At 48.1% G+C, this 70,356-nt stretch overlaps 3 protein-coding genes across 6 annotated transcripts; 2 read left to right on the top strand and 1 right to left on the bottom strand.

Annotated features, from left to right (window-relative positions):
- Window positions 1-53,037: 53,037 nt before the first annotated feature.
- Window positions 53,038-59,283, top strand: LOC131668258 (zinc finger protein ush-like). Its single transcript, XM_058942286.1, has 9 exons — window positions 53,038-53,193; window positions 53,598-53,836; window positions 53,912-54,500; window positions 54,575-55,136; window positions 55,213-55,720; window positions 55,804-56,030; window positions 56,102-56,357; window positions 56,435-56,668; window positions 56,745-59,283. The coding sequence occupies exons 1-9, from the start codon at window positions 53,139-53,141 to the stop codon at window positions 57,222-57,224; spliced, it is 3,150 nt and encodes a 1,049-aa protein (XP_058798269.1). The 5' UTR covers window positions 53,038-53,138; the 3' UTR covers window positions 57,225-59,283.
- Window positions 59,164-70,029, bottom strand: LOC131668257 (uncharacterized). 3 transcript variants are annotated; one of them, XR_009302255.1, is made up of 11 exons: window positions 69,958-70,029; window positions 69,728-69,767; window positions 69,452-69,576; window positions 64,734-69,359; window positions 64,478-64,632; window positions 64,210-64,417; window positions 64,011-64,133; window positions 63,781-63,925; window positions 60,174-60,410; window positions 59,371-59,902; window positions 59,164-59,293 (listed from the first exon to the last, which is right to left on the bottom strand). XR_009302255.1 is itself a non-coding variant. In XM_058942285.1 (8 exons), coding segments are annotated over exons 1-8 (5,403 nt in total). In that variant the 5' UTR covers window positions 69,960-70,029; the 3' UTR covers window positions 63,566-63,801. The 3 variants fall into 3 exon arrangements, 1 of the variants encoding a protein (XP_058798268.1); XR_009302256.1 differs by lacking the exons at window positions 69,452-69,576; window positions 69,728-69,767; window positions 69,958-70,029 and having other exon boundaries at window positions 64,734-68,802; window positions 68,874-69,021; XM_058942285.1 differs by lacking the exons at window positions 59,164-59,293; window positions 59,371-59,902; window positions 60,174-60,410 and having other exon boundaries at window positions 63,566-63,925.
- On the top strand, window positions 60,825-62,123 carry LOC131668259 (probable RNA polymerase II nuclear localization protein SLC7A6OS). Of its 2 annotated transcripts, none has more exons than XM_058942287.1 (3): window positions 60,825-61,090; window positions 61,171-61,416; window positions 61,495-62,123. In XM_058942287.1, exons 1-3 carry the CDS (start codon window positions 60,935-60,937, stop codon window positions 61,987-61,989), a joined length of 897 nt encoding a protein of 298 aa, XP_058798270.1. In that variant the 5' UTR covers window positions 60,825-60,934; the 3' UTR covers window positions 61,990-62,123. The 2 variants fall into 2 exon arrangements, with proteins under 2 accessions (XP_058798270.1, XP_058798271.1); XM_058942288.1 differs by having other exon boundaries at window positions 61,171-61,422.
- Window positions 70,030-70,356: the final 327 nt, after the last annotated feature.

Genomic DNA, 70,356 nt, shown 5'->3' with positions numbered 1-70,356 from the left:
CTCTCTTGCGCGCGCACGGATAAGTTTAAAACTCGGCTTCGTACATAAATTTGATTCGCGTGCGTGTGCGAGCGAGAGAGAGCAACTATATCGGGGCCGAAACTGGAAAGCCTTGAGAGTTGCGGCGCCACTGGACGCAGATAAGGGAGCGTTATCGGGCCGGGCGCGCAAGCGAGCGGGCGGCGGCGGCGGCGGCAACTCTTATCAGCGATCGCCCGCCGCTCGGCTCTCTTTTTCCCTCCCTCGCCTGCCCCCACTCCCGGGCGTTCGCTCTAGCTCTCGGTCTTTCTCGCCGCCGCCACCGCCGCCGCCGCCGCCGCCGCCGCCGCTGCGCTGCGCCCTGAGCCGATGCTATCGGCTAACTAGCTCCAGCTCGCTACCGATTCTATCTCCGTTCGTTCCATACCTCAGCTCGAGCCTCGCCTCGCCTCGCCTCGCCGCGCCGCGCCTCTCCTCTCCACTCCTCCTCGCCACCACTACTATGTCTCTCACTCTACATCTGCGTGGGGCCGTCGCTTCGCCGTGTTTGCCTATCCTCGCATATATGTAATGGCTTGCCCACTATAGCTTACTCCGCCGCTGCCCCATCAAGTCGCTCTTCTCATCTATCTTTGTCTTCGTTAGCCCCGGGTCTCCATTTTCATTGCGATCGGCCCTCTTCGCGTTTTTCCGCAGCCGTGTTAAACAACAACTGCATTCTCTTCGCTTCGCCTCTCAATGAATTTTATCTTCGATTCCTCGCCGAGTAAGCAGCTTTCGCGAACGCATGCGTGCGCTCGATGCTTTTTTCCCTCTCTCTCTCTCTCTCTCGCTCGCCGCGATAAGTCTCAAATGGCTTAGACTATCGGCTCGGAGATCTGCAGGCAGGCATTCCCATCAGCAGAGTGGATCTGATTAGATTCTGGAAAATATTAAAATACACATTTATCATTTTTCTTTACTGCTCGGTAAATTTACGCCGCAATAAAAGTAAATTAACCGTTACAATCTGTTTCCATGGCTACTTGCGAGTCTCTCTTCCAGCTGTAGAGCGAGCGCCTTTGTTCGCTCATAATTCACTTGTCGTCGCTGTGGCCTAGGACAAGTTTTTCCTTACGATGATCGATTGCGCAAGTTAACGACACCATCAAACTACCCAATCATCGAGTTCCCATGGATTTGCACGTAGGTGCGCGTAGCCGGCGACGCTCGCGCCTCCTACGTTTATACGACGAACGAGCAGTTTTAGCCCATCTCGCCACTCGCAGCCGCGCTGGCGCAAATAATGCAGTCCGCGCGTCACTGCAGCTATAAGGAAAGAGCAGCCGGTGCCCACCTTGACTCGCAGCCAGCCGCCGTGGCATTCGCGGATGAAGCTATTAAGATGTACAGACGATTCCCATTCCAGCGAGTAGCGCCGCGAGTCGGAGGCTGCGATCTAATTTAAATGGAGACAAGATGCGAATGCAACCGGAGCGGCCGCCTGCCGACGAGTCGAATTAACATATCGCAACGATAGGCTAAGCGCGCAACTCCTAGCTCTACCTGTCCCTCTTGTTGTAGTCCGGCGTCAACTATTTACTGGTCCTCCCTCCCTCGCTCCCTCCTGCCGCTTCGCTCTTCGCCCCGTGCTCATTGCCATGATTTTCAAGCGTCGTAGGCTTCCGTCCAATTTTTTCACGCTTAAGCGGTAATCACGACCAGGTTTTCAATAGCGCGACTAACGATTAATTGCCGGTCTAAACTCCGGTTTTGTGCTACTAACAGAGTCCTTCGTTCAGTCGATAATTCGTCGAGGACGTAATCAATTTGTTTCGATAACTCATCTCTCAAACCAGATTCCTATCTTTCCCGAGTATCATCGATGGTAACAAGTCGCGTTTATTACCGAGTCCGTAAGCGTGCGATGAACCAACAAACAAAACACAATGCGCGCAGCCTGGGTATTTGCATCCGATAAAAACAATTGAATCGGATTTTGACGAGTTCATTGCAGACAGTTTACAGAGCAATAAAATTGGCTGTGCCGGGCCGCGTAAAAAGCTGGTGCGGCCGAGTCAGGTTGAAACGCCGTTCCTTTTCGTCCGTCGACGCGCGTTCGACATCGATCGGACGATAACGCGATTGCGCGCGGCCAACGAAGCGCGTGCTCCCTCCCCATCCAGCTACCTCGGGGTGGATGTACATGTCCTCTGACGCTGCTTCGCGCGCACTTGGAATACGCGTACAGTTTTCGAGTCACGCTTTGTATTTCCTGCGCTTACAGGCAACTTAGGTCATAATTGCGCCACTCGCCCGCTCACACGACGATGTATTACGCGTACTTGCACTTCGCCTCTGCTATTTCGTCCATATTTAATCATTGCTTACAGCACATATTGTTGGAGACTGAACTTGTATCCAGTTTGTCATTGTCGTCCCCAGTGTTACACTGATCTATAATTTTTCAGTGAGAAAATTGTAGGCCGCGGGTCTGACTACAGTATGCGCGTTACTACTTAAAAGTTTAACATGCAAGAGAAAAGGCTTCAGGCAAAGCGGGCAAAGCGGGCATTTTTCCCTTCAACGGAAGCATAACGATTGACAAATTTGTAAAATTTACGATTTAGAGCTTGGTGCAGCTGCGCTCACACGCAGGTGCTACATCGGGGTACAGAGGACGCGCGAACGCGCGAGTTTACGAGGCGCGTGCGTTTAAGCGCGTTTATTGTGCGTGTGCGAGCGCGAGAGAGGAGGGAGGGCGGTATTAGTGCGCGCGAGATAGCCCTCCCCAGAAACAATGCGCATGCAAGCCCGACACTCCACGCGAAGAGCAGCAGCGCGCTTATCGTGCTCTCGTACAAATACCGATACCATCTCGCATCCATAGCTCACTCTTTTACTTCTTGCTCTATCAATTGACCGACGAGCTTTACTCGTGCTCGAACATATTGCTAGAGCTTGCGAGAGACCAAGGCTGTGCAAAGTTCCATTCATTTTTTTGCCGCTGCAGCTCCATTCGTTTGCGCGCAGCCGTCTGTTTCAATGGGTTTTTTTGTCAACTGCTGATGGACGCGGACGATTGTAGCGATTGAAAATCGTTTTGTGGCGACATGCGCTTCTTTGTTTTGAATGTTGTTTGTCGTGCGAGCCACAGTGAAAGAAAAAGAATCATTTTGTTTCTCGCATTTGTAAAGTTTATCGCGTTTCGCCGGACAATACAAGCAGAGCTCGGCGCTATAAAGATCAGCATTCACGAGGGAGAAACGCGGCATATTTTTATCTGGGAATAGATACGAAAAATATGATCATTAATACGGGAGCAGCCTATTAAACGCGAGCCTTATCAGCGTAAGCCCAGAAAGAGCGAGAGAGCGAGCGGCTGGCCGGGTGGCCGGGTGATTTCGTTCGCCATTCTTTTCAGTGTATATCTCGGGGCTCGCGCACACACGTACACCGGCAGCGCGGCGCAGTGGCGGCAGGACGGATCTCGCGAGACTTTTCCAAAAAAACACGAGTGGCTGAAAAAACCGCGGAGACTTACGGAAACACGCTGCAGACTAGGGTGGGCGCGCGAAAAAAAGCCCAGATAGAATCCAGAGACAGAGGAGAGCAGAGAGCGAGAGAGAAATGCAGTTCTCTGGAGGTGCGCTATCTGCGGCCAGATAGGCCAGGGAAAAACACTCATTTTTATACCGTCAAAAGCGCGCTATCTGCGGCGCTCTCGCTCTCGTTCTCTTTTTCTCGCGGGCTGCCGCAGCCGCTGCTCAAGCCCGCAACGCACACAGCCCCGGGGGCGGAATTAACTGAGCGCCCGCCAGATATCCGCGGCCGCCACCCCGCTGCTGCTGCTGCTGTGCTGCTGCTGCTCTTTCTTCTAGCGCATCAGCCTTTTATCCCGCTGGCAGCGCTCGCCGCAGCACGCACCGACACTCCCGCTCGACGTTTATATTGTTTGGCGCTCGTCGTCGCCGCTGTCGGCCGGTCTCTCTTCTCTCTGCCAGGCTCAAGCCTGCGCTGTCTCTTTGCGAGCTGTCCGTCCGAGACGGCCGCTAAACAGCCGGCCACGCGTTCGCTTTCATCGACGTTGGCTGCACATTAAGTTCGAACATCTCGCTCGCGCCATAAGAACGAAGGGATGAAAAATAGTAGAGGCCCGCGAGGTTAAAGGCGTGATGGAGTTGCGCAGTAAATGTCTTTTCTTGAATTAATCGCCGCGGATAATGCGAAGGAAAAAACGAGACTGAGTCATCCCTCTGGGTACTCCGAGGCTTAGTTCAATTTGTCATTCTTATGAGGGACTTGGAAAGTATTTAAAAAGTTTATCCGAGAAGAGAGAGAGAGAGAGAGTAAGGGGCGGGGGGGCGGGGGAGAGCCCCGCGGCCAACGCACCGCCGCGCCGTTAATTCATCCCTGTCCCGAGCAAATGCCAGCTGTCTCATCTATTTTGCCGAGGCACACAGACTACTTAGCCAACTTTTTGAGTGTATCAGCGCTCTATCGTCTCGTCGTCGCATTTAGATATCGTTATAACGTATTTAAGAGTGCGCTTTCGTGCTTAATTTAATCGTTCGCCAAGATTAATCGGCAATCCCATCGGGTTTGACGCCAGATCGACATCTTGAAGTACGCATTCCGTAGATTTGTATGGGAAGAAATTTGTCTTGGCCATTAAGTCGTGAGCAAGAATTGAAGGATATTAATTGAAAGCAGCCTAGCGAGGATGTGGCCTCGCAGAAATACAGACTCGAGAGCTTACCGTTAGAAGCGCCGTGGCTCGTACTCTGCCGATGCTGAAATACTAGCGCGAGGAGACGCGTGCATCATTCGCTTTCACCTCGGGCGCGCGCATCATCGCGGGCCATCTTATCGCGCGCCGGCCGAGCGAGAACAACGGAACAGCCGAAACGTTTGCGAGCCGCTCTACGCTCGACGAAAGGAGAGCTCGAGGCGGCGAGCAGCGTAACTGTGAATCGCGGAATACAAGACGAGGAGCCTACGTTCGAGCATCGGGCTTCTTTCCGTTTCTCATCGTGCCAATAACGATTCTCGCCGGCGCTGCTCGCTTCTTCTGCAGCTGTGTATCTCGTCATCTCGCGCGAATCTCGCCAGAGGAGGCTCCCGCGAGGTGAGAGATTCGCGCGAGCGAGCTCAGCTGCGGGGCCGGATATCCAGATAAATCGATCGTGGCCCACCGAGTTTCCAGATCACGACCAGCAGATCGAGCCAGTGCATACATATATACGTACCTATCCAGCCTGCGCTCGAATCTTCCTCTTCTCATCCTCTCGATAGATGATAACTTTTCATTCTCCTTTTCCTTTTTTTCCATAACAGAGAGAAATTCGAGCTCCCAATCTCTCTCTCCCCGCGTTTTCATAGAGCCCCTCTCACTTCAGCCACTAATCTTCATCGCGCCAACTTAACTATACAAGCTGCATCTTATATTTTTAATAGGCATGCTACCTTCTACAGCACAGCCGTCATTTTGATACTTATCACCTTCTAACTTGCGCTGCCAGTGCTTTTATCACACTTCCATAATATACCTTACAGATCTTGCTCCATAGCTATTATTCTGCGGGTGTTGCCTAATTACGGCCATTCATAAGTTCAAATAATTTTCCGTGTTTCCATTTGAGGTAAGTATTCGAAAAATGAAGCGCAGGAAGTCCAATCCAATATGTTTCTCCACTTGTCTGATTACACTGAAACATAAGGAATCATACGCGCACTCCGCAACTAAGCAGGATAAAAAATGTGCAAACTTGGTTTTCCACCAATCTGCCTTCGCACGGCAGCATCGTCGCGTAGATTTCGCTGCGACAAGTACGCATCGAAGGCGACAAGCTAACAGAAACAGCGCGCAAGAATCAGAGGAAATCTGATGGTTTTACCAAGGACAAGCCAAACTTCCAAACTGGGAAGCTTTCCTCTCTCTTCCTTGTATCTACTCGTACACTACGCGGTGAAATCGTGAATCTCGCGACTAGAATTCTTTGTGCGTGGCATAATGGCATGTCGTTGCACCAGACTCGCGATTATTACGGTCTCGCGTATACGTATACGGCTTTGGCCTGCTCAACGTTCTTTACTAGGAAACCCATTGCACGCACTTGCTTTTTTTGTTCTGCGCAAGTGCGTCTGCCTCGACGCGAAGGCTTGCGTCCTTGCCGTCCAACGGCAATCTCGTAATGACGAGCCGCGCTCACGGTATCCAATTGAAGCGCTGGGGCAACGTTAAAATGTTGTTGCGATACCGTTGCCAGTATAGTTTTCTACTCGTCCGAATGGCGCGTGCGACTGCGCGTCGCTATAATTGACAAGCAGACAGTGCGTGGAACGAACTCGAGCGCTGGAGCGCTCGGGAAAGAAAGAGAAGGGATCCAAGCTCTCGATGGAGTGAGCGCGCGCGACAGAAAAGGAGCTTCCCTAAAATCTTTACGAGGCCGAGCAGCCGAGAAGCGGGCGAGAAGCTAATGGAGCACGTCGGTCCGCCGCACGCGAGACCTCGCACGCGCTTTTCCTTTGGCCGCGGAACCTCGTGGCGGCTGCCTATATACGTACTGGCGCGCTGTGCTCCCACTGCGCAACAGCAGCAGCAGCAGCAGCAGCAGCGCCGGTGTATTGTATATTTAAGTCGGCATCGCATTAAGCATGTAGGAATAGAGGCAAGGAAAATAAAGTAAAAAGAGGAGAGGAGGTAGAGGCAGCAGGTGGAGAGGCACCTCGGGCCTATATACGTAGGTGTGCGTGCGCGAGCGATACGGCGCTGCTTACCGCATCTCGGTCAGCGATCGTGCGCCGCGGCAGCGCGGCAGTGCAAGGGCCGTTCACCACCTCTGCGCCTTCTTTTTACAAGAGCACGCGCGCCGACAGCGCTGCTGCAGCCGACTGTGGCTTGCGCGCTCTTCTCGCGACGCACTCGCACGGACAAATACTCGATTTGTTGGCTCGATTCTTGTTTCTCTTTCAATGCATTTGCTTTCTGGCCGTTGCGCGCAGTCTGCGATGCCTGCTTACGTATTTGCAGCCTCTTATCTTGGACCTAGCCTCGCGTCTCGCAGCGCGCGTGCATTTCGGACTTCGGTAAGCGACAGCTTCTCCGTCGTCAACGTTCCTGGCTCGAGACGTCGTTTTTCGCAGACTCAGCGAAAAACTTTGCACGGCCGGTGCTTATATATATACGTATCCTCGACGACAACGGGACAATAGCTTGGTTACATTTCTACTACTCGAAGCGATCTAAAACGATGATGAGTTATAAGTCACGTATGTGCGCTTTTCAGAGTTTTTGCCGATTTTAGCCTTTTAATCGCAATTGAACTACATGTCGGGTAGCGTTTGCCGCGCGCGTTCATGCAAGTAAAACGTTTTCGAAAAGTCTGATTGTTCGCGTAACTGGCGGATATACCCTTGAATGTATCAGTGTCTACAGCGAACGCTTAAAAGCAATCCGAAGCGACTTCATTAGAAAGTTCCCCTCGAGATGCGAGGCCAGATAAGCGCCAGAAGATGGAAATAATATCCGCAGAGAGGAGGTGCGAGAAGAATAGGCAAGGTCTAGCTATCGAGCGTGCGTGCATTAGCGTTCAAGCTAATCTGACGACTCGGGCATGAAAAGCTCGCGAGCAGCAGCATCAGTGGTAGTGGTAGTAGTAGTAGTCGTCGTCGTCGTCGTCGTCGCCGTCGGTGGCGAGCGCCAAGTGGGTGTATCGGTAATAATGGCTGAGCGCTCGAACAGAGCAGAGCAGTCATTTTCTGGGCAGGTCTTCTGCCCGCAAAGGGGATGCAGATAGGCCACGTTTCTCCCTTGGCGGGGAAGGCGAAGTGCGCGCTCGCGCGCCGATCCGTTAACGCGCTCCTTTGTCTTTGGCGTAGCGCGGCGGCTGACAGACAATGCGCTGATTTGTTAGGAAATACATCCACGTACCACTTTCCCTCGCGCTCACCTATCAGCTTTTCTCAGCCAGCCGCTATATAGCACAGACATGCAGCAGCACCAGCACCAGCACCAGCACCAGCACCAGCACCAGCACCAGCACCAGCACCAGCACCAGTACCAGCAGCGGCACCAGCACCAGCACCAGCAGCTATTCTCTTTTTATCGAGCACTCGTCACAGAGGGACAGTGCAGGTGGGGGAAGGGGCTTGTCATTGGAATGAGCTTTTTATGCCAAAGAGACAGTGCTTGCGGCGCAGTGGCCGCCGTCGCTAAATGTCAATACGAGCCCAGCCGCGAGATAGCGAAAAATGAGGGACGCTATTGTCGATGTGGTCAGCGTTTTTGAAAAGTCGAGCGTAGCACGCGTCGCAGCAGCAGGAGCAGATAAAACCAGGCCAGCGTTTCATAGACAGCTGGATAATTCAACGGAGGTTCATTTAGATAGTGGACAAACAAGTCTAATCAAGCTCGAGGGAAAAAAGCGGCGATTCAGACAACGGATACAGAAGCCAGATCGACGATAGCGCCGAATATCAGACGTCCTGGACACTTTAGAAAGATAGCGCCTTATCGAGCCGCTTCAAAAATAACGGACACGTGCCGTTCGCACGGCGCTCGCTCGCTCGCGACCAGGATACAGCGATACAGCCGTGCAGCTAAGCGCGCGAGCGCTCGGTCCATTGATATGCATTAAAAATCATGGCTGTCATCTCTCGAGAGGCCCCTTCGCGATCTGCTCTCTCAAATTGAGGAAAGGATCATTTTTTACGTGCGATTCGGGCGCCTCGGGCCGGCGCCTGCACGCTCGCTATACGCGATCGTTCCTGCGACTTTCATCGTCTTGGGCGACAAGGCAAGCGCCAGCGCCAGAGCCAGCTCTAATTTCCGATGGGGCGCGTGACTGGAATCGCGAGCACGAAACGACTCGTGTTTGAGGGCTTCTTCTGCAACCCTTCAGTTTTATATATGGATCGCGAGTTTCAGCTCCGCTATGTGTGGGGTCGCGCGGCTGTGCTTTGCCTCGCGACGATTTATCGCTGTGCTTTTGTACCCTCGCTCCCGCTCCCTCAGCTTGCATAACGCTTTCATCGTCGCATAATGGAACTTGGCGAAACGTCTCATTCCGGAGCGATTAGCTCGTCGTCCGCGGCACGTTTTCGAATAACGCGGTACTCCGTGAGATATTCCAGGCCTACGTGCGAGCTCCGAGAAAAAATGCAAAATCAAATGGAACGCCACGCGAGAATGCGGATTTTTTCAAAAATCGAAGCAGTCAAAATAGGCAAGAGTTCAAATGAGAGAACACAAGACGAGGGTAGCAGGAGGAGCGGCTCGAGAGAAAGCCGATGAGAGGGAGGAGGAGAGGCTGAGGGGGCGAAGAGGCGACGCGAGTTTGACAGATCTTCATAAAGGCATACACAACTGTGCCGGGATGATAAGAGGAATCGGGAGCTGGCATCTCGTCCGCCCTCTGCAGTCACCCCGACTCTCTCTCTCTCTCTCTCTCTCTCTCTCTCTCTCTCTCTTTTCCGAGCGAGCAAGAGAGTGAGCGCTCGGCTGGCGCTGGCGCTGCTGCTATCATTTTTCCACACGAGTGGGTGGCGACGGCGGCGACGGCGTTGGGATATAGGTGGCCTCGCTCTCTTGAACACCTAGCGCTTTCTCTCTCTCTCTCTCTCCGTCTCCCTTACGTGCAGTATCGGCTGCTGCTGCTGACTGGCTCGCACACACTCGCACGCGTCCCGTCGGTCGGTCGCTCGGACGTCAAGATACCGAATTATAAACAGCGTTGGACAAACCCATACGCTTGGCTCGCGAAATCTATCTGCAGCGTTTATCTCGCTCCATTTCTTTCTAAACCAATGCAAACTCATTCGTCAAAAAGTTGTCACGCATTTTGCATTTCTTTTTTTGTTGTTTCTCTCTCTCTCTCTCTCTCTCTCTCTCTCTCTCTCTCTCTGGGAGAGAGCTTTTTATTCGTTGCATATAGCACTGCATATCTGAAGATACGATCGAGCTCTCTCGAGCCGCGAGTACGGATAAGCGGATAAGCGGAGCAACAACAAATAGTCCGGATAAGTTAAAGCGTCGGAAGCAGCTCAGCGCTTCATACATTTTTCAACAATCGATCCGGCGCTGATATCGTGTCTCGCTATACATACTCGCTCTCTCAAGTTCATAGCGCTGTGTCAAGTGCGCGTTCGTTTATCATCCGGAAAACTGGGCCGATACGTATTTCGAGATTTTTCTGATCGATAAATCAATGTTTGCCGATGTATTTGAAAATTGATGGGCGGCGATTTTCGAGCGGCAGCGGCAGCGGCAGCCTATAACAAGTGCGCATGGTCGCTCAGCCGCGAGCGGAGAATCGTTGGCTCGCTTTGACCCGATTAGGCGCGATACATCGGCACAGCAGAAGTTGCGCCCTGGCCTGCTGGCATCGGTGTCGACCGACACCTCGTTCGCCGAATATTCTTGGGAGGAGAGTTCGCATTATCGCTTTCGAATTCATTGAGTTTGCCGACACGCGGCGGCAGTACGGCGGGGAAGCAAGAAGAGAGCGAGCGAGAGGCCAACTTTGAGCCATTAGGCCCTTATCAGGAGGTTCGAATGAAAATTCGCGGCGTCGTGTGTTATCACGCCTTCTCCGTTCGCTCCCTCTCTCTCGCACTGTATAACTCAATTTCTCTTCCTGTCGCGCGTCTCGCCTCTCTCTCCCTTCTCTCTCCCCTTCGCTGTCTCTTTCTCGCACTTCTCTCTTTTATGTCCCGGCGCATTGCTATTCTTTCCCCTCCGGTCGCACGAATTTGCACTCTCGAATATTATTTATTGGCCGGCGTTTCTATCAAAGCTATCATCGCACCATACAGATCGCTGAGTCTCGAGGATCGATATGCCGTTAAATTTATTGGTCATGTTTAGTTCTTCATCGATGTTTTTTCTTTTGCGGATGACTAATTGATAAGTTTAATGGTCGGCAGATTTTCAATCGAAAAGCAAACAGCTGCCTTTAATCAAGAAATTATTCAAATGCTTTTAATTAGAAATTATTCCAACACTTGGTAATTGTTATGACAGATAGTACACTTAGATAATGAATATGGAATGTCAATGTCGGTTGGTATTTTGTTAGGACAGCTTAGCAGCGCGTGTAAAGCAAAAAGGCAGATAAAAATCTTGGCTAAGAGTTGCGGAGCGAAGCTTATCGAAGGTGTAAAGGGACGAGGTAATGGGCGAAGATTAAACGCGAGTAGCGTAGGAAAAAGAGCGACGAGGTCGGACACGCAGAATTTGTAAGAGGTAGGAGAGAATAAAAGAGAAGGAGGAAAGCGAGAGAGGATAGACGGAGCTGCTAAAAATACGGTGGTCGACTCTAGGACGGGAACGATGATTCGGTATCTGAGAGGACGTCAGGGGCTCTGAAATATGAGAGATACGATGGACCTCGCCCCCATCTCGCTCTCTTCTCCTCGTCCCGTCCCATCGGCCTGATGGTGCATTAGCGCTAATCTCCGCTCTTTAGTCCTCTCTTTATCTTTTCTGCCTGCGCTCTATACGCCCCCGCCTCTCTGCCGTCGCGCTCGCTCGCGCGCACTTTTTTTAGCCGCTGCAGCCTGCCGGCGCGTCTCTCTCTCTCTCTCTCTCTCTCTCTCTCTCTCGCGAGCGCTCGATTCGAGTTTTCGGCGCGACGCTGATTTATGCTCGATTCGATGTCGGCGCGCCGATCGTTATCGCTCGCTTCCGTCGGCCTTGTGTCCACGACCGACGGATAAAGCGACCGAACAACACGACATTAGTGTCAATTGGATATGACGAACGCTCATTGGTTGTGCAAATCGAACCTCGTGATCGCGCCGACAGCGACTATCGAAAAACTCATGCAGCTGCAGGCTTGACGTTTACGAGATTGCCTGGGCTTTGCCATGTTCGCTTATCGCCAGATCTAGTCGAAGCGGTCCGTTATGCAGCGAGCTGCCTTGCTTTTATAAGCTTCTCCACGCGGAGTTTTGACGTTTCGGAATCCCATTAGCGATCGTCAATTGCATTTCGAATAGGGGCTCCCTGACAAATCGCCTAAGAATATTCATTTCCTCGTGTTAATTTCCCCGCGCGTGGCAATTCGCGGCAAATCGCGGCAAATCGTGCCAAGTGCCGTAAGCGTTACGCGGGAAAAGGCGAAAGGTCGACGGGGAAGGCAAGTATGTCGACGCCGAATTGATCTTGCGGCGCGTATACCGGAGATGGCGCAGATTCTCGGAATTGCTTGGCTTATCGTCGAGCGATCGGCGGCTTCGGCCACTATCTGCCTCTGCTGCGCGGGTCATTCTGCATTGCAATGAGCCTCGCAGCCAGCTGGCGAAAATTCATTTCTTTCTCTCTCTTTTGACACGACGCGCGAAAGATTATTCCGCGCGTGCGCTTTATTCGACGTCGGCCGAGGCGTCGCGATCAACTCGACAAGTGTCTCTGATTTTCAGTTGCGAATTGGAGAACGCCATTGATTAGGAAATCGAGTGACGGCTGATGCGCGGTATCCGAATCGAGATCGCAGTCAAACGGCCAGAAGACTCGACTGGAAAGAAAATAGCAGGCGGTGAGAGGCAGCGGCGAGCGGGCGAAAAGTGAAAGCAGCGGCAGAGCGGTAACAGCGCGGAGGAGCGACGATGTGAAAATCCGCAAATGGTAAATTCGACGAGTGTCAAGCCGGCATTTGGTTGTGTGCTGCGGGTCGCGATAGCATCGGCTATTTTCGAGCGAAAGAGAGAGAGGGAGAGAGAACGAGAGATGGCGCGAGGGCACTCGGACTTTTTCGACAAAAAGCGCGCACGCCGTTCGCTGCGGGGAATCCGTTATTGAATTTTTATTGGCAGCAGCAGGCCCGAAGTCAATTTACGGCTCTTCTCGCTCGATGGACAGACCTGCAGCTCGGCCGCTCTGGATTCGCACTTTCAACGTTTCCTCGACAATTTAATAAGCTGCCAATCCAGCGCCTTACTACTTACTTCGGGATTTACTTGCCTTGACTGCGTTCGCCTCTTACAATCAGCTTTCAAGACGGCTCCAGACGAGCTTTCGACTTTGTTATTTCCTGGGGCCTGAGTGTCTCTTAATCGAGCGCCGCTCGAGGCAGACGAGTTGCGGATAGCTTTGGAAGGTGCGCGCGTAGAGCGCAGCTGTCTATGGGCGCAGCTTGAATGAAAAACGAGCATTCTAGCCGAAGCCGCGCCGCAGCCGCTAAAAGCCCAATGCTGTCGACTACGCGAGGAGACACGCACGACACTCGGCCGAGCATCAGATAAGGGAATAATCCTTGCGATGGGGCAGCGGTGACGAGGAATGCACGTGGGCGGCCGGGCTCACGTGACTCGTCGCTCGCGCTTACAGTATGTCGCACGCGCTCGTCATCGCCTTGTGGCTCCCGCATACCTGCTATAACTCGCGGCGGCTCCTTGGCTCGAGTCGGCTTCCTTCCTTCCTTCCTTCCTTCCTTCCTTCCTTCCTTCCTTTCTTCCACGAGTGGCGGCACAGACTTCCGGGAGAGGATGTACGTGTGTGCCCGCGTCGTGCTGCACGCGGCTCCGTTTCTCCTTGAGAGCGGCGCGCGCGACACGTGGGCGGCAGAGCAAGGGTGGCTCTCTCGCTCCTTCTCTGCCGATCGCTGTACGCTTCTCACCTGTTGTCCGCGCGCCCAACACGTGTCCCGGATAAGCCTCGCGAAGGAAGCCACTCTCGATCAGTTGACCGTCCAATTCTTTATCGAGTCGTTAAACACATGCTCCACTTATGCTTGGTCGCTGAACATATTTAGTCCACGATAGCGTCTTTACTCAAGATCGACTCTAATCAATGGCATTCATACGAACAAAAGTCCTGCACGGATATTTACCATTAATTAACGTTAACGAACGTTACTTGTCATTCCACGTAATATTCAACCCTTTGCTAGTTTTCATTGAAAAGCTGTTTGAATATTAGCCGAATTTCGGGCGTCTACGAACAATCGAAAGTACTATGCGAAGGCACACTTGTGCTTGACATGTAGATCGCAAATAGATCAATTTATGTTCGGGGAAAACGACAAATTACCGCTTGATAAAAACAATAATATATATCTATCCGCGGCAAGTTTATTCGTTAAAAAATAAATACGCTTTAAGCGAAAAAAATTCAAGACCGTTCCTCAAAATACGAGAATATTACGGATTTAGCAATGAGTCGAGATCGCAGTTTGCGTTGAATGACGTGACGACGACTGGCCAGTGTTAATTAGAGAGAAAATGCCATTTAGCAAGTGCAAGGAGAAGCGGACTGTGCAGACTCGAGTGCGAGAGTAGAGAGGGCGGTGGCGGCGCGATCTTGAAGTAAAGTCAAGATAGATATAGCTTTGGAGTGTGCAGGGTCTTGATACGCGGCGCGCACTCTTATCTTATCACGCGGAAACGTTTCTGGCATCCTCGACTCCTCGGTCTTTTCTCTCTTTCTCTCTGGGCGCTCAGCCGCTCTCTATCTTCTTCGAGAGAGTCTGCTCACTCTCTTTCTCGACCAACAGTGGATCCATTATTCGCTCGACTTCAAGGCCGAGGCAGAAAAAAGGAAGGCGGAAAAAAGCAAGCTGGAAGAGAAGTAGGCGCGAAAGTGCTTAGAGGAGCTTATAATAAAATCGCCAAAGCGCTAATGTCGCCATCCGTATCGCGAGACTGGCGGCAGCGGCGGCAGCAGCAGCTGGCTCGGCGTCGTCGTCGTCGTCGTCGTCCCTATAAGCGAGGGTCAATTGGCGATTTGTCAAAGTCGCCCGAGGTCCTGTGCGCCAGCGCCGGCTTATCCGACGCGATCCACTTCGTCTTGTCCGCTTGCTCAGCGGCTGCTGTCGCTGGGCTATGGTGATTAGGCTGCGCGTCGACGTAAAAGATCTGGCCGGCCACGCATCGATTTGATTAATGTCGCTCGCACTGGCTGCTTCCTCTCGATCTCGTCCGCGGCTCGGCTCAACTTTGGCCGGCGCCCCGTCGTCTGCGATCCATCAATAGCTAAGCTCGAGTTATAGCAGTCGGCAAACGGAGAGCGATCCGGAGTCATGTATAATACGCGCGAGAGCGAAAAGCTCGGGGCGGCGGCGCGCCTGATAAGGCGAGTTTTGTAAATCGCTGGCGGGGCCGAGCAGCGGCAGGCGCCGCGAAGATATGGCTCCCACTTGACGTAGCTGAATGCCGGACATTTGTAGATCGCAGCTGGTCTGCGGCTGCTGCGCCCGCGCGACACCCGCCAGCCAGCCCCGGCGCTTTGTCTCCGACGCGCGCGGCTCGCAAGTTGCGAGCGCGCGCTCCCAGCGCCGATAGCCTCGATGGTCATTTCTCATTTGTGTAATCTCTGCCCTCCCATTTGTTCGGCGTCGTTTTGACGTAGAGCGCTCGCGCGTCCCGCCTAATCGTCCTTCTGTTCCGCCCGTCTCTCGTCCGATCATAATTGCCCGAGCCGCAACTTTTTCTGCCTCCGCTTCAGCGCAACTCCGCTCGCACTTGCCGCGATTGCGCTGCGAAATGAACGATCGGCGCGCCTCGCAGTCTGACCGGTGGATGCCCCCCTCCACCGCGACCAAGCGTTTTGCAAGCTCCCGCGTTCCGCGCGAATGCAAGCGAAGCCGCTTCTTGCGCTGAGCTTGCGAGTAGGCCAAGAAGAAGCGTCGGCAACGAGGAAGAAGAGCTGTGCCGGGTGTGTGCATGCAGTTGAAGGAAGGGAGGCAGTCGCTATCTGGATTTCGCCAAGCATGTATAAGCAAAACTCTCGCTCGTCCCGGCGAGATAAGCGGCGGCAGCAGCACGCTGCTGCTCTCCGGGGTCCTAAGCTATACGCGTACATGCTTGCACACAGTCGCGCGCGGCATATCAGAGGCGCATCTCGCGACGAATGAAGCCGAATGAAGCGCGCTGTGTACGTGTGTACGTACGGCGGTATAAGAGCACCAGATAAAGAAAACGATAGCGGGGCGCGATAAGGGTTGCGCGTCTAGACGTGGATTTCTTCGCTCTTGTGTGCGCTCGCTCCCTCGGGAGCACACTGCCTTCCTCTGTTTTCCAGCCTTTCCTTCCTTCCTTCCTTCCTTCCTTCCTTCCTGCCTGCCTGCCTGCCTGCCTGCCTGCCTGCCTGCCTGCCTGCCTGCCTGCCTGCCTGCCTGCCTGCCTGCCTGCCTGCCTGCCTGCCTGCCTGCCTGCCTGCCTGCCTGCCTGCCTGCCTGCCTGCCTGCCTGCCTGCCTGCCTGCCTGCCTGCCTGCCTGCCTGCCTGCCTGCCTGCCTGCCTGCCTGCCTGCCTGCCTGCCTGCCTGCCTGCCTGCCTGCCTGCCTGCCTGCCTGCCTGCCTGCCTGCCTGCCTGCCTGCCTGCCTGCCTGCCTGCCTGCCTGCCTGCCTGCCTGCCTGCCTGCCTGCCTGCCTGCCTGCCTGCCTGCCGTTGCCCGCCTCTCGCGAAAATTGCAATTCTCGAGCATGTATCTTTGCATCGTACGTCGAGCGTCGACACTGTGCCCGCAGCTTATCGCGATTCTTAACGCACACGCAGACACATACTCGCAAGCTCGCTACATCTATATTAAAGAGATGTCCCTCTTATCTTAGCCCCGTTTTATGGCCACTCTGCCCGCCCGTGTGCACTCCCCACAGCTTGTTTTGTGTTCGGCGAATCAGCTCTGTTTCGCGAGATAAGCGGCGCAGCGTCACTTGCGAAAGGTAGGATAAACGTTAATCGATCGTCAGTTTCGTTTGTTGCAGGTGAGTTGCGCGATTCTACCGCGCGAGCGATCTCATTCGATTCGCAAGGTCTGCCGCAATTTGCTTCCGCATCGATGTGCAAAACAGATGCGGATCACTCCGCGAACCGGATTCGCTATCAACGCCTGCAGCGCCCTGACGTGTCGATCTTTTACCGCGGATGATTTGCGTTTGCCGGGACAATATCGCGACTCGCGCGAGCATGCGTCGTAAGTGGGGACAATGTTGCAGCGTTTGATCGGCGTGCCGGTGCTGGCTCGAGCTAACGGCGACGCCACCGCGGAGCACTGGTTTCTTCGGCTGGAGTAGCTTGTCGGGCAGTCTGCGGGAGTGTCGAGGAGAGAAATCGTTCGTAGTGCAAAGCTGATAAAGTATGATAGAGCGAGGCATTCTACGCGCGGGACAATCTGGAGCGAAAGCGACAGATTTGAGTCGCGGAAGCCGATAAGCGGGCAGCGCGTGTAACGTATGACGATGTGTGCCACAAGGCATCCGGTGGCGCTTATCCTCCGAATACTTGTTTCGCCTCTGATTTGTTGCGCTTGCTGCTGCCACGCGGACGGCCGAACTGCAAGCCTGTTTGGCCGGTCCTGCGCGCCTCTGCACTTTCCACTGCTCAATTCGAATCTTTGCAATACGCAGCACCACCGTGTTTCGCTTCGTCGTCCGCGATAAGACTTTGCGTGTCAGCTTATTGGTTTTGTGCTGCCGCTGCGAACTGGCTGCCTCGGAGAAACCTACCGACGTTTCAACGCGCTACTACGAAATGCCCGAAGGTCATTTTTAATAAACTGTCAGCTCACCGCAACCCAATATATCGGCCAATCTTTCAGTCTTATTTTCTCGAGATAAATCTCGTACAAGTTATTTGGTATCTCCCCCTTCCCGTTCCCGAAATCGTTATAAGTTTATCGATCAAGGAAACGATCAAGAGCGATCTTATCTGGCGCGCAGCAGGCTCGAGATAAGATCGCTCTCTCTCTCTCTCGCGGGCTCAAATATTTATTTTCCTTTTCTGAAAGCGGCGCGACGAAGTCGAGCCCGCGATTTCCAGACTGCAGCGTTACGTCAGCTGCACGCTCGTACCGGCGGCCGCTCGCATTTCTCGCGGATCACGCTATAACTGCCACTAGTAACGAACGCGCCGTGGAATACAAAACCAGGCTATAGTCCTCGTTCCTGTGGTTGCGCAACTGCACGCCGTGCTGTCGCGTGGCTAAGCGAAGCCAGAGCAGATTTTGCTGATTTTGTCCGTGGCGCGACGAGCATCTCTAAGCTCTTATCGACCGATCGACATTAGTCATGCTGCCATTGTAACGCGTTAGTGCTGTACACTGCGCCTTATCGTCATCCTTATCCTTATCGACCTTGCTATCGGCAAAGTTCAAGCGCAGCCTCGCCACACTCTTTCGCTCTTCTACTTGTTTTCTCTTTCCGGCCAACGTTTTAACTGCACCAGCTATTTTTGACTCGCAGGCTCGTCGCCTCGGTCGATTGTCAGTGTACATGCATTTTAATGCTTTGAGTATCAATTCGTATAGAGTGGAGAGCACTTGTAGCTGCTAATTGTGCTATATATAGCATGCGATAAGACTTACACGTACCGATGACTTTGTTCTCTGAACTATTACATCAATGGCTTATCGACGTAGATGCTGCCTAATTTTATTATTTTGCTTTGAAATATTTTCGACTGACAGTCTTTCTAAGAATATACGCTTTATCTTATCTTTCGTAGTATCTTTGAAAATCGACTGCAAACGTAAAGGTCGAAATTGACTAATGGCAATGGATAGGCGATATTTAATAGTAAATAATCGAGGCTCATTAGAAAAGATGAGGCAACGATATTAACGTCCGATAAGACGACATTATCTTATTATTAGGATCCGTGAGGATCTTTGAGCTTGATAAGCGCGCTATTTTGATGGCTGCTGCCCGAGACAAGCCATGTATCGATCTAGAACTGTACGTGACCGGAGTATCAGAGAAAGAAAAGTGGTATTCGTAGGAATGACCAGTTGGGCCAGAAGACGGTTCGCGGCAGTGAGACCGACTTGTTCGTGCCAAGTTCATTGCGTCGCGTCTTGGACGGCAAAGGTCAAACGTATGGCGAGCTGGCGACAAAAAGCAGCGCGGGCAAGATAACGCCAGGCGGAAGAAGGAGAAAGAAAAATAAATAGAGAAAGCAGACGATGACGGCGGGCGCGGTGTTTGCTCTGATTATCAGCGCTCGGCCGGCCGCGGCTGGCTGCGCTATCCGAAGGGAGAGCGAGAGCGCGGCGCGAGCGGGCGCAGGGAAAAATAGAAGGGAGGTGATAAGCCAGGTTAGAGAGCGGGCCAGAGGCGACGCCGGCCGCCCGTGGCCGTGGCCTCCCAGTGATAGCGTCGCAGTCGAGCCGAGCGCTTGGCTCCACGTACGCCCGCCGCACCGGCATCCAGTCTATTTTTAATCGGGCATGGCATTATCGCCCGGCCAGCTGCTGCTATCTGCGATGCTATCGCGCGAGCGATGCCTATCGTGAATCGCGACTCTCGCGATTGGATTAAGCCGCGCGACGTCTCGGCTCACCGACCGCCCGGGCACTTTGTCGTTCGCTTTGTCGTTCGCTTTGTCGTTCGCTTTGTCGTTCGCTTTGTCCACGCTCCGCGCGCGCTTCGATTATGGTGACAGTGCAGGGTGTCGTCGACCAAGCGCGAGCTCGTGATTAGTGTCCGCTCGTGATTAGTAAGGCAAATCGACTGGCCGAATATGAGTGTGCTGCTGTGGCGTCAGCGACGAGCTGCCAATTTTCTCTCCGCACCGCCGGCCAAACTCGGTGAGTAGCATTTTCGCAAAGTCCCCGCAGCGAGTCGCAAACTTTGCAAACTTTCGACTGATAACCGACCGATTATTTCTCGACATATGTTCATATATCACTTTCAACCGAGTTACTTATTTATTTTTCGTCCCGATGGTCAAGGCCGATGGTCGTAGTCCAATCCACGTCCGCGCCCTGGTTATAGCTCATTATAGCTTTTCATTTGTACTTTCCGAGATGCGCTCGTTGAGCAATTAATTTGTTTTATGTGTTCGTCGCATTCCTAGACAATTGATAATATTTATCGAGGTATACATTGACAGTCGTACGTAGACGTTATCGAGATCGTAAAACCAGCTGATGGCAGACGTGCTATTTGTTTGTCGATCGAGTAGTGCGCTACGGCAATCAGAAGTACGGGCCGTGGAATGTGGCATCGGAGTCGGTGTGCGTCGATGGCTCAGCGAAAGAGCATATGCGTGTTCCCACGTGGAACAGAGTGAGTTTTGAGCAAGAGAGCGAGCTGTGAGAGTGCGCCTGTCTCTGCTGCACTAGCTGTGGACGGCACCAGTGCCGCCGGCCTCGGGGCGTTAATGGGAGGAGTTCATTAAGATCGCGCGATATCGTGGGCTTATCGGCGCTGCCTCGGCGCTCGTTGCTTTCGCCTGACGTCACTTCCGCCCGGCCGCTCGGCCTCTCGCAATTCCGTCCCGGCGAATTGGCGCGACGCTACTCGCGCCAGACTCGCGCCCGCCGATGCCGCTCCGAGCTGCCAATAGAGTGCACCCGTTCGCGTGCCGCCAACTTCGACTCGGCTCGTACCGAGACGAAGGACGGACAGCTTTACGAACGAGATCGCGCTATCCGCCACTCTGACTTATCGCGTATCGCCTTACCGTTCATCGCGTTCGAATGATGCCCCAAAACTGCGCATCCGAACGGTTTCACGGTTATCACCTTGGTTTATCCAATTCTAGCTGTTTGACTCTTATTTCCCCGCTCGTTCGAGTTGTTCGCGACCTTATTCTCCCTAATTCGTCGATTCCAGTCCGATCGTTTATCGGTTAGACACATTTGCTGGATGAAATAATCGAACTACAATGAGCATTTGCTTCTCGCGTCGACCGCTGCTACTGCTGCTGCTGCTGCTGCTGCTGCTGCTGCTTCTGCTCTTGCTGGCGTACCGAGAGGCAAGCGCGCGACGGACTCGTGGGATTCTATGCTACACTGCTGCCGCTACCGGCGATGCTATCTGCAGTATTGACATTCCAAGGGAGAGTTACCTATACGATCGGCAATGATACCATCGTCTAGACGACGCTATCGGCTGGTAATTGCCTTGTGAAAATATCATGCGCGCGCAGCTCACCTCCTCTTGCATTCGCACGTTGTCTCATTTGTCGACGGAACTGCGAGACGACAATGACAATAGGCACCACAATCCATAAGCTTCGTTTGGCAGGATTGCCAAGCTTGACGTAATGCGCGTAATATTTCTATTTTGAAACGAGTGCACAAACTGATAAGCACCAAATACTATTCCGCCAGTTCTCATCCTTGAGGATTACGAATGTCATTGGTCCGAATGAATTTCGAATAATAAAAAAATGAACCAATTGTTTCGTTAACTAAGCTCAGAAATTCGCTAGAAGCCTTAACTAGCTGCCTAATCGAAACTACTCGAGTACACGTGTTTCAGACTTGCTCGGAACAATCGATCGATTCTAAGATCAAGTTTCGCCCTTGCAAGAGGAGGGATCGTCGATAAAGAACAAGTGAACGAAATGAGGTTGGGGTGTTGGTTTGATTCGTGGGCTCTTCCGAGAAGAGAGCAGGTCAGCCAACGGAGAAGCAAAAAAAGAGGCAGTAAATGGCGAGAGGAAGCAGAGGGGGTGGCAGGTTAACCAACAAGCAAATTAACACGTGGGAGGGTCCGATCGGCAAATGAGATAATTGCGAAACAACGAGCGCCCCGAGCTCTCTCGCTCGCTCTCTCTCTCTCTCTCTCTCTCTCTCTCTCTCTCTCTCTCTCTCTCTCTCTCTCTCTCTCTCTTTCTCTCTCCTCTGTCGCTATCTCGAGGAAAGAGCCATGTGAGAGGCGTGTATGCGCCTCGATGAATCGATCGATTTGAGCCGCCGCTCTTCCATCGATCGGCCTTCTCTTCAACCGGTAAACGAGCCTCTCAACAACTTTTTTCCCCACTTTCCGGCTTCTCGCCTTTCTCATTTCTCCTTGCGTATCCTTCCTTCTTGCCGCTTCGCGCTCATCCAAATTGGATTCTTTGGTCTAGACTTGGCCCGATCACTTCCGCATTTTTTTCCACGCGTCAATAGCTCAGCTACGACAATTTCAGCCGTCACTTGTCAACATTTATCTGTCTACGAACCCGAAATAATGATTTTTCGTGTTTCAAAGTATTCCGCGTCAATGCAGGCTCATGGGAAACAGTAGGTGATTTGACAGGTGAAATAACCAATTGGAGAATGCGTATGTAACCACCAGTATCATGTTAACCGGCTTGTTATTATAGTACATTTGAATAAATACATAAGATAAATTAAAAATACTCTGGATGAATGTCGACAGACGGAGAAAAGTAAAAGGCCTTGAATCTGTGCAAGTTACAAATACTATCTGAATTTTCAAATTAAATTACATCAAAGCAGATAGCGTAGTGTTTGAATAGCTTTTACCCGGGGCGTATCATTGCTCCCAACCGCGGGAATAACACAGTTATAGTCCTCGTTCGAGCGGATAGTGAGATATCTATTTTTATAATGAAGGCTTTTTCAAGTGGTTGAGCGTCCGATAAGCGGAGGAGAAAGAGAGAAACGTATCTGCATCGGCAGCCGCGAGAGAGATATTTTTAATACTGAAAACGGCCGTGAACCGATCCGGTGCAGCGCGCTGAATCGACATTACGAATAGCGAGCACCGAAGGGAAAGCGAGGCAAGCGCAAGTTTTTTGGGAGACCAGTCGAACCACGGCGAGATAAATATTCCTTTCAGACCGGGTAGAGTCCAAGCCGAGAGAGATAACCAAGATATATCTAGAAATGGAGAGCCTATTTAGCTTCGGCAATTTAGACTGCACGTATTCTACTTTTTAGAGTGCTCTTTTTAATCGCTGCTCGCGTCTATTCAACGCTAAATTTATTAACCCAACCTGATAGTCTTAAAATACTCGGCACAAAAATGTCGCAGCTTAAAACTTATAATTGCTTTTCATCGTTTATTATCAATCTCGTAATTACAAGCTTTGGATAAAAATTTATGTCTCAATATACCTGTAAAACTTGATCCAAATCGAGAAGTGATGAGACTTGCACACGGAGAGTGTGTACTATAAATAGCTCACGCAGGAATCTGATTGAAGGCTCGTCGCTACAAATATCTGGACGAAATAATGCAATAAAACTACTAGAAATACATTAGGAAGGCCAGTCCGCAGGTTATGACCTATTTTTTTTTTCCACGACGCTTGTAGTTTGACAAACAACCATGAGTAAAAGCACAATCAATACAGTAGCGAGTATGACGATTGGCTAAAAATTAAGGACTAGAGTTTCATTAGATATTGATGGTTAGAACTTGTCAACTAGCGTTTACAGGCTTGACCTCAAAACTTGCTCTCGTTGTTATTTCGCGTGAAAGGAAAAACAAATATAATGAAAATAAACGCCGCAAAAAGTTCAGAAGAGCAGAAATTGCGAGGTGAGGAAGATGTTCTTCAAGATTCATCTTAGATAAGATATTTCGATAAAATCTATACTTTTGACAATATGCGTTGCGTGATTAGAAAACGGCGATTTTAGTACAGTCCTTAGTTTCGAATCTGTTTTGAGAATTGAAATTCTTCAGTCGACGAAATCTGTTTATAAATTAAACCCCTGCAAATACAAAATCAGATATTTTTATATTTTTCAATTGAAGATTTAGTCACAGTGCCAATTTTCTGATTCCAACTGTGCGTCTTCGTCTTGGCTAACAATAATCGACAGGCACGTAAGTGCCAGAGTCGATGTAACAATTGGAAGTGGGATAAGTTTGTTCGCAGAGAGACGCCAGAGATGAGGACTTTGCAGGGATCTTTGGAAAAAGTGGTTTTAGTCTGTGAATCGCGATCTGTAGTGGCAAACTGTCGAAAGCGAGGCAATTGGGGAGGCACAGTGTGGCTTCCAGCAGAAACTTTCGATTACATATCGACTTTCGCCTGATCACTAGTGATTAGCTAAGGGCGAGAGAGAGAGAGAGAGAGAGAGAGAGAGAGAGAGAGATAGCAGCGAAAGGCTGCTGGCGTGGTCGTTCAAGTGATGAAAGTGAGGTCAGCGAGTTAAGTGGCGAGAAAGAGCGAGTGGCCGTGAATCGAAGAGCGATATCGCAAGGCCTAAAGGCGCAGCGGCTGTGGCGGTCGGAGCGTGCCACGGTATCGGCGATCTAGAGCCAACAACAATTAGCCGAGGGTCAGAGTTCGAAAAGCGGGAGGCGGAGGAGGAGGAGGATGATGGAGAGAGAGAGAGTAAACAAATCATAAGAAACAAGTGCGCGCAAGGGAAGCGGTCGGGGGGAGGGGAGGGGGAGGAATGGGCGCGATAACGACGGCGAACCTGCGCTGGGTTATCTTCGAGCCGGACGGTCGACTGCATCCATGACCGCGAGGGCCACCTTCTCGCTGGCTCGCCTCGGCGACGAGTGTATCGCGCGAGAATCTCGATTCGGTGAGCCTCCCACGCGATGCGTGATCCAGGCCTAAAAACTTTGCCTCCTTTCCGCTCGATCCAATCGGCTCTCCTCTCATTCTCTCGAGCCGACAGACAGGATTCGCTGCTCGGCCGATGCCCCGATATGAGCGATGTGTATTATGCGCACGCCACGGGATGAGCTGTTCCTCTGCGATGAGCGAGCCAGATCTGTAACCTTTGGCGAGACCGTTTTTTCCCAACTTTTTCGCGGCAAAGATTGGCCGCTCTCGTATTTGTTTATCGGCAGCGCCCATCTCGCGCGCGCGCCTGTTTGTTTTTTCAATTAATTTTGATGAACCCGAGGCTCGGGGCCCCGACGCCCTTGCCGTCCTTCCTCCGCTACCCTCTCCGCTTTTTTCTCCAGCGAATTTCCGTATCTGCTCGCACGCGCTCCGTATGCCGTGCGTTCAGCGCTCGTCGCGAGCTTTTCAAGCCGAAGCGCGATAATTATTGGTTATTGTATTGGACTCGAAGACAAGAGAAATGGATCCCACGTTGAATGGCGCGACTTATCTGGAGCTCGCTGCAGCGCGACGGCGGCGTCGCGTACAAAAGTTTATAAAACTATATATGTATCATAGCGTGGTTCAATGCGACTCTCATTCGTGCACACACGTGCCCGACTGGGGGTGGTAGAGGGATCGCTTGCAGAAACAAAGTGAAAATTTTCAATAGGAAAAAAGACCAATCTAACACATGTCTAACAGAGTCCATTCACACGTTAACTAGTTCGAGCATTGATACGACAAACAATATAAGTCAAGCTCGGCACTGCTGCTACTGGGGATTTCCACCCCCCTGCCATTTCTCTCTCTCTCACTCTCTCTCTCTCTTTCTCTCTCGATGTAACGTAGCAAGCAATTCCCATCAACAGCGTTGCAATCGATAAATCGGCTCGACGAGCAAACCTAGCGTAGAATAGCAGAGTGTAGAAGGCTAAGTACGATTAACACGTTGTTTGTAAAGGCCAATGTATAATAACAGGTTTCGCCAACCTGGCTGCAGCGGCCATGAGAGCCATTTGATATCTGTAGGAGAGTATCTCACTTGTTCTCATCCTCGGCGGCCCTTATCACCGTATCTCCTAATATATATATATTCTCTTCTCCCTGTATCCTTCTCCAGCTTTCAGGGTACCCCGCTCGCCACTGTCGCGAGGAAGCCGTTTTAGTACCCTTTGCACTTGTATACCTCTTCTTGAACTTTGTATTCCCGATTGTGAACTCTCGAGAGGCATTGGATTACTGCAGTGCAAACCAGTCAATTTTTCGCTTATGCAATATGTTTCTGACATAAGCAACTAAAGTTCTGTAAAGTTCTATCTGTACTATCGAATGTTAATTGAGCTTGTACGATATTCGTTTCACGCACCATTCTAATGAACCGATGCCCTATTGCATAGTAGGTTATCAATTTTTTCTTATCAATTCACACCGATAGGTTGCCAATTGTAGCTGTTCGCTACTATTGCGTCGCAAGTAGCCAATAGACGGAGAAAGAAATTCATAGTAATTGCAAAAGAGGCTGCCAAACTGTCGACACCAAGTGCGGGACTGGACAAGAAAAACACGAAAAAATAGCAGCACGGGTATGGGCCATTCGTTGTTGACTACGCTCTTCGCGAGACCGCGTGCACTGGCGGCGATAAGCTTTTATACCTTTCGAAGCTGTTGCTAAAATTTCCCCTTTCCTGCCACGCCCCACCTCTCTCTCTCTCTCTCTCTCTCTCTCTCTCTCTCTCTCTCTCTTCCTCTCGCTGATGTATTTCATATTTCCCTGCGCACGCAGTCGACCTGCTGCGCGCTGTGTTGAAAAGTCAAACGGAGATACGATAATCGTTGTGTACTCCTATCCATCTTGTTCGGTCCGATATATACGTATATACACTACCGAGAGAGAGAGAGAGAGAGAGAGAGAGAGAGAGAGAGAGAGAGAGAGAGAGAGAGAGAGAGAGAGAGAGAGAGAGTTGCCATCCAAATATGGACAAAACTGCAGCAAGAAGCAGCAGTAGCAGCAGCAGCAGCAGCAGCAGCAGCAGTCGATTGATCGCACCTCGTCGTTTCGTTTTTGATTCGCCGCCGCGGATTCTTGCCCTCCGCGCGCGCCTGGACGTTGATTTATTTCCAACGAGATTGACGTCTCTTAAACGCCGCTACCGCCGACTGCCTCCGCTCGATTTTGCTCTCTTGCTCGCATCTCCGCACAGTTTTCGCCGTGTTTGACTTTCATCTCTTTTTTTTTCCTTCGGCGTGTAAATAATTTTTGATACCGGCAGCTACATACCGATCTCTCTCCCTTGCCTCGATGCAAATTGATGAACGCCTCTTTTTTCAATCTCACTTTGCTATCCTAGCACGCCTGTATGATTGATTCTGATTGATTGTAGCACTGAACAAATATGTACAGCGCTTGATGGATTATAGCTTTTTTTTTTGAATTTCTATAAAGTTACATGCAGCGAGTATATGATCGAAAGTCGTTACACTGGACAATCACAGTTTCATTTATCATCTGCTTATCGCTGCCCGAATTGGAGCTTGCGACTGTAAGAAAATTTATTGGTAATTTTTGTCGAAAAGCAAAGCAAAAAGAGTAAGATTCGTCAGCACGTCACAAAACGGAATAAGAGAAGAGGGCACAGACTCGCTTCCTTATCTGCGCGGGTGTCGCGAGGGGGGTGGAGGAAGGGTAACGACTGCTCGTTATTAATCGGGCCGTTGGTCTCGCGAAGATATGCGGGCCAAGCGAGCATGGAGTGCAAGCAAGCAGTGCAACCCCTTTGGCACGGCTGCTACTATCTGGCCACCCATTTCCGTATCGGGCCAAAGATACCGCAGAAATCGGCAAATGCATGCAGCGACCGAGCGATGATTTATTATTTTTATCTGCTGCTCGCCCGCTTGCAAGCTCGAGCTTCTCACTCCTACTCCTTCCCTTCGCACACGGGCACGCGGATAGAAAGAGCCAGAGAGAGGCTTGGCCGAACAGTCGCCGACGTATCGAGGGTCGCGCGCAACGCTCCCTTGCGAAGAAAGAAAAAAAACATTCAGAGTCGACTACCAAGCGAATTTCGCAAATCACTGGACTTCAGGTGTTACACACCTGCTGATTTTCTAATAATGAAAAGTGGGTAATTAATTGTCAGACGTGCAAGTAATGATATAATATTCAATAGCGTGACTTATCTCATCGAACATATAAATAATGCGAGATCGATTTTCAATATTCTAAGTGTGCTTATAAGGAAGCGAGGAGGGTCGGAAGCCCCATTCAAATATAAAGGCGTAAAACATTTCATCTACAATCTCATTAGACGTCGTCGTCGTCTCTCTTGACGGTTATTATCATCGCGCCGAGTCAAAGAATATAAGCGGGTCGCGCAGATGTCGAATCTCGGCGGCATAACTCTCCGAGGGCTCGTGCGATCGATAATCAATATGAGCGGGCGATGTCGCGATATTCCGAGTATAATTCCACGAAGGAGGAGGAGGCGGCGGCGGCGGCGGTGGCGGCGGCGCTGTCGGGGTATTAGCGACGAGGGAGGGAGCTGCGATTTACACAAGTATATTGAATTTATTGAGATGAGCCTGGGGATAGCGCGACCGGGAGGATATTAGCTGCCTGCCAAGCCGCCGGCCCGACGCTTCCAACTCCCAGTCACCCTTCGTCTACTACCACCACTAGCGCTACTACTAGCACTGCTCGGCGGAAGCTCGCATTTATTAAGATCTCGCTGCTGATTTATTCAGCCCCCGTCCCCGACGAAAGCTTCCACCGCGCCGCGGCGACTCGGCGGAATCGATACGCTCTCGAGATTCCAGCTGCGAACGCGTGCGTGCGGCGACTCTTTTGGACTAGTCGCTAAGTGGCAAGCCGCTTGTGTCTCGGGCGGCCGTCTAATGCGCGCAAAGCGTCCGTTAGTCATTGCGGAGGAGCGATAGCGCGCCGTCGGCGTCGCAAACGGTACACGTACGTAGGCAGTCACGGGCGACAGGTCAGCCGCAAAGAGACTGCGGACTACGGGGAGGCGTCATCCTCGCGATGGCGACTCTCGGGCCGGCGCGTACCTAGCTATAGCGCGCGTCGACGGGCCGGCGAGCAGAGCAGCTCGCGTGCGCGCTAACTGCCGAGCAGAGCGCCGCCGCCGGCTGCGGATTCTGCGGCTCTGCGAGCGATCCCGCCTTTCTTATCTGCCGCGGCCAGCCACTGTCCTACAAGTTAACCACTTCCCGCCGGGCGCAGCGCCGCTCGGCGGAGCTTACACGCCCTCCTCCCGACTTTCTGGCCCGCTCTGGCCCGCTCTGCCGCGCTCGTCAGCGCTATACTTCTAATCCGGCGCGTATCGCGAGCCGCCGCCCGCCGCGCCGTTTTTCCCTCTTCCGCCTGGTCCCCTCGCTTATCGCCGTTTCGCTAGTTGTCAAGGCGCGCGCGCCACTGCCGATCGCGCCACCTGCGCGTCGTCGGGATGGCTCGCGCCCGTCCGAAAAATCAAGCTGGAAGGCTGGCCGAGCGTCGCGCGCGGGAGTGTGGTCTGCCGATAAGCTCGCCATCAGCCCTGTTGACACAGACGAATATAAAGACACGCGCGTAAAAACGGAGAGAGGCGCTGCCGAACGAGCGGCGAGTGATAGATTTCGCCGGTGGCGCTACGGGACGTTCGCACAAGTGTGACAAATTGAAAAATCGATGATTGCCGCGGCGCTGACAAAGCCTAGCCGCTTATCGCCGATCGCTCGGACGCGCGCTCGCGATGACGGCGGCGCGCACTTCCGTTCCCGAGGGAGCATCGGCAAAGTCGGATACGTGAAGTTGCGCTCTCTGGAGGACAACGAGGAGGCAATCGGTAGAGCGGGGGAGCAACAGGAGAGGAGAGGCCGAAGGGTGGGGTTAAAGGCGGGCCCGAGGTATTTAGATATTCTAATGGGCGCCCGATAACGAGACGCGCGCTCGCCAGGCGTCGCGGCGATAAAGACGCGTACTCTCGCGCGCAGCCTTGCCAGCCCGCCAGCCCGCCAGCAGCAGTCGAGGCTGGCGCTGCGCCTCGCTGATAAGGCCTCGCTGGCGCGCAGCCCCTCGCAGCACGGCGCCTTGTTTACGTATATATCGAGAGCAAGCGGGAGGCTTTGTGCTTGCGGCACGGGGGCGGAAGGTGCGCATGTAGTTGGAATGCTCAGGTAGCGTGTAAGCGCGGCCCGAGACAAACACCTTGGCCGCGACCGTGCGGCTGATGTGCGCTCCCCGGCCCGTGTAAACCGCTCTCCCCGGGCTTGCTCTGGCCTCCGGCAATTTTATAGCCAGATTAACACGTTACGTGCCCGCCGCTTTACGCGCAGTTCGCGCAAGCGCGCTCTTTTACTGTGGCCCTTGGCGTTGGAGCACGGAATCGCTCTTTTAGCGGCCGCCCGAGCAAACTTGTCAAAGTCGGTCCGTAAGTCATTGCACACGATGACGTTCTTCCTCGGCGGCAGCAGCGGAAAAAGCGGGGGCGCTACGGAGATTGATAACAGGGAGAAGAGTCGAATCGAATGACGACGCGGGCGTCCGGCTAGCGACCATTTGTAAAAGTTCGACAAAGCGAAGGATAATAGCGCGGAGGCATTAGTCGGCGCCGAGGTGTCGCACAAATCACGCGGCTAATCTGCCGAGCGGCGCGCGGCGGGCGCATATTACGCGGCCACACGCCCGAAAAGCCGGGGCGGAAGAGAGAGAGAGAGAGAGAGAGAGAGAGAGGACGGCTAAGGAGGAAAAGAACAGCCTCGGCCGGATAGACGTAATCGAACCGGCCGTTGGCTCGAGATTTCGCCGCGGCGCGTCGATCCTATCGACGTCATATTAGAGGAAGTTATAAATCGCGGCGAATCTAAAATTGATCTTTTCTGCAGTAGCCCGCTCGCCAGTGCTACACGTGTGTAGCTCGGATCAGCTTGGTTCGCAGATACAGCGACTTTTAGGTGTGCAAGCTCTGATAGCGCCGCGGCTTATCTCTCTCGCACCTTCCCTTGCCGCTGCCTCTGTTTTCCTTTTTCCCTGGCCCGCGTCCTCTCCCCCTCTGTCTTTCTGCAACAGAGATTTAGAGCCCTGTCGCCCCTTTTTTCCTCGTCGTAACAGACGAAAAGCACGACGGAAACTCGCCAAGTAGCTACCAGTCGAGACGCGACAAAGTAACAATATATCGAAGATAAAGTGAAGAGTATAAGTTCGCCGCGAAGCGCGAGCCAAATGAAATGTATAGGTGGAATTGATATTGCCTGGCGTGTACGTAGGAAAAGCTCGACGGGCGGCGCTCGCGAGGGAGTCGCAGGCGTATCGAGGAGAGAAAGGTTTCGCGCGAGATATATCGATTGTGACGCGTCTGCGAATTCGCGATAAGCTCGATCCGCATAGCCTTGGCTGTCGTGCAGCGTACTGCCGCCACCTCCGTCTCTCCTGTCGTATCCTCATTTTCTGTTTCTCTCTCTCTCTCTCTTTCCACTCGCGGACCAGTCGGAGCTCTATCTCCGGCTCTCACCGAGCCGAGGATCGACAATCCGAGCCCTTTCTAGCCGCCTCTCCATCATTAAAACTCACCCTCGCTGGATTACTTCGTCGCTTTTTTCCCAGCTCCATCTTCTTGCGTCGCTCTCTCTCTCTCTCTCATCAAATCGCCCTCGTTGAACGTACAATCCAATGGGAAAACTTGTGGCTTCTGCGAATATCAAGAATGATACGAAAAAAAAAACGAGCGTACGCAACAGAGTGATTGACTTTCAGGTGGCTGACTGGTAATTCGCTCAGAAAAGACAAAGTTAACTGAAAGACAAGTGCCTCGGCGAGGCATTCAATAGATGCACGCATGTGCTAGGCAAATAAAGTGAGATAGAGAGATGCCAACACTAGCTATCATTGTACAAACGGCGCATCAGACAAGTTCTCAACGTGTAACTCATTGGAGAGTGAAATTATTCATGAATATCCGATCAGTTTGATCGCGTTGAATCCCAGTTGCACGACTGTTATTTGCTATGGATACCTAATAGACACTTTTAATGAGAAGCGGCAAAAAATCTGCTGTAGAATAGCAGGGCACAAAGTGGGATAGTAATTGGGCAAGGGCTGTAGAAGAATAGAAGAAGCGAGGGAATTGGCGCATCCGGGAAGCTGCGCGGGCTCGGCCGTTCGTGCTCTTTCTCTCTCGATGGTATTAATTCAGCGAGAGGTGCAGCAGCAGAAGCAGTAGTCCTGTGGGTACAACTTAATTGGGAAGAACGAAGGATCCTGCGAGAGAGAGAGAGAGAGAGAGAGAGAGAGAGAGAAGGTCACGGGTGGTATAGCAGGTAAAGGGCGGTCCACTATATCCTCTCTTGTACACGAGCAAAGCGAGAAAGTCAGTCTCTCTCGGGCGGCGCAAGCGCGAGAATTTTAATTGGTGGCAATTTGTCGGTGCCTCTGGTAACTACGCCAAGATCCCACGGCGATAAGGGGCCTTGGCTCTACTGCAGCTTTTTACGTAATTTCTATGCCAAATGGATTCTGGCCGATCGTTCGTCGCCTAGGCCAATCTGATTTTTCCACGAGGCATAATCTGGCCGAGCGTCACATTCAATTTCAGATGTTCCGCACTGGTTGCCAGCAGCAGCAGCAGCAGCAGCAGCAGCAGCAGCAGCAGCAGCAGCAGCAGCAGGCGATCGCGGAGTACAGCTGCGATAATACGGACGACAAAGCACATTATTATTCAGCCTCCCGCGCTAATATTACCCGCGCAAGTATCAAGAGCAGTGGCATTACGACGCAAACATTTTTGCTTTGCGAAATGCATAACTATAGAGATAGAGCGCGCGTCGGCGCGCGCGCGCGCGCTTGACAAGGAGATTCAATTGTTGTTCAGTCATGCAGCGGCCGATTAATCGCTATCAACTGGAATAATTGAAATGAGCATTGCCGCTCAATGCTCGGCCGCGAATCAGCTCGCGCAACTTCGACAAGGCGACTCATTGTTATGATCTGCGAAAGAAAGCGAGCGACTACGTACGCGTCCCATGTCGCGACATCGCGACGCGTCGCAATCTGTCACGTAATTCGCGAATTCCCAATAAAGCACACGCTCGCGATAGGTTATTTTGCGTTGCGCGCTTTCACGCTGATATACTCCGCACTTTCGGGCGAGGGACAGATAGTCTGCTGTGCGAGCGCACGCACTCGACGATAAATCAAACGTGAGAAGATGCATGTCGATTTATATAAGCACTCATTACGTTAATATCGTATTATCGGCTCAAAGGTGTTCTGTAATCAAGGCACGTACTCACTTCTCGCCACTGCTGCTGCTATGCTCCAAGCGATGCTTCGAGCGCTGTACAACGTCTAGCCGCTGTTTGCAGTCTGTTATTAGCCTCGGACGAGCAGTGCGGTAGCCTCGTGCTCAACGCGCTTCGCAGGGACCACCAAACGCGGACGATTGATGCCGCTTGCTTCGTTTCTTCTTTCTCAATAATAAATGGCGATGACAATACCGACATTTTTTAGAAAGCCGTGTCATTTTGATAGTCTCAAGACTGGTTTTACACGTCTTGCGCGTTCAATAAATGGAAATTGTAGCAATAAATTCATCCGATAAGAGCTCGGAAATCTAGGCAATCCGATGCCTCGCTTATGCAAGTATCTCGAAAATTTTTTTCAATAATATCGAATGTTAATGTAAAAACCAGCTACAGAATGACTTTAACGCATTACGCCAATCGTTATCCTTCGCAGATCGACGAGAAAATTACCGTTCAATTCGATCCTCCACTTAGTTTTAATCGACGCAGTCGTGTTTTATAGTTTGCTCTTTCTACCGTCGTCTGCGCGGGAACGCAACGACACTTGCTAACGAATGTTTTGTCGATGAAAAAATATCAGGCGCTATTTGCGAGTGAATTGAAAAACTCGCTTCGTCTGTCGGCTGGTCTGTTACAACTTTAATTTCTCACGTTCGATAGTGGCTTGTAAAGATCAGCAATGCGTGCTTCAGTCGCAAATGGCACTCTTTCTCTCTCTCTCTCTCTCTTTGTACTAAAATTTGAAGGTATCTCGTATTGAATCGGTATGCGAGCTTTATGCACAGGTTCGTTCTTGAAGAAAAAGAAAAGGCAGGTGCGAGCCAGTACGAGTGAAATAGAGAAGTCGTGCTAGAGAGCGGCAAAGAGCAACGAGAGACGAGAGAGCCAACAGAAGAAGAGGGGTAATGTAGGTACAAACGCGAAGAAGGTGGTGTTGGAGATGACGGCGGAGCGACGGGACAGCAGCCGACGATTGGCCGGAGCGGTACCAGCCCCGTCCAATCAGCCATCGCGACCTCCTCTCCTCCGGCGGGACTCGCAGCTCGTAGCTCGTAGCTCGTAGCTCGTAGCTCGCAGCTCGCAGCTCGCAGCTCGGTCGAGGGTCGGATCTGCCGCTCGCGTTCCGCCGAGCTCGCATTCATAGACGACGAAAAGCGAGCGGATGCCCGATCGTTGTCGGCGAGCGCCTGTGCGCACAAAGCGGCGGCGTCCGCGGCCTAATTGCGGCGCGCGCATTCGCTCGGCGATCAGCATTGTTTGGAAATACACGGAGATCGGCGCCGATAGCCTGTTTACGCACTTGCGCGAGCGTCCTTTGCTCCTCCTCCGCCTCCACCTCCCTCGGCTCGTCGTCCTCGTGGCCGCAGCCAGCTCTCGCGATCGGCCTCCGACTCGCTTGCCTCCCTCTCTCTCTCTCGCAGCGCGCGCGCGCGCGCGCAATCCATTTCCGCGGGCCGCACGGAAACAAACAAATTGCCCGCGCGCGAGATCGGAGGCGCAGCAGACGACGCACTTTCGGACGTGCACGCGAATGGCATTCCAAGGCGACTCGCCTCGCCAGCAGCGTCTCCGTGTGCATTCCTACCTTTCCTTCTCTCGCGCTCGCGTCCGCAGATCCGCGCCGAAGATCATCGCCGCAAAAACATATAGCCAATAACTTGCGCGCGCGTTTTTACGCTTTAATTAAAATAAGCTTGCGTTGCCGAGCGAACGAGCGCTGCGGCGACTTGCCGCAGATTCCGCCAAAGATATCGCCCTCAGCTTTCGTATTCGTAATATGCGAGCCGTGCCGCGTGGCATCGCTTGCCTTTCGCGGTTCGAACAAACCACACGCCGCCGCAGCTGATCTATCTGCGCTCCTTGCTATTATTTTCTCCCTGCAGTTTTTCCTCGAAATCAATTCTCCAGATTGGCTTCTTTTATTTTATGCATTGATGCCATCGAGCCGCACATTTTCATACTTTCGTAATATCGAGCAGCCAATAAGGCTTTGCGCGTAATTCTTAGCGACTCGAAGGTCTTGCTACCAGCTGTAAATATGGAGGTCCGATTACATTGTAGTAGTGCCCATTAAATCTCATAATTTCGCACGTAATTCAAGGCTTATTTCTTAATTTAACGACGTTGCAACACGCGCTGTCGCGCAGTAAGTGCACAATACATAAAAAAGGGCGCTGACTTTCCGTTTGCGCGTACAAATAAATAACAATATATTTTGACCCGGAACGAAGAAAAGTTTTAACCGCGCTTAAAAGAAATTAGGCAGCGGTATAAGTCAGCTAATATAAGACATTAAAAGTGCTGGCGAGAAGAGGAGAAGCACAAAGACATTATATACGCACAGAGAGAGAGAGGCATTTGAGCGTGCGATAATTCTCGCGTCGAGCGAGTAAATAAGAGGTGAGAAACGTAAATGTCTATATTGGAAGGTGGCAGAGGGGAGTCGTGGAGGCGAGAGAGCGAGTCAGGAGGACAGCTCGCATGAATTAAGCCGTGAGCGCGCGAACGAAAGAGGCAAAAAGGTGGGTAATGCAGAAAGCGAAGCGAAGCGAGCGAGGGAGGTTGGCCGGCGCGAGGCAGAGAGGAGAAGCCGCTATCGCGCGATAACGAGGCTACGAGTAAATTTGCTGCCATTAGCAGGCCGAAAATAAAGGAGGCGCGAGATATTAAATTAGCGGCGCGCGCTTCTTCTTTTGCAGCTTCCATCTGCGGCGCAGTCAGCGCGGAACAGATAGAAAATCGCGCCTTCACTTCGGCATCTCTCGCCGACGCTTCTCCCGCTTTATCCCCGCGATTTACATATTGCTTGGCACGCGCTCCAAACACTTTTGCGCCCTTTCCATTAATTCTGCCCGCGATCTCTCTGTCCCTCCGCAGGCTTATCAGCTCGGCAACGCTCGTTATTGCCGATTCAATCATCGCGCGCGAGCTCAGTCCGTACTCAGCCCGCGAGATTCATTGTTTTCGAGTCTTTGCCGGCGAGAATCGAGAAACTATAAAATTGTCGCGCGGGCTGGCGGCAGATAAGGGTGCGAGAGCGCGGCCCGCGAGGTTTGAGAGACGATTTTGATAAGGCTTCAGCGGCCAGAGAAAGAAATGCTGCGCGAGTCCTATTGGCTTTCGCGGCGCTGCCGATAAACGAGCCATTAAAGCGAGAGCGAGAGAGTAATGTATGCGCACTCGAATTACCGCGAAATCGCTTGGGCGAAGGAGCCTGCATCTCTCCTCGGCTTCGAGCGCCTTTCCCGCGATTAAAGTACGCTTAGGAGACACCTAATGTTTGCTCGCTTTCCGCGCGCACTCCACGCATCGAGAGAAGTCCCAACTCAAATTACTCTACGCCTCTTCGACGACTGCAGTTAGTCGTACTTGATTTTTCACGTTATTTAACGAGTTCGATTTGACTTTGACAAGCATGAAAATTCACAGTCATGCAAAACTCTTATCCCTAATGGAGATGTCGACACGTGCCTCGCGGAAATTGCCCAATTGACTTGTCCATCGAGGCTGCGCGCGAGCTTGGTGCGCGTATGCGTGCAAGAGCGAGCCGAGTAAATCCTACATTCAGCTCAGTCGATGATTGCGCGCCAGACCGACCTTTCTTTTTCGCGAAATAAGAAGTTTGGCATCCGCCGTCGTCGTCTTGTTCTCTCTTTGGCGCGCGCTTAATTAATTATTGAACGTCGCGCGCACGCGGCTTGAGTCGCGCGCGGGCGCGCTGCCAGTTTATCGGCCAAGATATCGGCAACGAGCGAACGTTCGTGCGCAACTCGCGCGCGGGCCCGAGCGCATCGATATTCCCGATCACGCGAAAATCCAAGCTAATTATTCGAAAAGGGCCATCGCTCGCTGAATATTTAGATTTCCGATGAAAGATTTATCGCCGCGATTTCGACGTTTTAATTGGAATGGATTGCCGAGTACGGTCCTCATTCCTTTCTCTCTCTCTCTCTCTCTCTCTCTCTCTCTGCCACTTTTTCTATATCTTTTTTAGAGAGCGCAGTTCAAAGATACGCCTTGCTGTTTTTTTTTCTGCTTTTCTCCGTTCATTCATTTGCCCGCATTTCAGCCAGCACTTCTCGAGAGAGGGAGAATCGTTTAACATTCCGACCACTCGGTCCTGCACCACATTCATTTTACCCGATCAGCCCTGCTTGCCGATTCACTTTGAATAATTGACGCGGCTACTCCGCTTGTTCTAGTTGAACTTCGGGCTGATAGACCGAAGCAATCAATACGGCCGTAGAGCTGCGGATGTGCAGTACGCATAAGCCCAATAAATAAGAAAGTGCGGCCAGCTAAAGGGTGTGTGTTGCGATAAGGCTAGCAGCTTGCACTTTAACTCTCGCACTCGACGCGGCTGCTTCGCCAGAGAGAAAAGGAGAAAAAAGCGCGAGCATGCGAGCACAGAAACAATGCGGGCTTTGTGGTCGCGCGCAGCAAAATGGCTCGAGTCAAAGGGATCGCAATCGCTTATAGCGCTTAGCTCTCTCTCTCTCTCTCTCTCTCTCGCACGCGTGCGCGCGGGCGCGAGCGCTGGAGTTCATTGACGGAAGCTTAAAAAAGCTGCTGGAATAATAATCGCGTCGGTGCTGTGGCGTGTGATAACCCTTTCACGTTATCGCGCCTACGAGCTCGAAGGGCTGCTATTGCTGCCGCTTGGCGCGATAGAGCGGTTAGGGGGTTGCCGGCGATCTTGCAGTCAGATAGCGCGAGCCCCCGATCTTCCTGATAACTCGCACTCTATGTTATAACGCACGCGCGCATGCTCGCACCTCTGCTTCGCCCATATCAAAGTGCAGCCCGTACTGTGCGCTTCTGTCGCTGCCTTTTTCTCTAATTTTGCATCTTGCAACTGGCTCGAATTGATTGATTGATTGATTGATTGGTTTAAACATAGCACAGCATTCAGAATATCACGCAGTTGCAAAGATAAAGTCGTGCAAAAGGTACTCGGGATCGAGAAGTAGGGGAAAGAAAGGCAGAGAGGGGCGCTAGTGTGAAGAGAGAGAGAGAGAACGTCGTCGCGAGAGGTTTATAATAAAGCCTGCAGGGGCCTAGATAGGTGGCTGGCAGCCGTTATCAGGCAGGTCCAGCGACGCCGCCAGCAGCAGTGCAAGCTATACCTCCTATATACACCGCAAAAGCCTCACGCCTCCGGAAACCTCGGCTATTCCCTATTGAAATGTCTCTCTCTCTGTCGCACTCTGCACACATCACCTCCTCGCTTTCTCACACACCAGCACGACAATCCGATACGCGCGACTTAGATCTTCACGACAATTGCAAACTAATCGATTCGTGGCAGCATTCGATCAGCTGAACATCACTTAATCGTAAGTGATATCGCCTATTTTAGCGACTTAGCAATAAAGGACTTGTTAAAATCAGACGTCTTTCAGGTCCAAAGAGCTCGGTGCGAGTCCCAGCGAGAGCGCGTCCAAATATTGAGACAGGTTGCAGAACAGATCGCGAAAGCTCCCGAAAGTCAGCTGAACCTGCTGCTTGGATAACGCGGAGAGCAGTGCACACGAAGTCAAATGAATAAATAAAAAAAGGAAAGCAGCGGCGAGAGAGAGAGAGAGAGAGAGAGAGAGAGCAGCTCGCCGTGGTGGACGAGTGATTGATGAGAGAGCGAACTAATGAGGAGCCGAGCTGCATAGGACGGGATCACGATAAAGAGGTCCCGGCAGCAGCAGCAGCACCAGCACCAGCACCACCTCGCTCCCCCTTCCCCCGGCCGCCGGCCGGCAGAACCGCGAAGGGGCTCTCGCTGAGCTTGGCCTCTGTATCTGATCCGCCGCGCGTCCGCCCCTCGAGCCTCGTATACGCAACTACCACTACCCATACATATAATGCTAAACTCCTTACACAAAGCCATCTTCTCCCGGCCAATTTTCATTATGCTCCAATTGTAATTGCGCCAACTTGCCACGTACTGCTTGCTTCTAGTTGTCTTTGTAGTTTGCTCGATTGCTTTGAGCGTTACCGTTCCTACTCACTGCCCACTCGAAATTCAGGCGACGGCAACTTCTCGCAATCAAGAATAATTCGAAGCGCACGGTAACCAGCCGATCTATTCCGCCCAACAGAGCAGCTTTATTTATTTGAGCTCGTTTGCGGCTACTAATTTTGGCTTGTTTGGCTGCGCGCCGTTTTACCAAAAATCTCTCCGCGAGTGAGCGCAGATTCGGTGGCGATACGAGCGGGGGCAGGCGCATGATTGTGTACACATAGGAGGTGCACGGCTATACCACGGTGAAAGAAGGGAGTTCAGGACCTCGCGCGCGCCTTCTTTCGTTCGAGCAGATTTACGAGCGATACAGTCGCAACCGAAGATGCCATGGGAATCTCCTCGTTGAGAGGATTCTCTCTGTCGATTTTTATTACTTTTTCGTGTCTCTCGTTGTACCGGCCTTTGTGCCGCGATCACATCTTCTTCCCCCTTTTGTTTTGTTCTTCTTTTCAATTATGGGCACTGCCAACTATACGAGTTCGATTTGTATCAATGCAAGGCGCGGACTTTGCTCGAGAAATCTCCGACGGAGAAAAACATATTCGATCCATTGCGGAATAAATAATGGCGCGAGTGTCGAATCGGGTGGCTACAGAAAATCAAGGTTTGAAGTAGCCGGAGATAAGAGTGTGGCAGGAAAGAAGCGGCGGCAAGTGGAGCGGAGGAGGAAGAAGGCAGGTAGGGACTTAATCTTGGCTCGGTGCTCTCTCACGTACGTACACGGGCATTCGCTCGCTCTCTCATACAGCTCGATATTGTTTAACTTGGCTCGTTATCGCACTAGATGCACTCTATAGTCGGCTCTCGAGGGTAAGAGAGAAAGCGCGATAGCGCCACCTTCGGCGGTGCAGCACGAGCGCGAGAGCGAGAACGAGAGAGAGAGAGAGAGAGAGAGAGAGAGAGAGAGAGAGAGAGAGAGAGGTAGAGACGGGGTTGGCGCGAAGAAGGGAGCTGGAGCTGCGCGCTGCATCCAGCTGATAACGCGCCTTCCCCTCCCCCAGCCAGCCGTCCGCGGGCGCGCAGCTCGCTGATAACGGAGCCGGCCAGGCTATGCGCTTTTCTAAGCCGGCTCGGAAAAGCGAGCTGCTGCTGCTGCTGCTGCTGCAATCTAAGGAGAGCGCCCGAGAGGGGCAAAAAATGAGCGATAGGCCGGAGAGATCGAGCGAGCTGACGGATCATTCCTTCGTCCTAATTATATCGGCGCCACGCGGCTCTTCCTTAATCGATACTTTATTACCTGACGCCGAGCTTTATCGCATCGGCAGGCAGCCCGAGGAGGCGCACGGCTCGCTCGCTCTTCCGCTGCACCGCTGCCGCTGACCTCCATCAGCGCGCCGTGCGACTTTACGAGCGCGCGATGCTCGAACAACGGGATCTCGGAAATTTCGTTTGCTCGCTACTTTTTCCCGGCTGCGCCAGGCCAACGCTGAAAGCAGCCATTGACGGAATTACTCGAACCGTTATTTTTAGTTGTTTGTCATTTGCATTTTACGACAAGTTCGTTCGTATGATTCACCATCCGGATTATCTTATCGATTGGTTTCCAGTTCCGTTGAATACTCAAATACCTGAGCGAGCAGCCCGTGTTGCGTTCAAGCATGGACCTGAACGAGTTGAATAATCTAATCCACATCTGATTTAAGGAAAGGAAGCAGAGAGCTGAAAAAAAAAACGAAGCAACAGAGAGCGTTCGGGTAGGAGTTTGAATGAAGGATCGAAAAGAGCGAAGGTCTGGCCGAGCGATAAGCCAATACTACTTCCATATTGGTATTTCGGGCGTATAATGCATTGGTTGTGTATGACGACCAGAGGCTCCTCGGCACGCAGACGAGTCGCGACTCGCGCAGCAAATGTCCCCTTACGACTCCGATTTGAACTCGTCAAGAGCGTTTTTGTGCTCGTTGGCGCCTCCGTATACATTGCTCGCTGCCGGCGTTTGATTGTCGACTGAAATTCGACGCGCGCACGCTTCACTGCGGAATGGTAAAGTTTTAATCACGCCATTCACGGCTTTATCTGTTTCGAGATGAAAGCGACGGGGGTATTTGACCTCGGCTGCAGTGCGCGCCGAACGAATGAGATATGTGAAAGGATTAGCGCGGAGCTCGACAAGATTCGATGAGCGCGCGCATCTGTTAAACCAACAAATGGCGTGGCATTGGTATGCGACGATAAGAAATTGCGTCCCTGACGCTGTACATCATCATTCACAAAAAGCGGGAAAAACCCGTGTTCCCGCCGAGTGGCTCAATCAAAGTCTCTTGAAATATAACTTTGGATTGGCCATCTCTCGGTCAGATTTCAGTCGAGCGCGCGTCCGTCAGCGCTGAGGTGCGTCCGTGGAGGAGAGAGCATTGTCGCCTCGGATGTGTCCGAATGAATCACCGGGCCGACGCGCATCAGGCAAAGTTTATCGCAATCGCGGGGACGTGCGTTCTTGTTTTCCGAGGAGCATGCACTCGCAGCGCCACGCGTAAATAAATAGCGGAGCCGAGAGAGAGGAGCTGGTAGTCTGGCTGTCTTTTTTTCTCTTTTTGGCCATTGATAGCGCACTCGCTATCGAGAGGCGTGCGCGCACGGCAGTTATTCTCCGGCTGATTGGGTTTGTTTAAAATTTTCAGCTTATCAGGCCAGGCCAAGGTGCTGCTGACGAGTAAGTAAGTATAAGTGAGTTGGTCCGCGAAGATAGCGGCGCGCTCGCGCTGCTGGTCCGACGAGACCGAGGCAGCTTCCACGAATCGGTATTTATTGTGACGCGATGAGATAGCGCGCCGAGCCACCACCACCACCGCCGCCACCACCACCACCGTCGCGCCGTGTATCTGCGCCAGCGGAGCCTTCGCGAATTATGGTTTTCAATATGACGCATCGTACTATCTCGGCGAACCGCCCCCCCCCCCCCCTGCCCGTCTCTTCTTTACTCCCTCACCTGGTATATTCGTACACAGCATCGCTTTTCACTCTCGCTCGAAACCCGTATCGCTCCTTTTGCTTGTATTATCGCTTTACCTAGATTTCCACTTAATTGCAGCTTTCTTTACAGCATTTCTCAATGTGCCAGACGATGCTTCTTCTCGTCAATTATCTCCTCGCATCGCTCATCGCCACGCTGTTGCGTGGCCGCAATAACTTTGGTCGGCAGCAACGACACGCCAATTCAATAGGGCAATAGATTCTTACCCTTTTTTTTCTATTCCACTGTAGCTTTTATCTTGTTTCGGCGGAAGATCGATAACAGGCTTTCTATCTCTAGCAGCCGCAGGAAAGTAGGTGTTTCGAAAGTTTGGTCGATAATTCGTTTTAGCTAATTCTTCTCTTTTCCGCTTGTTTCTTTTCATGACTCTTAGGTAACGTATGCAAGTGCAAAATAAAAAAGGAACACTTGATCCATTTAAAACAAGTTTCAAGCGAGAAATCACTGGCGCGAGCGTAATCGTGGAGAGCGGCGTTTCGATGAAAAATACAGCGCTGCTCGGGTAAATTTTTCATTGAGTTTGCCTTTTTAAAAAAAAATATATATATGAGAGCCGCAAAAAGGTAGGAAAACAAGAAAAATGCTTTTTTAATGTTGTGGGCGTTTGATAAGCGGGGCTCCGCGAGTTTCGCGATAAAATTGAAAAATGAGTAAAGGGCAAAGATAGCCGAGGATCTTTGCGAGCAAGGGGCACAGAATGAAACGCTCGGCTCTAGATATAACTCAGATTACGATCCCCGTTGGTCTAAAGTTCAAGTTTTTGCCAGAGATAAGGATAAGGGAGGGACACACGCGAGTCTTCAGCGCTGCGCTGCGATAACGGCCCAAGAAACGTGACAGAGCATCGCCCAATCTTCTTTATTTTTGCTTTGCTTCCTTTCTACCAATACCATCTCGAAATATCGTGATTAATTATTTCATTTTGTTAATAACGCTTGCTGACTCATTATTAGCAGTAGTATCGAACTTTTATAATCCGATGGTAATATATCGACCACGTCTAGTCTTAAGAAGATCTTCTATCTATTGGTTGCATTATCTGCGTAATCTTAAATGTGTACTTTGATAATTAATCTATCAGCGATCGTATAAATTTTTCGTGAATTTAGTGAAATATGTTTACGCGATAAGTCAAGTGGAGGAAAGTTTCAGTATTATCAGGCACAATTAGACTTTTAGATTGCTATCTTAATCTCAGTAATTGTTTGGTTAACAGCGATGGAACGACGGTATCATCGGGCGATCGACGCGACCCAACAATCAGTTGTTTGAAAATTGAGGCGACGATGAAATCCTTTTGTTTCAATCTCGTAAAGTGCGGCGACAGATTGAATCTCCAAGACTCTGATAAATATATATATTTATAGCAGCAATCCTTGATGTTGTCTTGCCGATGGATAAGCTGAAATTAACGTAGGTTTATTGAGGTAGTTGTTAATAACGCGTATCGCCGATAAAGAAATGATCGATTAAAAATCGGAAATAGATTGGTGCTACAGGACGATATCGAAATCAGAGCGCAAATAAGAGATGAACTAAGCGAAATTGTGGGGTCTCTCGGGAAAGTGCGAATAAATCAGTTGAGCTGCAAAGCGAGCGGGAGCGGGCAGCTAATAAACACGCTTGCAGTTGAAATCCATCTTGGTAAATAGGCGCAGAGGGATAAAAGATGTACGGCCGGCAAGGCGAGAAAAGTAGATACACGTATATTATATACGGGCAGAGGCGGCTTTGCACGTATATAGGTGGAAGAAAAGGCGGAGGTGTAGGCGGCGATATATTATTTACGAGGGTCCGGCCGCAATCTCGCCGGCGAGCGCGTGCGTACGCGTTTATACTTGGCTTTGCCGGGGGAGCGGCGGGTAGGTGAGCTTTTCGCGCGAGGCAGCATTTACGCGCGCGCGCAGCAAAGGCATAATCGTGTGTACCCTTGGCTGCTCGAGTTATACGGCCGGTCCGTGACTTCGGCCCAGACCAGTGTCAGCCTCGACTAAGTCGACGACGACGTCGTTCGCGCAGCTTTTGATCTCTCTGGCGTTACATAAATCGCAGCGGCGTTATTCAATTTACAGGACTTTACTGCCAGCCCGGCGCGCTGGCTGGCCTCGTAAAAATTATATATCTCAGCCGAGAGACTCGCGCGACTCTGCATTATGCATTTATTTAATGCGTGCGCCAAATCATTTTTACGTGCCGACGGCCAACGCGCTGCTGCCTCGTTATTGTTGATCTGTTTTCTCTTCCGAAAATTATTGCCCGCTACGTCGCTCGTGCAGCTCTCTCTCTCTCTCTCTCTCTCTCTCTCTCTCTCTCTTTTTTAATATATCGTAAAGCTATTTCGTTTGCATTTTTCGCGCGAAAATTTACGCGACTACGCTGCATTTTCAGACGGTCGTTTCGCATAATCAATTGACTGTGCGGCCCAAAGGACCTCTCGAGCGCGCTTGCGTACGCCGGATAATAATACGCGCGTTCGTCCTGCAAAATGCAAACAATTTCCGCTGAGAACGGGGCAAGTAGCACGGAAGCCATTATTATAAGGAGCTCGAGTCGCGTGGACACCACAGCCGTGCCCCCGAAGCTAAAAAGAAGCTGCAGCGGGCGAGCGGCCAGGCGCAGGCAAGTAATTATCGCCCGGCGAAACCCTCACGCGCGCGCATATATTAAGTCACCACGAGTCTCGCTAAATATATGCGCACGTATATGTCTCTTTAACGCGTCCCTCTCTCTCGCCCCCACCCGCTTCCCTCCCTCGCCACAGCTCGCGCTTATCGTGATTTATCCCGACTTGTCTCTCGCTGCTTCTTTGCTCTATCTATTCCACTGCCTTTCGTATTCTTCTTATTTATGCCTTCTTATTGTTTCCTCTCGCAGCACTGCGCGCACATATAATTATGCTTCAACCGAAGGGCATCTCTGATTCGCGCCAGCTTGCCCGCTCAAGTCTTCGTGTACAGCTTCTTATTCCAGAAGTATCCGCGCTAGATTGCACTCTCGTCTACCGCACTCGTACGGAATTATCATTTTTGAAAGCAGAGCCAGCACCGCGTGTGCGATCCAGATACCAAACTGTCACGAAAAGGCTGCGGATTAAAATTCGAGACGAGACTCAACCGGCGAGCCAGTGAGAGAGTGGCAATCCAGACAACGAACGCGAAAAAAAGAAAGGCAAAGCAAGGATTGATCTGATTCTTTCTGCAAGAGGCGCGTTTCGTTCATCCCTCGTATTTCCGTTTCAATAACGTTTTACCTCGTCTATGTGGATCCGAGGTGTCTGCGCGCGGCATGACGATTGGTGTGATGTGCGACAACGGAGAAAAACAACCGACTCGCGCATACCAGATTCCGTATCTTACATTGCTTTGGGACACCTCTCAAAAGCTTTCAAGATCTTTATCTGCCATGCACACACACAAACTTATATACATACCGCACACGGGACGGACCGCATGAATAATTATCGATTAGCACCTCTTCGAGGTCGCTAGGTGGCTTTGTCGCCTTTTTATCGGATGAGAAAGAACTGGTCTCCGATTGATTTTCGGATCAGCTACAAGCGCGCGGGCGTCGAGCCACTCAGCGGCTGCCGATAAAAAACTAATATTTGTCACGTCCATTATGGAATGAGTGACTAAGGCGCCCCCCCCCCTCCCTCTCTCCCCGTGGGCTCTCCCTCTCTTGTTTTTAATGCCAGCTGATTTTGGCCAGGTTCAGACTCGGGCGTTATTAATTTGCTAATTGAAACGATGACGAAGTGTACGCACGATTGGAAATATTGATGATGATCCGTAAGGAGATGGCAACTGAACGTCCAGAAAGCACGAATGCTCGTTGGCAGTGGAGGGAGAGCAAGGCGGACAAAAAGCATTGGAAAGCAGCAGCGAGCCAGCGAGATGAATCGGGCTAGCCGTTGTATTGGAGCGGATTAAAATCGAGTTCTCTCCTTCGACTCGTTCGAATAACGAATGAACGAAAGTCCGAAAGGCAGCGCGGCGCGCGTACTTTGGATGTATAACGAGAGGAACGAAGGGCTCGCTCGCGCTTAGTCCGGTCGGATCAGATAAGCGGCTGCGGAGAGCGGCGGCGGCGAGGGGAGGGGGCGACTGAGATGCCAGCCGATAGAAGAATTTAATAACCCGAGCCTCGTCGGCTCGAAGCGCTAGCGAGACGGGGGTGCGAGCGAGACTAAGATCCAGAGCAGCGGTGGCGGCGGCGGCGGCGGCGGCGGCGCAATAATATCGGCCGATATCGATCTTTAATTAGGCACGCAGCGCGCCAATGCTCAGATTAGAATCGCTCGCGACCTGCGAGCCGGGCCGTGCATCGCGGCCCTGGCCTGCTTTATTGCTGCGCAGCTCGCTCCGAGCCTCTCGCTCGCGCTGTTTCTCCCTTTTTTTTCGTGGCCGATGCCTCATTGTGTACACAGGCGCGCTCGTAATGGAGAAATTAGACGCTCCTTCTTCAGATTTTAATTGATAGGCCCGCATTAGCGGCTGATTTACGGAGCGTGGTAACGAGGTGTTTTATTGCCGCTTCCCTACACGCCGCAGAGTCGGTTATTAGTCCATAAGCTGGCCGCCCAGCACCGTCCAAGCCGTCGTCCTCTCCTTTCCGCCAACAGGCTAACCGACCGCGATCGCTCCGAATTATCTGCCGATGTGATCTCTCCCTCTCTCTCTCTCTCTCTCGCTCTATAGTGCGCTCTGATTGAGCGATACGCATCACCGGCTTGGCGCCTTATCTATATGCTAATGAGCCAGATTCGTTCTTTCTTGATCTCGCATCTTATCTTTCCTGCGCAGCGAAAAAGAGTAGCAGCGCGCGCCAAAACAAAGGCTCGATACTCTAATAGCTGGCGATCCGTCAGTAACCCCGAGTGAACGAAGAAAAAAACGCCGCGACGAAACAAGTGGCCGGGCTGATCTGCATCTGCTCTCTGACTACGAATACGAGAATAAACTTTTCTCGAAATAACGCTGACGCAGGAGAAGGAAAGCTCTCCAAGAGACGAATGAAGGATGAGTTATACGAGCCGATACGGGACTCGATAAGGAGTCGTTGCTCTGGAATTAATTTGATCAAAGTCGACAAATATTTCCCTCCTCCTTATTATCGACCTTGTTCGATCTCTCCCTCTCCCTTTCCCCACCTCCTCTCTCGAGTCTCGTCCATTCGCTTCGACGAAAATTCCGATAACAAGCGACCTCCCACCTGTGCGAGCTGTCCTCGCCTCCCAATTCGTCCTTTCTCACTCGATGTGCGATTAGCCTGTATACGGTCGATCATCATTGTGGAGACGCGAGCTGTCCAGACGGCTCCGATGCAAGATTCAATCGCCGATACGCGTTTCTCTTTCTCTCTCTCTCTCTCTCATTCTGTTGTGTGTTGTTGCAGGATCATTTCTATCTACGAAGCACTTCCTGTTTCTATAAACATGCCCGGCTTGGCCATTGGCTTGGTTCTTTGATTGAACGATGTTCCAGCGTACGGACAGGTGGCGTGTCTCATCGTTATTTATTTCACAACAATATCATATTGTCCACGCTGACTCATGCCGCATTACTGTGCGCAATGGTTTATGCGTAAAGTAATTAAAATAATTATACGCGCAGTCGCCGATTGACCGTCATTTTTCGATACTCGCTCGACTGACGCGCGAATTAGCGCTGCGCAAATAAGCTCAACTTTGCTACGACGCATCCGCGTCGATCGCTTGGAAATTGGAGTGAGCTTGCGCAGTGACGCGCGTTCGCGCCGGAGCAGGCTCAAAAGAGAGAAGCGAAAGCTTAAAATGCGAATGGGGCATTATTTAATGACGTATATCTGCATTTGGACAAAGCCGTGCTCGTGGCAGAGCGCTTATCGTAATCAAGCCACTCTTTATCAGCAACGGCTCTTATTCGGAGCCCACGCCACATTGTGTCAGGCGTGGAATGTCGCCCCGCTAAGGTAAGAAAAAGGCAAGCAGAAGCGAAGGAGCGAGCGAGCTGGCAGCTATACGAAAATGGCGACTTAAAGAGATTGTCGAACGAATAATCAATTAGATGGAAGACCGCGTGGCCCGTTGCTGCAGCATAGAGAGAGAGAGAGAGGGAGCTTGGAACGAGCGGCTTTATCGAGTGTCGTCCGCGCGGTGTCAAGAGGCTTTATCTCTTAATGACTAGCCCATCTTAAGGCTTAATCGTCGACACGTATAAACCATCCTGCTTCTGCATATTCAATGTCGTCGCGCGACGCGAGGCTATATCGGTTGCCGCAGGCGCGACTTGCCATATTCTACACTCGTTCTCCCGCTGACACGCACTCTTGTATAATTTTCTCTCGAGTCGCACTCCACAGCTCACCTCTCTCGTCAGTCGAAGCCTTTGAAATCTAGCCAAACGAGCGAGGGCAGGCGCGTGGTCCTCGAGAAAAGAGAGGGAGAGAGAGGAGTGCAGATCGAACGGAAAGCATAAGGAGGCCACGCGGCTGACAGATGGCAGAAGCGATATCGCGCTCGTCGCCTTGTCCTTCACTGGCATCGACTCTTACGCGCACTCCATCTTGACTTTGTCGTGGTCTGTCTGCTGTGCTGCTGCACTATGTGCGGCAGAGCGGCGAACGAACCTCTCGCCGGATCCTGTTCCCACCTCGAGATAAGCGCTCTCGCTCGTTCCTTCTCATTCGCCAGCGAGAGAGAGAGACCCTCTTCGAGGCCCACAGCCAAAGACCAATCACACGCAAGCGCACGAGAGAGAGAGAGAGAGAGAGAGGAAGATTGAAACTGCCAGATCGTCGCTGCCGCGGCGGCAAATGTTAGCGGAACAACTGAAAATCTGTTGCGCACGAGTATTGCTGCCTATCTTCCCTTTCCTGCGTCTATCGGATTCTCGCTCGCAACGACGACTCTACGCGATCAGCGTACAGCTTGCGATCTCGAGTTATAACATTATGGCAGCGAAGATTGAAAGACGATTGGATTTCGCACGAAAAAAGTATCGATAGCTTGAGTGGAATTTGAAACAGCGAGATTGCCATATCCTTGCGCGGTCTAAAGCCGAGCTGACGCGTAGGAAGTCCCTGTATAATCGAGCCTGAAATTTGAGTGGCTTCTTGAAAATGCTTACGGTGCAGCGGGGCGTAGCCGCGCGCGAGATGAAAAAAGAGAGAGAGAGAGAGAGAGGCACCAGAGGCTTTCCGGACTGTAATGGCCGATAATCGTACGATGAACTTTGTAAGCGTCACGCGCCGTTCGAAAATAATTCGTTAGACGAATGATCGTGCTCGCAGCGTCCTATTCAGGCATTCGTACTCGCGATGAGATCACGCGTTCGCAAGCTGCAGAGCGCTGGCAATACGAGCACGGTCCGTTGGCCCAGCAGGGTAGCGTAACAAACGCGCGCGCAACGTCGACACAGCCAAAGCTCGATCGCAATATCGTACGACCGATTCCTGGTATTTATTTTCATTCGGTTGAAAGCGATGGACTCATAATGATGAGATCGGGCCCGTTGATCGGGGCCCGCCCGGCACTGTCTATAATTGATACAACAGGAGCAAAGAGTGTCTTGCATACACACACACACACACACACACACACACACATACCGCCCGAGGTCCCGACGTACATCTGTCGCGCGCGCCAAAGGTCGCCTGTTAGCGTCGCAACCTCGCTTCTTCGTGCTCTTCGTTCGTCTGCTCGTGTTGCTCTTCTCGCCCCCGCTCGTGATCCTCTTGTCTCTCTGCTACGGCTAAATTGAGAGATCACAATACTTGCACCACTGCTTACCTCCCAACTTAATTGACCAACGAGGAATGCTTTCCATTTCAGATCATTCCTGTAAAATGGTTCGTTCGTTTTTTCGAAATTGCGATGGACAGTTCGTTTCCAAAATAACATATTTTTTCTTCGAGAGTCCCTTGAATGTTTAAAGTCGCTGGAAAGATCATGGATCTCCGAAGGTAATTTCATGTTTGAATTTCTTTCCCGCGTGTAAATTAATGCGTAGCAGTGAGTTATAACGAGCTAATATGATAAATCAGCGAAGGCTATCTGTTCTTCTTCGTCTTTTTTATATAACAACGCGGTTCTTCCCGAGCACGAGGCGCGTTCAATTCACGTCAGAGAGTAAGAGCGAGAGAGAGAGAGAGAGAGAGAGAGAGACGGCGTACGTCCTGGAAGTGAGCTTCTCGGAAGCTCCTTGCACTCGCGCAGAGTGAGCACATACGAGATCGCATTATTCATGCGTCTGATTCTTGCGAATGAGTTGTTGAACGCGCGGCGCAAGGTGCTGGGGCATCACACTTGCGCGAGCGCGCGAAAGCTGCGCATTTCTCGAACGGTACAAGGCAGAAGAAAAGAAAAAGTCGTTGCGTGAAATGAACGTCCTGCTTGCTAGTTTTAGTTAGTTTTATAAGTGGGCCTCGAACCGAGAGCCGATATGCCAATACGCAAACGTAATTTTTGATATTACACGTGTTCTGAAGAGAAAAGACCATTCTCGAGCCAGGTACGATAATTGGCACGTAAACGAAAGAAGGAAGGAGCTGAGTTGCGAGTACAACATTGTCGGGATTCTACTTCAAAGATTCATAAATGTCCTCTACTTTCGTCAGCTAACGATTCCTTGATTACGAAATGGTTTTGCTGGCGCACACAATGACTTGTCCGTAGACGTTAGAAATTCAGATTTGTTATTGTCGTATCCCACGACAATAGGTTAGATGTATGACTTTCTTTTATGCAACGTCAGCTGTGATTTCAGACTTGGATTACAGCAGTTGTCCACGCGTAAGCTATAGCGTAATGATAAAAGTGTGCGGCATGTCTGAAAATATCTAACGTGGTGAAGCATCAGCATCAGCAGCCAGCAGCGGCAACAGCGGCAGCAGCAGCAGCAGCAGCAGCAGCAGCAGCGAGGCAAAGAGTTTGAGCTCTCACTTAGCGGGGCAACGGTGTCACGATCGCGAGTATAGTTGCCGGCTGGTCGCATTAGCATATCGCACTCTCGGGCGTGTAGAGCGGCCTTTAACCGAGGATGTAGTGCACTCGTCGCTCTCCAAGACCAGAGCAACTCGCTTGCTTGCCTGTGACCACTTGTCTTTCTCCTTCTGTCTTTACCGTCGCACTCGTCCCCGTCGCCGTTGCCGCTGTCATCGTCCTCGTCCTCGTCCTCGTCCTCGTCGTCGTCGTCGTCGTCGTCGTCACCGTCATCGTCGCCGTCGCCGTCGCGTGCTGCTCGTACCGTCACGATCAGGATCCTATTTGCATAGCTCCCCGAGAGATGAAGTTGCTGCTGTACGTTGCACAGAAAGAAACAGAGAGACTCTCATCTCTCTCGCGGTTAAAGCAGTCGTCCTGCTCGGCAGCTGATAACGACTCGCACACAAGCTGCCGAGCAGCAAACATTGCTACTGCAGCCAGCTTAAGTAGCCCCGATGATTCGATCGCTGTAACCTGCACTGCCAGCCAATAAGAGAGAAAGAAAGAGAGAGAAAAGAATGGTCACTGCGATGTGCAACGTGCAAAGGAAATGAACGGTAATGAGTCTATCACGCGTGCGCCTGCACAATTCCCCGCGTCCCCCGCTGAGATTGAGACGTTAACCTCTTGACTTTTGCTATCCTCTTTGCATTGCCCATGTCTTATATATCGTTTATTCTAGCGATAGCGCAAGCGATACTCTACGCCTCTTGAGATCTTTTGAGCAACGTCAATTGGAAATGAACGCACGCGAAAAATGATAGCAAGCTTTTGATCGAGGGCAGAGCATTTACCGTCGAGAAAACGGTCGAAAGACTTTCGGCATAAATATAGAGGTGTGTCGAGCTTGCTCTCGCGTGCAAATTTTCAAGTTGCGTTGGGCTCTAGAAATAACATCTTGGACGACGAGGTTTTCCTATTACAGAAAATTGCCCGGCAAACTGAAACGAAAGGATCGATAGTTACTCTGGATGAAATGTAAAGAGGAAAGAAATGCAGGGAGTAAAGGAAGACGTAGAAAGCTCAGGAGCATTGCAGCTGTGAGGTGAGGCGCAGAGCGCGACGGCGGAGGTGCAGGTTGGATTGGTTCGGAGAAAAGGCTTTTATCAGCGAGCGCGGATATGTTAATGGTGGCCGTGTTCGCGCACTGGCCCGTGCCCCCGCGACGATATACGTCGTACACCCCGTAAGCAACTCACTCGGCGCGCGCGAGTGGCCTCTCCATTAAAATGTGCCGCTCGCAGTCGGCACTGGAACTCGCGGCGCGAGTCGCGCCTTATGCATTTATCCTGCAAATCGTCAAGGAGCCGTTGCCGCGAGGCTGTCGAGAGAAAAAGGTCGACATTAAAATACGCGCTCGCGCCTCGATGTGCAGCTAGGGGAGCCGCTAACGAGGCTCGATTAAAGCGCTACAGCGGCCCAGTCCCGACGCAGTAGCCGGCGTGGCGGTGTTGCGTGCCGTCGCAATTATAAGAATCGAGTGCAGCGGCGGGCGGCTAGGCGCTGGCGATGAGTGCACGGCGCGCGCGCACCTTTGGCATACGAGATGCGGAGAGCGCGATAAACGGGAGGCCCGAGTCGAGCCACACTACGCGCCAGCTAGTTCCGTGGAAGCTGCGAGGCTGCGAGGGAGCGAGAGCGCCGTGTGCTCATGACTCTATCGCGGCGGCGCATCTCTCTTCTTGGGATTCGCAGGACCTCTGGGCAATTAAAACGTCGTCGTGTGGCGGCCCTCCTGATAGGTGTTACGCCCGAGGCACGATCGCAGCAGCAGCAGCAGCAGCAGCCCCAAAAAGAAATTAGACTGCCTCCCCAAAGCTCCACTCGACCACTGCGCCTGTGCTAGATTACCCAACTGCCACTTTTATCTCTTAATTAATAAGAATTCGCAGCTTGGCGCGCTCTCTCCGGAAATACTTTGTCTTCTCCTCGTCTTTGCGCCTCTCCCTTTAGCCGCCTTTTGTCCCACGTACGTCGCGCGTTCTGCTTCATTTCCCCCATTGCCAGCAGACTCGTCGGGAGAATCAGACCCATCTGGTCGCTCGTTGATCTTATCTATATCTGCTCGGCCTACTTTTAATCGCTTGTCGGAGATGCCACGAATAAATAATCATTCGAGTTGCCAGAGCTGGATCGTCCGAAATTAGCCAGTGGGAAAAATAAAGCGAGCTAGCGCGAGCCTCGCAGGCTCGAAAAAGCGAGCGAGATAGCCGGAGATAGGGGGCAGACGGGGGTTTCAAGGGTAGACACAAGTCCGTGGTTGCATTGCGTTGGCGTGCTGATTTAGCCGAAGCGAGCAGGCGGGCAGGCAGGCGGGCAGGCAGGCAGGCAGGCATTCGACCAGAGATAAGGATCCTAAGAGCTGCGCCGGTCGCGATACGGCGCGACGAGTGGAGATATCGGGCTCGCCAGCTCGCTCGCACGCACGCACGTTATGTAGACCGACGATAGGCGACGGAGAGGGGATCGCGGAAAACGAACGGGGGATAGGCGCGCTCACGCAGCGCAGTAGGGACGCACCACTTTCGAGCTACGTGTCGCCTTCCTTTTGCTCGCTTTTTCAGTCCTCCACGAGCTGCCTGCTGCGGAGCGAGCTGCCTGTTTACGTGTCTGCGCGCTTTACCTTTCCGTAGACCTTATCCCGTTGCTGCTGCCGCGAGTGCGCCACTGCTGCGGGTGACATGGTTCTGGTTGCCCGACGGATTTCCGGATTCAAATGCGCGCCGCGCCGCTTTCGTTAGTATATTACAACTTAGCTTGCGACTGCTTTTCATTGGCGTTTCGAATGATCCTGAGCGCTGCTCTTTGTCTTTTTTAAAACCAGGCTAATTTATCGAAAACTTTCCATTTATGTGGTCGCCACCTTATCGCTCGGGAATTTCTCGATTTGTAAATGAGTTGCAATAATTTGCACGAAAACGTGGGGACTTCCTCTTAGTCAGGCTGTTATCACGTTATCACACGGCAACTTTCTGGCGTGCTCGTTCGCCGCTAATAAGCATAATAAGCATAATCGTCGAACAAACTAGCATTAATGGCAGGAAGCTAGCGAGCTATATTAACGCTTATATGAAATGACTAAACGAGTGATTGCAAAGGATAGTTTGAAAAATGGTTTTTGATAAATGTCGCTGTTGCAGGGGACGATGAAGAGTGGAGCGACTCGGAAAAGACACCGTCCGTAAGCAGCGGACTGGAAGGCGGGGGCTCAGCGGTATCGAGCCCCACGGGTCAGCTCGCCGACGAGGAGCTCGTCACGCTGCCGCCTCCACCTCGACTCAACGCCGTCGCCGGAGTCGCCGACGACATCCTACTCCGGCTGAGTGCCCTGCCCGAGGATGCGAGGAAGCGGCTCGCCTCGCTTACCGACGAATACGAGGTTCGCGTCCTCTGTCTATTTCTCAGCGTGCGCTCGTTTCGCGCGCCACGTTCTCACGGCCACTGTCACTTGCAGAGCGGACGAGCGCCGCGAGAGCAGCCGCGCGGCCAGCAGCAGCAGCAGCAGCAGCACCACCACCATCACCACCACCACCACCACCACCATCAGCCGCCACGGCCGAATTCGGTGCAAGACTCGAGTCCGAAATCCCTGAGCCGGCTGGACACGGTCGTAACCGACGAGGACTCTAACACGGCAGTGAAGGAAGAGGAGAGCAGCGCTGGCCGAGCCTCCTCGTCTTCGTCCTCGTCGAACAACGGCGGCGGCGGTGGCGGCGGTGGCGGCGGTGGCGGCGGTGGCGGCAGCGGCCATCGCCGGCAGCGCAACGAGTCGACGCGCCGCGACTCCGAAGACTCGAGGACGCGCTGCTCGTCCGTCGACGAAGTGACGCTGATCGCCGAGGCCAAGAGGGCGCGCCTCGACGACGACGTGGCTATGATAGCCGGCACGGTTGGCCATGCTGCGCCCAGACTGAGACTCAATGCTAGTCTGGCGACGGACCCTGCTCTGCGACCCCAGGCCGTCGCCGCTCTCACCATCAAGCCCGAAAACTCGGCCTCGCCGCCGAATTCCACGCCGCCGCTCTCCGCTGGTCTTCAGAATGGTAAAAGCCTTTGACAGTTGCCCCTCGCTACTCGCCTTGGGCTTGTAACACGTCGCTTTTTCATCCGTGAGCAGCGATAGCGACGGGCCGCTTATTCGTGCTGCCGAACGACAGCAAGGACGGCCTGAGCGTAGACGCGGCAGCGGCGGCGGCGGCAGCGGTGGCCGCTGCCGCAGCCTCGCGCCCGATACCGCTGATGTGTCCGCCGTGCGGCATCCGGTTCAGCTCGGCGAGCACGCTGGAGGCGCACCAGAAGTACTACTGCTCGCACAGGCCGCGGCTGGAGAGCGAGGCCGAGAACAACGAGGACGACGACGAGAAGAGCAGCTCGAGTGCCGCCGCCGGGCAGAACAGCGCCGGCAAGTTCGAGACGCGCAAGGCCTACGCGTGCCCGCACTGCTCCTACAGCGCCGACAAGAAGGTCTCGCTCAATCGGCACATGCGGATGCACGCGGCCTCGCCCGTGCAGCCGGTCCAGCCGGCCGCCGCGCTGCCGGCCAACTCGGCCAACCAGGCCGCCGCGGCCCAGCAGAACAGCGGCGGCGGCGGCAGCGGCGGCGGCGGCGCCGCCGCCGCGCCGGCGAACGGCTCGCTCAACGAGGAGGCCGAGAGATACTGCCGGAACTGCGACATCAGGTGCTCGCTTTGCCCTCGTTACGCTTGCTCGTGCGCCGCGCGAGCCGCCTGGCTAACGACCGACCGACGTTCGCAGGTTCAGCTCGCTCAAGACGTACCGCGCGCACAAGACCCACTACTGCAGCACGAGGCACGTGGTGAAGGACACGGCCTCGGCGAGCATGGCGACGAGCGCCTCGTCGACGAGCGCCTCGTCGATGAAGGGCTCGCCGCCCACCAGCTCCAGCCCCGGGGACTCGCCGCCGCCGCAGCCGTGCCTGGCCCTGCCGACCAATCCGATCCTCATCGTGCCGTACTCGCTGGTGCGCGGCGCCTCGGTGCTCGCCGCCCCGGGCCTGCCCGCCCCGGACACGCCGTGCTTCCTCCTGCCCAACGGCACGCTCCAGCCCATGACCCGCGGCCTGAGCGCCGTGACCAGCAGCAGCCCCACCACGGCCAGCGCGCCCTCCGGCGCCGGCCTCGACGGCAGCGTGCTCAGGGCGGTCAACAAGCCGGCCACGCCGGTGGCCGTCGCGCCCGCGAGCGCCGGCTCGCCCAACTCGGCCGCCTCCGCACCCCTCGACCTCAGCGTGCGCAAGTCCCCGGTGAGCGGCGCTCCGCCCCGCGCTCCGACCCGCGCTACCCGACTCGCCGCGCGACCTGACCGACATTATTCGTCTTGCGCTAGGACCACGAGAAGGAGAACCGAGTCTCGCCGCTGGCCAACTCGTTGCCGCCGCCGCCGCCGGGCAGCCCGAGGTCCAGAGGCAGCGCCAGTCCGCGCGCTCGATCGCTGTCCGCGACGCAGTCGATCGACCGGATGCCGCCCGCGCCGCACACCGAGTTGGCGCTCAGGCTCGCCGAGTTGCCGCCGCCACCCGTTCCCGGTGTTCTCGTCAAGCAGGGTGTCTCCAGGTACTAAATGCTAATTATGCTAATGCTCGGGTCCGGATCATTCCAACGATTCTCTCGCAACTCATTCACAGGTGCAAGGAGTGCAATATCGTGTTCTGCCGGCACGAGAATTTCGTCGCCCACAAGAAGCATTACTGTCAGGCACGCGAAAGTAGCGTAACGAGTCCGCCGCCCGCTGGCACGCCGTCGCCTCCGCTGGTCCAGCTGATCTGCGCGCCGTGTGGTATCAAATTCGCCTCGATGGACAATCTCGTTGCTCATCAAGCGTTCTACTGCCTTAAAAGATCCGAATCTCACGATCACCAGTCGCGGTGTCCAAAGTGCAAGGTATTGCGATCCCAAGTTCTTCTCGATACTTCAACGAGCCCTTGTCGCGGTCTGTCAGTCGCCATTTATTCCCACAGGCGATCATCGAAGCGGGGGCGAGCCACGCGTGCACGAGTGGCCAAAGTGGCGGTTGGAGATGTCCGGTTTGCGGAGCTGTCAGTCCAACCGCGGGGGCGGCACAGCGACACATGGACGCACATCAAGGAGTGAAAGCTTTCAGATGTACCATTTGTCGATACAAGGGTAACACGTTGCGAGGAATGCGGACTCACATCAGAATGCATTTCGAGAAGCGCGGAGCCGATCTCCAGGTAAGCGGACAGTCAATTGCGCTTTGCGCAATCGATCGCGTTGCAGATCTCGACTCGAGGTCCGACTGGCTTTCAGGAAGAGAGCTACATAACGTGCTTGCTGGAGGACGACGTAGCGGCGCCTACCCCTGAGCCTGCGCCGGCCACGACCCCGGAGGAAATTCCCGCGGATCCGCAACAAGTGAACGGCAAGAGCGAGCCCCTGATCTCTCGTAAAAGTCCACAGGCAGCGCCGCCAGCCACGTCGCCGGCAGCTTCGCCAGTGCCGGCTGCGCCGCTATCGACCGCTGCTTCGGGCAAGGTCAAGCAGGAGCGCGAAGACACGCCACCCCCGGAGGAAAGTCTCGATGCTAGTAAGCCTGGTCCGCGGTACTGTCGCTCGTGCGACATCAGCTTCAACTACCTTAGTACTTTCATCGCCCACAAAAAGTTCTACTGCTCGAGTCACGCGGGCGAGGCGAGCAACAACAACAACAATAACAATAATAACAGTGCAGCGGCCGCAACGCCGGCGACTACGCCTCCTGCTGGACGTACCGAGGCTTCCGTACTTTGAGCTCGTTGAGCTTGCCATCTCGGTCTGATCCTTTAACTTCGATCGAAAATGTTCGACGCTTGATTCGACAAATATTCTTTCGTCATTTTCACGTATTTCATCGGTTAAATTTGTAGGCGCTCATTCAGTTCATATTACTTGTATTTTTAGAATTTTTAGGATCAGTTGTTACAAATTTTTTATGACCAGTCGGCATTTTTCGTTTATTCTAGATTCAATTGATATGAGACTTGAAAAAATATGAGACCGACGCTCGAGCGAGAAGCTTTATAGGACTGTTACTTGTTGCCAGTTTATTAATACATTTAGAACATTGGTTATTTGTTTTATTAAGTGACGATAAACAATGTGTGATTTTTTTGTTGATCCAGGGAATTGTTTGTACATGTAAGATTCGACTTTTCGAACCAGCAAAATAATGTACATACGGCATTACGTTTTATAAGAGACATACAATCGTCAGACGTTTGTGTGTTAGCCAAGCAAAAACCTATTATAGGATTACAATATTGTTATAATAAAATGTAAATATAAGACATTCAAAAAGTTGGCTTGTGCAAAGGAGAGAATGATATTGTGCAAGAAATAAAAAAAGCATGACTTAACAGGGATTACAATAAAACTATTAACAATCGCGGAAAGCTTTTTAAGTTTTGCAAAAACAATTAATTTGTACATAGATAATTGTACCACCATTTCTACATATAAAAAGATATATCATATACGTATTTGAAAAGTTATTTTCATAAAATTGTAACTTCGTTAAGAGTTTTAATTGGAAAGACGCGTAGTATCATCATTTTAAATATAATTTTTGAATTGTTTATAAAAATAGAATATCCTTGATTGATCGATGCGAGTCTCGTTGTATTAATTTTCAAATAAGAATCTTTGACTTTCTTTCATAAATTGAAACACTGTAACGAGGGAAATCTCATGACCATTGAATAATCTCATAGCATAATAAAAGTATCGCGTGATTCGAAGAGTTTCAAATAGACCGAATGTATAATGATGTACAGTAGGGAATAGAGTATTAAGCACATAAGGAAAAAGACACGATTTTGAATGATACCAATCTCAACTTGTGAATCTGTTAAGTTATTTTGCAAAGTAACATGTTATACATGCATATATATATATATGTGTGTGTGTGTGTGTGTGTGTGTGTGTGTGTGTGTGTATGTATATGTATGTATACATACATGATAAAATAAGTAGTTATGCACCTCTCAATGAACCTAATTTTGAAATATTTATGACATAATTTTCGTCTCGATTTTCCTAAGTATTTTCTGATGGAAGAAATGGTTTAGTTATTTTAAATTCGTCATATTTTTACATTATACGAACATAAATTTTAATAGATGGATAAATCAGTGTCTCATAGAGAAAAAAGTTACGAAACAAAATATTACATGTTTGTTATCTAGAGAGGTGCAAATGTATAAATTAGTTATTAAGGCCAGTGTTACATGTATACGAAGTGTACTACTCATATATCATGCGATGAAAAAAACATGAAAATTTATAAATTTCTCCATGGTAACATTTTAAATGACGCCATTTCTCGCAACGCGTGAGGCTTGATAATCGTTTGAATGATAAAATTGAAAAAAAGTCGAGTGTGTGATGGTAAAGATATCAAATAAAAATCAAATGCGCGCCAGTATCAATCGAATGTGATATCAGTTTATTATTGTATGAGCTCGAAAGACGTAAAATCATCATATACATTTCTTCTGCTGACTTTTATACAATGTATGGATTAACCGTCACTGAAGGTCGTAATACTGATAGAAATGATAAAGTATACGAAATTTTGACATTATTTTAACCAAACCGAAACTTATTTCATTAATTGTAAAAGAAAATAAAAGGAATCGTCCATGTTACTGTATTCTATAGTGATGCTGTTAAAAAACAACATTGCATGGTTTTATTTGACGTGATTACATGTTTTCCCGTGGTAACAATTGAATCTTTATATCATCATCATCAAAGTCTTTTACGTTAGACTTGTGTTTATTGTTTTTATTTTGATAGATGAATTTTACACCAGATTATATCTATATAAATATGTAATAAATATATAAACATACGAATAAAATTCTGAATCATTTAAATAGTATTGAAATAAGTTTACCTTTTGAAATGAACTTTTCGAATTATTTAATCTTTTTATAGTAACATAAATCATCAGTTAATCATTAATCTTCAGCTAAGGAACTATTAGCATCGTATAAATTATTGTTATAGTAATCCTTCAAAGCACAGTAGTGATGAGAACAACATTTTTCATAATCAGTTTCGTCATCAGAGTCTTCAATTTTTTTCATAAATACACTAGTTCCTCCTGGACTTTTTGACAAAATAAAGTTTTCATCTTTTGAAGTTTCATAACATTCCTCGCTTTCTGGGTATCCTTCGTCGTAGTCACTATCTTCACTTTCATCGCACAAAATAAAGCGATGTATTAATTGATTTAAGCTAATTTTGTTTGTTGATTGGTCGTTAAAAAGCACATTTTTCTTGTGCCGTGTTGAGTAAGTATCGGTTCTATTTTCATTGGAAATTACGAAAATTCTTTGTATTTTGCATTCTGTTATGTCTGAATGAGATGGTGGCTGCTCAAACGAATCTTTGTCGCCATCATTAAATTCGACTTCCATACTTGTCTATGAATATAAAATATTCAACAATTAAAAAATATAAAATCTGTAAATTACACCATTTTTAATAAACAGAATAATGTTGTGCAAAAGTGTGCAATAGATATTGAACATAATTAGTAATCAAGTATATCATTTAAATAATTATAATTTTATGTGGTCATCAAAAGTTCAGGAAAGTTGCAAAATCACATTTTTTTTATCAATCTCATATTCCTTAGACTGCGTGGTAAACGAAAATACGAAAACATTTTATTTTATTGAATGGAATTCATACCAAATGGCGTTGAGGGTTGCCTAAATATGTGTCAGCAGAAACATTTTTCGTTAAATCGAGAGATCGAAAGCTATTGATAAGATGGTCTCGACTTTTCTTAGATAATTCTGCAGAGGTTCTTCTTGCCTTTTCAATTAAATATAGAACATTATGTTTCTTACAAAAATACTTATATTTCCTTTCAAAATGTAGGGTGGACGAAAGCTTTTGGCGGACTTCAGTTGCACTAATATTTTTCTGAAATCAAAACAGTACATACTTATCAATTGAATTGTTCTGTTGAATGCAATCAATGCTTTTGAAATATATCTTAATAAACTTTACTCCTGAACTATAAATTACTGAAGAATCAGCTTCATTGATCGAATGTAGCTCTTTGTTTACCGTTTGTATTTTTTCAACTTTACGTATTTTTGAGGCATTCTCTGGTTCAATTGACATTTCATCGTGTATTTTTCTTTTCACGGCAGTTTTGGTAGTAATCATATTTCTTAAGTTAAATATAAAAAGATATTTAATTTCGCAACTTAATATAAAATCTATATCACTAATTTTTTTATACCGTCGTCCGATAACTTAGAGCTCAACTGTATTTGACTTATATGTATGTATATATATAAACAGTCTCCAATGTGTAACATGACATCAAAACATAACTACATAACCTCTACCTACAAACATCAAAATAGTGTCTGTACGTGCTTTCTTGCTTAGTTTTAACAGCTCTAAAATTTTATTTTGTATAAATTACATTGCCAAAAATGGCTGCAATTTTGCGTGTAAAACGTAAAAAGGATGATGAACCACAAGATGCTCTAATAATTTCTTGCAAACGGCCCAAAGTAGAGTACGATGATGTTTCAGAATCAAGTGCAGTAACAGCAATTGTAAAATTTGCAGGAACTATTGAAAAACCGGTAATTATTTCTTCATTGTTCATTTTTTAATAAATGAGCTCATTAACAGTAGTAGCTTTTAATTATAAATGATATTTTAGGATGATTGTGTTGTAGAACACATTACTAAAACATTAAGTAAAGAGGCCCTGAAATCTCATTTCAAACAACACATTGTTGATATCACTAAAAAAGTAAGGGAAAAAACTAAACAAGAATCAAATGAGAATCGTTACAAAATTATCAGCAATATAAGATCATTAGATACGTCTATGATTGATGATCTGGACCAAGATGTAATTAATGTTATTGATATAGAAGATACAAAAGCTGTTCAGAATGACAAGGTTCTAGTTATTAAATATTGTAGTTTTCAATACTGAATTTATATGTGTACATTAATAGTTTTATTTTTGTATTTTTAGTCCGATACTGGATATGTATATGATCTTTATTATACTCAAACAAAAGATGCTATAAGGATTAATGATTTAGTCTCAGTTTTACCTGCAGAAGAAAATTTAGTTTTTGAAGATTATTACAGAGATAATGAAGAGGAATATAGAGAAGAATCAGAAGATTCAAACTCTGAATCAAATTGGAAAAATGAATACCCAGATTCTGAATATTCAGAGGAATCTGTGGAAGAAAATGATATGAGAAACGCTATGAAAAAACTCAATGTTGATAATGAACTTTCAAGTGATGATGACGATGACAATGATTTTGTATATGGACTTGATAAAGCAGATGTTGAAAGGTATGGCTACAAATACGCAAAATACAAAGCTCAATTAAAAAAGGAAGAAAAAGAAGAATATGACTTTTCAATAACTGATCGTTCCAGTTCAAGTGACAATGATGGAAGACATAATAGTGATGAAATTGATGAGTTTGATCATGAAGATATGGATCAATAGTATATAAATTTTTAATTATTATGTATGTATAATATGTTTAAGACTTAGAAAATAAAATTTAATTTTATATTTTCATTAGACTGCACATATATATAATTTATAAAGATTTATCAAAATGTGGAATAAATTTTAGAACAAATCTTAATAGAAATTCTTTTATAATTTTAGCTATATAAATTTCCATACATGTTACTCATTTTTTTATTTATTAATATAAACATAAAATTATTAGACTACATTATCACTTGATTTTTTAAAGATAATTCTTTAGATTGTTTCAGTGTGTATTAAAAAATTTTTTTGTATATTGTTGCTGATTTTAGTTCTTCCCATAGATTTTCTAAACTAATACTTATTACTGGAAGAAAATATTACTATTAAAGTTCATTATTATAAAAACATTAATTTATAAAAAAATGTTTGTTAATTTTTTTAACCTAAGTAATTAACCTAAATAATTACTTATTCAACGGTATTTAAAGAGCTTTAGCAGTGAGAGTATATCATTCACATTTTTATGAAAAGAAATATATATAATAAAGAATGGTCATGCTTATAAAGTTTAAAGTAACATGGCATCTTCTTCAAATCTATCAAAACAGAAAGAATCTTTGACATATATTAAAACTGAAGTAGGTGATATAATTGTTTATTTGATTATGATTTGATTTTCAAAGATTGATTTACATGCGTGTAATTATATATTCAGATAGCCTCATTTAATTATTAATTTTATTAAAGATAATACAATATATGTGTGTGGAGATGTATTGTAAAGTCAATGATTGAGCATGAATTAGAATATTTCTGATACTTTATGACTTTTCATATCAACAATTATTGAACTAGCATATATCAGTTAGCAATGTTAAACTACTTTAAAGTATACATATCTTATTTTGTCGATCTCTCCGTGTCAAAGGTGTAAAAAGGAATACACACAAAAGTAGTTTGCATTCATAACATTTCGGTAACCATGTTACCCTCTTCAAGTGTTACTGGTATTTGTTAATAAAAAATACGCTTAAAAAATTAAGGAGGTTCATAAACTCATGTCAATAAAGGTTATGGTTGTTTTTTTGCATTTTCTTCAGTCACAATGATTATTACTTTATATAGTACATTACGATACAAGTGCGGGAAAGTAGATTCTTGTCTCGTGTGGCGTTTACACCCGAGCGAGGTGAGAGTGGAAAGGTACACGAGACGAGAAACTCTTTCCCGAACATGTGCCGTACCGTATTTTTTGATACGAGGTGTGGAAAGTATGATTTTCAACGCACGTTTTCTACCAAGTGTGCGGGAAAGACACACTTTGCGCACGGAGTATCAAAAAAGTATTTTTTTTTGTGCCAAACATTTTGTGAAACACACTGGTGAACAGAAAATTATTTAAATGTATATTTTATGAATCTTGATGTATTTAAAATGGATCTATAAATTATTCATAAAATAGATAAAATAGATAAACTAACTGAACCGAGAATTTTCGAAGAACATAGTTTTGTCAAAAAATCATTTGTTATTAATCAATATCGTAATATTTTTATTTTTAATAAATCTAACACGTTTAAGTCATATACATTCTAAAAGATATATCTTACTACTATATTGTACAATACTTAGAGGAATTTTTTTAGAAATTATCAATGTAAAAGTATATACTCAAATAATTCAATTGAAAATTACGAGCATTGTTATATAAAACCAGTTGTATTATATATTTGTATGGTAGTTTATTTACAATTTTTTATAAAAACTAGATGAATAATAATTTTGAATATATATTACCCTGCATATAGAACTTATTTTTTATCTCAGCACATGAGTAGATTCCTCCATTAACATAATATAGTCTTTAACATCTTTAATATATCTGCTCAAGAATGACGAATCTTTTCTAATGTTTACTATCAACTGTTTAATATCACTTATTCTAGAAATAATATTTCATTTTTAATAAAATCAAATAAAAATTTTACAATATTTTTAATGAATTGTAGAATAATTGATAAATTTACCTGACGTCGCCTAGTACACATGTTACACTTATATCGTCAGGACCAATCTCATTAAAAACTTTAAGCATCAATGAAATTTCTAAAATTATATTTCCCTTTTTGGATGACACCATGAACAATACTCTAAAAAAATACAGATACATTTAAATTTACCAAGAAAAGGTTCCTTAATTTAACGAAGCTTTATAAATTATATTACCTTTCACTTTCTACGTTTAATAAATTTAATGAACTTAATCGCTCCAAATCAAACATAAAATTCATTGTCAAAATGACTTCATTTGATATGAAATCTAATAATGGCAAAACATCTTCATACATTTTATATTGTGATAATAATTTATCAGTCTTTAATTTGGACAGTAGCAGACAATGAACAATTTTTAATAAAATATTTTTCGTATCAGCTAAACATAAAAAAGAGTTATTTATCGATATATTAAACATTTATGTAATTGTATACTTACAATGAAGCCGAGATATAAATTCTATATTATCAATATCTTTTATGCAAGCTTTTTCGATTTCATTGAGTCTTATAATGGTTACAAATGATTCGGATATGAAATTTACTGCAACCGTTTTTTGGTCAATTTTTCGTATAGTCCATATGCAATCGTCCCTATAACGTTATTGCATAACACATTTATATTATTTACTTATCGAGTTTATACTATATATTTTATTTCACAATGATGTAATGAAAAAATAATTAGATTATACCTTCGTTCGTAAATTTCAATGCTTTTCGTCAATTCTATAAAGGGTGCAAGAGGATCAATGTTAACGTCTTCTTCATTTATGAGACTAATTTCTGAATCATTAACATGTTTTGAACTGTTAAAAGATTCTAGTTTATCAACTGTTTCGCTATTTTCTTTATGAAAAATCGTCGCTAAGCCTACTGTATGTGTACTTATTGAAGGTAAAAAGTCCTTTTCCAAACTCTGCTTTGTTTCTCGTGTTGATGAATTCTTGGAATTACATGAATTGCTGTTTACTGTACAGAATTGATTTTCGAATGTTATATTTATTTGTTCTTGAATTATGTCACTAGGTATGGCATCTGATGATTTATTGTTTGGAACTTCGGCATCAACAATAGAATCAGTTTGAAAACTGTCTGAACACAAAAACGAAGGCGGTTGAATTTCATCGAGTTCATTCATTATAAAATTTTCTGAAAACGATTCAAACTTTTCAAGACATTCTTTATTCTCTGAAATGTTATTTTCTTTATCCAAATAACTACGATCATCATTAAATACTTCATTTTCTATGATAGAAGTTGTTTTATTTTTTGAAGATTTTTCATGCTCTCCTCTACTAATATTTTCTTCAAGACGAATCGATTCATCTGAAGAAAAACTAAGACCGTGAGAATTATTTTCTAAAGGCGTACAAGGAACTTTTATCGTAGTTTTATGATTAATAATCAAAGGATGGGATAATTCAGTTCTAATACCCATGGTCGCTATAAGAAAATCTGTATTATCTGATGGTAATCTTTTCAAACTATTTTCGACAATTTCAAAATGTTCATCCATCTCCGAGGATTTCCTTTTAATGGATGATTTTTGAGTATTTGAAAATGTTGGTGAAGTATTATTATGAATCTGAACTATTTCGCTCTTATTTAAACAATGAATATTGCTTTCTATTCCGCAAGTTTGTTTCTCATTTAAAATATTAGATTCTGAATATTCGGTATGATTGCCAATTGTCATACTTTTATTCGATACACCAGATACGTTTTGATCTTGCGAATTTCTATTGATTCTATTTAATTCTATTGATTTTATTTCGAAAACTCTGAGGTTTTTTTCTCTTGAAACGTCTTTTTCACTGTTATTGTATTCTTTTTCAGATCCAGCAACTAAATTGTCTAATTCTTCTTTACTTGTAATCTCTCTTTTTTCATCTGAATTGCAATTTTTGTTACAAAATATTTGTAGATCATCTTGTTTGTTCGTGCTTCCATTGACATTGGTAGAGATTTGTATATTATTATCTACTGCTACACTGATACTACTACCAATAGTAAAATTTTGCTGAAAAATGCTATTTTTTTGTAAAGAATCTCGTAGAACATTTACGTCGTTACATATAGATATATAATCATTTTGTAAAGTTGTGTTCCTTTCAGCTGTGTAGTTTTGAGTTGGCAAATTCATGGATGCACATAAAGTATGCAATTCATCAGTTGTTATTCGTTGAAAACTTTTGTCTCTGTAACTAGATCTATTAAAAACACTATCTTTTTTATTGTCTAAATGATTTGGATTCGGAACATTTGTATCATTACATAAGCTTCTGTCATACTGATGCAATCTTTCTGAATTTTTTAATGACTTGGCCAAAGTTGAAGGATTTGCGCTAATTGAATTTTGATTTTGCATTGCAGCTTCAGTAATATCCATTGAATTATTGTAGAAATGTTTGGTTTTGTCTGTTATTACATTTGCAGCTTCATTTTGAACGTAACGTGACATACTTTGATGATTAATTACTGGTAGAATTTCTGTGAAATCCATAGACTTATTAAAGTATTTAGTTTTATCTGTGGTTTTATTATCAGAGTTGATGGTTTCAATTCCGAGGTTTTTATGCTTCAATATATCTGTACTGTTTTTTGTATTGCACTGCGAAATTTCTCTATTTAAAGAGATGGTTTCCATTATTGACATATTTGGGAATTTATTTGATTTTTCTTGCAGCTTATCATCAATTTGAGATTTTGACATAGATTGTTCAAAATGGTAATTTTTACTGCAGAGATTCTTAACTGGTTCTGTCATTTCCATTGACTTATTTTGAAAATTGTCTATTTCGTCTCGTATATTTTTACTAAGTGTACTTTTCAATTCAGAACCAATTTGATGAGCTCTGCTAATCACTGGAGCAGCTTCAGCTATGTCTATTGATGAATTAAAAAATAACTTTGTTTGTTCTTGTTCTAGTTCTGCAAGCTGGTTTTTGGAATTGCACAATAGATCGGATTTGTTGTAATTATGTACAGCCTCAGTTACCTCTATCGATGTATTTTGAAATATTTTGTTCCTATCTTCTATAAATTCTTTTTGAATAGTTCCTTTATCAGATGTACATAAATGAATATCATATACGGGAACTGCTTCAGTAATCTCCATTGATTTATTATGTAACAATTCAGTATTTTGAAGTGCTACATCTTCATTATGAATAGTTATTTGCTTATTTTCAGTAGGCTGATTAATTTTATTGAGTAATTCAGCTGCACTGTCAGTTATTTCCATAGAGGTATTGAAAAATAATTTAGTTTTTTCTTCTCTTGGTTCACATAATTGATTGTTGTCTAATTTGTCGACTGGTGAAATTTCAGTATTATGGAGTACACAATTTGTTACCTCTATTGATTTATCATTAGAAAGTTTTGTTTTATTTTGTATTGTTTCGTGATGAGTTTTATTTACAGTAAGTATCGATTTATTAATTTTATTACTCATAGGAGCTGCTTCTGTTATTTCCATGGATGTATTGAAAAAGATTTGTGTTTTTTCACTCTCAGGAGCTGATAATTGACGTTTGCAATGATTTAATTTTGGAATATCGTTAAAACCAAGTACTTCAGTCATTTCCATCGGATTATCGTTGAAAAATTTTGATTTATTGGATACACTTCCTAGTTTAGTTTTTCCAGTAATATCAAAGAATCGAGCGTTTTCTTGTTCTAATACCGTTAATTGATTTTTACAATAATTTAATCTTTGAATTTCATTCACACCGAGTGCTTCAGTCATTTCCATAGAATTATTGTTGAAAAATTTTGTTTTATCTGGTATATTTCCTGGTTGAATTTTTCCAGCAATTTCAAAGAATGGATTTTTTTCTTTTTCTGATATCATTAATTGATTTTTACGATTGTTTAATTTTTGAATTTCATTCAAACCAAGTGCTTCAGTCATTTCCATTGAATTATTAATAAAAATCTTTGTGTTATCATGTATATTTCCTTGATGAGATTTTGGTATAATTTCAATGGGATGATCAATTTTCTGGCAATTAGGAATTGCTTCGGTCATATCCATAGATATATTGGAAAATAATTTAGTTTTGTTTGTATCTAGTTCTAGTTCTTTATTTTTAAGACTAGTATGTTGATCTATTTTATTCTGACTGGTGATAATTTCAGTCATTTCCATTGATGCATCTATAGAAAATTTAGTTTTTTCTTGTGGTATCTCTTCTTCAATACTTGATCTGTTCAATATTTTTATTTCATTGAACACAGGAACTGCTTCAGTAATTTCCATTGATGCATTATTGAAAAAATTGGTTGTTTCTGGCCTTATCTCTAATAAATTACAATTAACATTACCAGATTGATTGATCATCTTTTGGTTTGAACTGGCATCATTTATTACTGTTGAGCTATTACAAAGGATATTATTTTTTTCTTGACAAACTTCCTTATGCTGAGTTTGTTTCAACAACATATTTGATATTTTACTGTTTTCATCAGCTAATAGTACTTTCTTGACTTTGTCTGATGTATTTAAAATTTCTTCTGCTTTATTGTTAGACATAATATTATGAAGTTGTGCAACTTCAGTAAATTCCATAGTTTTACAATTGAATCTTTCAGTTTCATCACCACCTTGGCTCTGATTAAATGGTCTTATCCAGGTAGAACTTGGAATTATTGAAGTAAATTCCAAAGGTACATCAGTAAAACATTCAGTTTCATTTTCGCAACTTTTTGCAAAAGGCTTAGTATGTTGTGATTCTAATAATTTTTTTACATGTCCAATTCCTAAAATTGCAGAGCAGGTCTCTGTAGAATTTAAGGAATTATTTCGATTTTTACTTTGATTAGGGACTAACTTTTTAGACAGTATCGATTGCACATTTTCAGTCATTTCCATAGGAATATCTTCAATACATGTTTTAGATACAGGAACAGTATCATTATAACAAGCTTCTTCTTCAATATGTGCAGAAATGATCTGAGGTTGAATAGAAGCTGTTATGTCCATACCATCATCAAAATATATTGTTGCATTAGACATTTCTTGATTTTGTATTTCAGCATTTATAAATTCCAATGTATTGATTGAATGATCCATGTCTATTTCATATTGTGAAAAATCTCCTTTAGCAGAACAAGGAACTGGCATTATTTCTTTGCACTCAAATTGATCAGTAGGTAAAAATAACTGAATGGGAAAATTCTCTTTGTCTTCGCATGCAACACTGATAACTAAAGGCTGATCAGTGCTATTACCATTACTGCTTTTTGTGCTACTAAGATCATGTTCTTCATATGAATCATCCAAACCTTCTTTTGGCTCAACTTCATTGCAGAATTCTCTAAAAAGGTTATTAAGTATTTATAAAATCTTAAAGTTATTAACTTTAAATATATTAGCTTTACTACAATGTACTACTGATTATAAATATACCTTATCCTTTTATTTTTGGCAAAACTAACACGCCTCTTGATTTTTATAGTAGGAGAACTTTCTGATGAAGAAGGATTTGTAGCAACAGTTTGTAAGGGTTGGCGCTGTTTTGGAGCTTTCAAAATCTGTAATTTTATTTTTTATTTTTATTGAGTAATAATTAATCTTATACATCTTTCAAAATACACTAAATTTTTAAATAAAACATGGACTTATCGTGTCTATTTAAGTATAAATGTTAGAGAAAAATTTTATTTTTTTTTTATTTTTTCTTACCGATGATTGTCTTGAAATATTTTCTTGTTTTGATGCTTCCCTAAAAAAGTAAGATTTACATTAAAAATCCGCATGAAAAAAATTTATCTATTTTATATAAAAAGGTTATGACAAAATATGATCGATACTAAAGTTATTTCATAAAATTGAATCATAATTAATTGTATTAAGATTTTACGTCAAATGCAGATGTAAAATTAAAATATACTTTTAAAAAGAACACCACTAACATTTTGTAAAACTTGTTATTTATGTTTTTCTTTTGACATTTATAACGTACACAACACGGTTCAATTCAAACTCGAAACAACTGTAGCGACTTTAGTGAGTAAACACAATGGCGATTGACGCAAGTGAACAGAGTTGGGCGATTTTGTCAAAAAGTTTCCAGCAGTTAACTTCAGACCTCGCAATTTTCGTAAAACGGGAGCGAAATTGTGAGGTCTGAAGTCAACTGCTAGATGCTTTATGACAGAATCGCCCAACCCTGCAAGTGAATCAATGATCAATGGCATGGAGATTGGAGACTATGGACGCCAACGCCATGAAAACATGACTGTTCACTAGCGCCACCATTACTTTTAGTCGGTACTAATTACCAATATATCATATATTAGTTCTTGTAAAAG

This window comes from Phymastichus coffea, unplaced genomic scaffold, assembly GCF_024137745.1.
Source record: "Phymastichus coffea isolate CEN01 unplaced genomic scaffold, Cenicafe_Pcof_1.1 PCOF00076, whole genome shotgun sequence".
Classification (NCBI taxonomy): Eukaryota; Metazoa; Arthropoda; class Insecta; order Hymenoptera; family Eulophidae; genus Phymastichus; species Phymastichus coffea.
This window is presented reverse-complemented; position numbering and strand designations above follow the sequence as displayed.

What these genes read in the sequence shown, in the direction of transcription:
- LOC131668258 (XM_058942286.1), top strand. Translation starts at nt 53,139, where the DNA reads ATGGTTCTGGTTGCCCGACGGATTTCCGGATTCAAATGCGCGCCGCGC. An exon ending in CGCTTACCGACGAATACGAG is followed by an intron (nt 53,837 to 53,911) that starts GTTCGCGTCCTC and finishes TGTCACTTGCAG; the next exon opens with AGCGGACGAGCGCCGCGAGA. An exon ending in GTCAAGCAGGGTGTCTCCAG is followed by an intron (nt 56,031 to 56,101) that starts GTACTAAATGCT and finishes ACTCATTCACAG; the next exon opens with GTGCAAGGAGTGCAATATCG.
- LOC131668259 (XM_058942288.1), top strand. Translation starts at nt 60,935, where the DNA reads ATGGCTGCAATTTTGCGTGTAAAACGTAAAAAGGATGATGAACCACAA. An exon ending in CAGGAACTATTGAAAAACCG is followed by an intron (nt 61,091 to 61,170) that starts GTAATTATTTCT and finishes ATGATATTTTAG; the next exon opens with GATGATTGTGTTGTAGAACA. An exon ending in TTCAGAATGACAAGGTTCTA is followed by an intron (nt 61,423 to 61,494) that starts GTTATTAAATAT and finishes TTGTATTTTTAG; the next exon opens with TCCGATACTGGATATGTATA.
- LOC131668257 (XM_058942285.1), bottom strand. An exon ending in GCCAAAAATAAAAGGATAAG is followed by an intron (nt 69,360 to 69,451) that starts GTATATTTATAA and finishes TAACCTTTTTAG; the next exon opens with AGAATTCTGCAATGAAGTTG. An exon ending in ATTTATATCTCGGCTTCATT is followed by an intron (nt 64,418 to 64,477) that starts GTAAGTATACAA and finishes TTTTATGTTTAG; the next exon opens with CTGATACGAAAAATATTTTA.